The 63,200-nt window shown below is 34.4% G+C and overlaps 1 pseudogene; it reads left to right on the forward strand.

The window, feature by feature from the left end:
- Positions 1–28,062: 28,062 nt before the first annotated feature.
- On the forward strand, positions 28,063–60,202 carry LOC101716963 (sperm flagella and cilia-associated protein 1-like; annotated as a pseudogene).
- The last annotated feature ends 2,998 nt before the right edge of the window (positions 60,203–63,200 follow it).

Raw genomic sequence — 63,200 nt, forward strand, 5'->3', positions numbered from 1 at the left:
CACATAAAATATTTCTGTGGTGGCTGAATTTTAAAGTTACAATTCTTAACTATATGGATAGATGCTAACTCAGCAGACAACTAAACAAATCATAGTTCACAAATCTTCATTTGGAATTTTTTCCTGAATATCTGTTCTTTAAGTACTGTGACAAGGCCATTTAATTGACTTCTTATTAATAAATAGCATATAATACACAGACAATTCTTTTAATTAGAACATGTTTACAGTACATAATGCTTACAATCATTGTGAGCAGTTGGCACATGCATGTAACACATCTTAATTTTCTTTTATCCCCTTCTCCTTCCCTTTTCTACTTCCTTCCTCCCTCCACGTCTTGGTTCCCTTCCTTTCTGCAAAATTTCTATCTTCTTATTTCCCACTAACCATCTTCTGTTCCACTCTTTGTTTCTCAGAGTAACCACGCAATATTTACATTTGTGTCTCTGATTTATTTCTCCCAACAATATGGTCCCAAAGTTCATCCATTTTCTTACAAATTTCTCAAATTTACCCTTCCTCATAGCACAGTAGTACATAATTTTGTATAAACGCATTTTCTTTCTTCATTCATCATTGGTGTACATAAAGGCCACTTTCCAGGTTTAGCTATTGTGAGTCCTGCTGCTGTAAACATGGGTTTGCATGAATCACTGTGATCAGATGTCTTTAACACATACAGGGAAATATTTACAAGAGGAATAGCTGGGTTTAATGGGATATCTAGTTTTAGCTTTTCAGAGGAATCTCCATACCAATTTCCATAGTGGTTGTACTAGTTCACATCCCCACCAATACTGTAGAAAGGTGTCTTTTCCCCACAGTCTTGACAGAATTTGTTTTAATGCTTTTTTGATGGTGGCCATTCTTTCTGGAGTAAGTTAGAATCTCAGTGTTGGTTTAATTTGTATTTCTGTAATGGCCAGTGATGTTGAATATTTTTCATGTATTTATTGGCCATTTGTACTTCTTCTTCTAGGAATTTTCTATTCATGTCACTTGTCTGCTTTTTGATTCAATCTTTTATTTTAGAGTATCTAATTTTTGAGTTGTTTATATATTCTAGATATTCACCCTCTGTCTGATGATGAATCTAAGGTTTTTTCCCATTCTGTAGGATGTCTTTTTACTCTTTTGCTTGTTTCTTTTGCTGTTCAAAAGTGTTTTAATTGGATCTACTTCCATTTGATGACTCGAAATCATCTCTTTAACAATTAATTGGGGTTCTGTTCAGAAACTCCTTGCTCATGCTTATGTTTTCAGGAGTTTTACCTATTTTATCTTTTAGTAGAGTAAGGATTTCTGTTTTAATATTTAGATCTTTGTCCATTTTTATTTTAATTTTGTGCATAGTGAGGCACATGGGTCTACACAAAATCTTCTATATGTGAATAACAGTTTTCCCAACATTTGTTAAAGAGGCTATCTTTTCTCTAAATCATTTTTTGGGGCCCTTCATCAAAGACCATATGGTATAGATGAATATGTCTGGAGTTGTTTCTGCATCCTCTCTTCTGTTTCACTGATACACATCTGTCTTTGTGCAAGTATTATGCTTTTTAAAAACCAGTGTAGTTTTGTAATATACCTTGAAATTTGGGGTTGTGATACTACTTTGCTCTTATTGCCTAAGATTGCTTTTGATATTTTAGATCTCTTCTGGTTCCATATGAATTTTAGGATTGTTTTCTCTAGTTTTGTGAAGAATGCTACTGGAACTTTGATTGAGAATCCATTAAATATTATTTTATTGTCTACTAGTTAGCATCATTACATCCCTATGACAATAATTTCACATTGGCTTTCTCATGATAATAATGCAATCATGACATTATAGTGAATATAATTTTCCTATATTCTTATATTCTCTAGTACATAAAACACAATGCTTTGGATTCATATAAATTTTATACAGTCCATTTAATCAAAATAACCTAGAAATTCCCATGAAAAAGGGAGAAATACTTTAAATAATTACACAGATAAACACTATAAAATTTCAGACACGTCTTCATGAAAACAGATTAAGGAAATTTTCTCTCCTGTTTCTCACAAAGAAATAGAAAGGGAATGACTTGAACATTTGTTATTCCAACTTCCACAACAACCACAACAGTACACACATACATACCATTGTTTGGCTCATATTTGAATGCTCAGCAATCCCCAAAATTTGCATTCTACTTCTCTGGAGAAATCTATATCTTACTTTACATTTCAACGTTGGCTGTTTTTATTTTATAGGTTCTAGCTAGTGAAATTTGAGAGTTACACCCAAGAGAACAAATGAGTTTGTCTCAATTTTAAGAACAAAAGTTGGGGTCACTAATTCTACTGACTAATTTTAAATTCCAGATGTCCCACATCATTTTAGACAGCCTTCAGTGTGGTATTCAAGATGTCCTTCTGATACTAATAAACATTTTCCCTACAAAGACTCCAAATTATATAACTGTCTCTTGTAATTGGAGTTGTATATTATATAATATCATTGTATTAATATCATTAATTGCTGCTCCACATGGCCATAACGTGATCAGTAAAAATAAAGATTAATTGTTTAGAATTCAATACATCTTCTGTGTAACAGTCTATTTTCTCTTTGCACAGAATGATTAGCTATTTCTCTATAGTTTCCCTCCCTTTTCTTTTCTTGTTTCTTCATTTCATATAAACTTCCATGTTAGAATTCATTCAGTCATTACATTTGTTTTGAAGGAAAAAATGTAGCAATATTTTTGGAAGAAGAAAGAAAAATAAAAAAAAATCTTTTCTGTCTTCTGAAAAGAGTTCCTAATATTTTTACTCTAACAGCAAGTTTCATAATACTAAAATAAGATAATAGCCTAACATTATCAAATATCAAGGGAGACTTTGATAAGTAAGTAGTGCTTATCTAGAAAAATATTAAGATTAACTCTGATTCCTTTTTATCTTTATGTAACTAGCCATGTATTTTGAATATTTATGAAACATAAAATGTTATTTTTATAGCTTAACATGACTTTTATTCAATAGGTTGTAATACTTAAATTATCACATTTATAATTTCTAACATTATTTTAGCTCTTTGAGTTCTAAAGCCAAATAAATAATTTTTAAAGGAATTTTAAAGGGAATAATGACTCAGCAAAATTGACTCTCCATTAATAAAATAATAATATGTACTCTATTTACATATATACATACTGCATAATATAGTTCTAGCTCGCGTGTCTATGACAAAGAAAAATTCATTAACAAAATAGTTAAACAATATCACAAGAAAACTTAAAATATAAAACACATTAATGTTAAATTATGAACATACAGCAAATAAACTATGAGGAGAAAAATTTTAAAAATCAGCCATAAGGTAGCATTTCAACTACCGAATTGTCATACTTGAAGATAATGCCCAATGCTGTTTACTAAGTTTGGCGTTGTTCAAGATCCTTTCAGGATCCATCAGAGTTGTATAAGCCAATGAAACATTTATGAAAATATTTATGTAGTCTATTTATGTGTATTGCCCATTGTAATTAATTGCTATGAGTCAATTTTATATGAAAAAGATTTTAAAATATTAATTAAAATGACATATATATGTTAAAGCATCTACATATATACATACCAAACTTTTTATAGAACAATTTAAATTTCATATTAAGGTGAAATTATTAATATATCATACCACCAATGCCACCATCAAAGGCAGCCGTCCATCTTCCATGTGGTTGCCAGAATATGCCATCACAACCTGATGTTGCCTGCTTACGAACCTAAGCTTCATAGGTTTGCTTCAAACAGGCAGCATCTGGATAGCAGACATCCACAGCAGCCGCAGAAGAGTCTAGACATGTTCATCAACTGGTTTGTGCCTTAGGAAACCCTGGCTCATAATGTGGAACATTGCTGAATGGCAGAGAAAATGCCTTATGATTTGGGGTAAGAAGAGTATGTGTTCACTTGTCAATATCTCTTTTCAATGTTATTTAAATAGCATCCACATTTTTAAATGAAGTTGAAAAAGACCCTTTTTTCTACTGATGGTCGAAATTGTTCTCCCTTAACTTTCAGTAATTCATTCATTCAAATACATTTTATTGGTCTTTTATACAATTTAAATAGGTTGCAGAATATTTTCTATTTAATTTTATTCATTGTTTTAGCGAGGAAGCTTTCTCAAATGCATGTATTCTAGAAAAAGCAATAATACATATACACTATACAATACTTAGAATTATACAGTAATTATAATCAGTATATTCATTACTAGGTTTTAGTTGCTAACCCCCACTATTCATTATCCAAATCTTAGCAATAATATCGGTTACTAAGTATTTTTGTTTCACCTTTTGTAGTAATAATTGTACTAAAGTAATATTGTGAAAATTGATTTGCCGTATATCTATATCTGTCTATATCTATCTATGAATGGCAGGGAAATGTGATATAATTATTAATGATATGACTTTTCCAAATATGTGATCGTTTGCAATGTTTTTCCTTCAGTGTGGGATTTTCAGTCAAATTGCCATACAGAGAATCATCTTTTACTAGCTTTATAACCACTGTATTTTGCCCAGTTTTCTACTGATGTAAAAAAGAAATGCAGCAGTGTTATTTGCAAAAGCAGAAATTGCTTTTTTCCTCTATTTACCAGAATTTCTTTCTAGCTAACCCTCGCCCTTGCTCTTAAGAAATTCAATATGTGTTCCCATTGGAGAAAAGCCACAGTTTCTAACTTTTAGGGAGTTACCAAATAAATAGGCATGAAACCTTACTCCAAGCTATACAGTATACTTGAACAAGACTATAAATTGGTTTTCTTTAAAATGTACTAGTCAAGATCATAGCAGGAAGAAGTTACATCGATGACTGCACCTGTTGATGCTAGGGACATATTACTGAAAGGAAAAAAAATAAAGCAGTAAGCTTGTTGCAATTGCTGGGCCTGTGTACCTCCCTCCTCCCCTGACTGCAAATGGAACACAGTTAAAGACTCCTAAAGATAAAATTCAGGGAGTCATTTCTCCACAGTTTTTACCCAAATACTCCTTACCCTTCCACTTTTGATAGTCAGCTGTCCCTTTTGAGATATTAAAATCCTACCTGTATAAAGTGTCTTGAAATCATATAGACTGATATTATATGGTTCTTGGAAACGTCTTTTCTGTCTGTCTTTTCATTTTTACAGGTACCTGATCCCAGGAAATGAGGCTAAATCTTGCTCAGGGGAGTCTGAGGAAGAAAGCTCTTTATTACTATACATATTCTCTTTAATATTTTGACTGATAATTGTGCGCCCTCCTACAATTACAGACTCCACAATACTTTTTACTGATTTATTCACGTAAATTAAATTTCAAGGTCACTATTTAAATCTCATTTTAGCTATAATTTACTCAATATCTCAGTTATTAGATTCTCTATCATAATTATATTCACTCGTAATACTTCACATTGTCATAGTATTTTACTTTACCAAATGCTGTTAGTAATCTATGCATTAATTATTAATGTAATATTAACTTCATTTTGTCTACATACAAACAATATACACAATAATATGAATCAGAGTCTATTGAATATCATCAGTGGCCCGAGATTGAGGTCAACTGGTGGTTGTGCAGTTAAATAATTAGCATTTCCTTTAAGAAAACTGCTCTTTCTTCAATAACTTTTCGACTTTTACGTTGCTATTTTGTTGAAAAATCCTTTAAGTTTTTCTAACAATCAGACTTTTCTTACAGTTGTGTTTTAATATGTAAAATTCAGGTATATTTTTAAAGTAGATTAGCCAGGGTTACATGTGGAAAAGTTAAAATATTTTGACCAAATATTTTATTGATTTACAGCTGGAGTATTTGCATCTGTTGAGAGACTGGAACAGCAGTCAGAGATTTCTCAGAGAATGTTTATTATAAAATTAAACCACTCTTGACCTCAAAATACTTTATCAAAAATATATCACCATGTAACAGAGTACACTTTTACTTGATGGCTTGACACAATCATAATTTATTATTTCTCAGGATTCTCATAAGCTTGAGCTACCTGAAATTATCTGAGCAGTCCTTGTATTCCAAGTGGTCTACAGGTGAGTGGTACTATAGTTGGATTCAACTGAGGGCTCCACGGAGGCTAGAAAATCCAAAAGGTCACCTGGCATCTCAGGTAGGGCAGCCTAAATATCTGGATCTGGCTCAACTCCACTCAGAGTACTACTGTTGAATTTCTTACACAGTGGCATGCAACTCCCAGGGAGTAAGTAAAAGTTGCTATGCCTCACTTGTCTCCTATTGTATTGGTCAAAGCAAGTTCCATGGCCAATGCAGATGCAAGGGGAAAAATGTAAACCACACTTGATGAGGAGTTTCAAAAATGTAGAAGGATTGCACAACAGTTGGTAATTATTATTGAAAACACAACAGAAAAGGAATACGAAGGTATATAGATTTAGAAACTGAAGGATGCAGCTAACCACCTAGAGCTGGGGAGCAAAGAGAAGAGGTTGAGATAATTAAAATTTTAAAAAAATAGGAGGAGTCAGCACCCAACACTGGAAACCAGAACCTGCTAAGAAGGTATCACTCTTGGGTGCATTGTCTAGACCCTTAAGAGTGAGACCTCACGATACTGTAAGAATTAGCACATCTACTCTTTATTTAACTTTATTCAAGGTATCTTGAATGCTGTCCTCTCCAGAGAAGGTTGTGATGAGGCTGATTTTGGAAGTATTGTTGAAAAGTACAAAAATGGAATCATGCTGTTATGGAACAAATTTTCATTACTGTAGGGAATTGAACAGGGAACAATTGAACAATTGGGAGGGGAAAAAAAGAAAAAAACCCCACACAAATGTAAAAGAGAAAGAAGCAGATCTTTTCTCTCTCAATCTTCTCTCTCCTTAACCTCCATCACATTAGTGAGGCTGAGAGTGAACCACGGAGGGCAGAACAGAGACCTGGCCCACAGAATTTGTGCTCTGACCTTACAAAGCAGGGTTTCGGTGAGCCTTAATCAAGAACATTGTCCATTTGTGCTTGTGAAAAACAGAATTGTACATTCCATAAAGCATAATTAAAGGACAAATGTCATCAATTAATTTACATTATAAAATTATAAAATTTGCATTATAAAATTTTAAAGGTAATGTTATACTCCCCAATGTTGATTTATGTTTTTTAATGTTTAGTAACTGTTAGCTAACCATCATATTGATAAGAAAGTTACAATGCTTTCTCTGTATTAAAAATTCATTAAGTTCTATATAAAACTTGTGAATAATTTCTCAACATTTCATAATTAAATTCAATGATTACATTATTTTAATAAATGCATAGATTCAAAGGTTGGTAACTTATAAAGTTAACATGTATTTTGGTATTTAACATTTGTGTTCTTTTCAATTAGCACTATTCATTTATAGTCACATCACATATTATTCTGTGTATTAATGTAAAATTAATGTGTAAAGGGTTCACTTCTATTGTTGGATTATAAGATAATTTATTATCACATATTAAGAAGAATAATTAGATATACTTAACTCTTTAAAATATAAAAACACATTTATAGAGTTTTAGAAAATTTTATTACTGATTGTGGAAAGCAGAACAAATTATCTATTTGCTTTTTGAAACAAATGAATCTTTATTTTTGGAAACATGGCCAATCTCTATTCCATTTTTTACTCTTCAAACTTCCTCCTAATATTAACAAAAGAAGAGGTCCACAGACAGGTGGAAAGGCTTTAGAAAATGGCATTTATGTAACAATTCATAGGTGTTTGCAGGTGGGAAATTTGGAATTCAATGTTTTAAAGAAATTTAACTTTCATTTTCAGCTTGAAATTGGGGCAAGAAAGAGGTAGTGAAAATACAAGTTCAGACTGCAAGCCTATCCCTCCCATCATATGCTGTCATTCACACAGCAAATTACTTCTGGAGCAGGTATGGTGTTGTTAATGGCAATCCAACTACCTGGACTGTTGCCTAGCATGGCTGCAATTACAGGATGTCAGTATTCTATGTGCTAGGCAGAGATTTTCATTTCATACATCTTTCACAGAGGGCAGCAGGGATTCCACAAAATCATCAGTCCACATTTCAATTGTTTTAAAGTCCAGGACTTGTTTTGAAGTTTAAAAAGACACAGAGATCAGATAGCAGCCAATATGACCTGAATCTGTAAAGCAGATGTGGTATCCACTTGAGGCATATCGCAGTCACAGTCATGTTTTCTTAAAAAAAGAAAATGTATATATATATATATATATATATATAAAGAAACTCTAATCACCATGCCTCAGACTTTCCTATGGAGATATTTGTGTTATGTAGAGAGTACTTGCCATAAATGACACAAATGTTATCTCTGCCTTGCTAGATACTTAAAGGTGGAAGATGTAAAACCTATATTGCATAAAAATGCTTTTACATTTAAGCATTCATGTAGGTAAACACAGCCTAGACTCTGAAATAATTCTTATGATACCTGGTACTAAGCTTTAGGGATGGTGAAACTCATTTGGAAAATTCTCTTCTCAACTTCCTGTGACTTGGTATGTCCACGAGAAAACTGTGAAGTAGGCTAAGGTCAGTTATATTCAGACGCATTTGCTGTCCCTATGCCACCCCCAGCTCCCTGTGACATTGAATTATACCTTTATTTAGTTCTTTTTCTATGTTCTCACCGCCTAAGAAATCCTAAAAACTGAGCTATAGTAACATCCTATAGAAGTTCTTCTTTTCTTCCTCTCATAAAATTCATCATGCTTTTGTCCAAGATTAGTAATGAATTACCATCCATTTCAATCATCTAAAAGCAGCTTAGGGCCAGGGATTTAGCTCAGTGGTTCCACCGCCTGCCTCGCAAGCTAAGGACTCCAGTTCGATCCCCAGTACCAAAAAATAAAAAATAAAAAATAAATAAATAAATAAATAAATAAATAAATAAATAAAAGCAGCTTATCTTCAAGAGGCAGAGAAAGACTTTATTTTTTTGCTATTATAAACGAATTTGTGTTGTGTGCTCCAGATAGTTTAGGTATTTGTATGTAAGCATTTTCAGAGTTTTGAAAATATTCCCAGGGTTATACTCCTGCTTATCTCTAACTATGATAGGAGCAAAGAATAGAAAGAAGGCATAAGAAACAAAAGGAACAATAATATACGAACAACAAGAACATGCTTTGAGTAAGAATGCTTGGTTCAAATCTCAACTGTAGCAAAAGCAAGCATTGTTATCTAAGACATTTAAACTCTGTTTTTCATCTGAATGAAAGCAATAATACTAATCTATAGATGTTTTATGTGGTTGTATAGCTTGTTGTATTTAAAGTGTATTAGTAAATATATGGTAATTCTGAGTAACTGAAAAATATTGAATAGTACATATTGACTTCCCTGAGAACAAGGATTTGAGTCAATTTTGTTTATTGCCAATTCCTACCATCAAAACCAGTGCTTTGCACGAAGTTTACACTATTGCCACTCTACACAATGCGCATTCCAATTCTCCTCCTGCGGCTCTCCTGAAAACTGTATTTCCTAACTTGCTTTGCTCAGTAGCTGGCAGGGGAGCTCAAACTCAGGAAGAAACTTGGAAGACTGCAGTAAGGGAGAGGGAAGGAAGCCAGGATGTTCCTCAAGTCCAGTGCCCTCAGGTGGATTTTTCTGCATTGAGAACTTCTCCCCTGTGACTCCAGCTCCTGCTTGGACAGCTACACCTGTGGTTCCAACTCCTTCTTGCAAGCACCACGTAGGTACAGATGACATTGGCTTCTGAATTCTTATAACATTATCCCAATCCTTGAGTCTTTCCTGCCCTGGGCGACACATGCCCACCCATTTGCTGTACTTTCTATCATTTAATCATCTCTTGTCTTCTCACTTCCTGTGGCAATGATACAATTCACTGTTTACAATTATTTCAATATAAAATATCTAGAATGCTTCTTTTTTTCTCAAATGATGCCGATTGATGTGTCTCACAATACATAATTGCTGCCTGTGTAAATAAATTTAAAAACAAAACAGCAGTTCTATATTACTGCTGGTATATTACTGGTTGTCACCAGTGAGGAAGAAATTGTATTTCAGCCTTAAAGGAAATGTGTCTTAAGTATGAAGTTTCCTTTATTATTTTGAGAGAAATAAGGAAGAGTTATCACCTCTAATCTGAAGTCAGAAATAATAAGGCAAAAACGATTAGGGTACAGATTGTGTATATTTGTGTGATATTTTGAAACTCTTTCTGCTTGTGTTGTTTGTTGTGTTTTAGAAATCACTAATGTCCAAATGCATAAAACTATTTCTTACTATCACCATGGCATCTTGTTTCACGAAATGTTCTTTTGTCAACACACTTGCATTAGTCACAATCTTTCTTTAGGGAAGATAACACTATTTCTAGGTATATTGAAGCTAATATTTAGTTAAAGTCATCCCTAATTGACTTGGCCTACTGCTATTTTCTGAGCTGTATGACTTAGACATAACAAGTTCAATGTGCTTCTTATAATTGATGAGCACAACGGAGGTTGGAGTCAGCCTGGTTAATGCTTAGTACAGAAGAAAACTACTGACACAAAAGTCGGAAGAATAGAGTAGCATCTTATTGTCTCCATGTACTTCGCTAAGGGACTTAACGGGTTTGTCAACTCAGAGGACTGCACCGGCTGATGTTTGCAGTTTCCTTCAATCTCAGTGGTCAATTATAGATAAGCTTTCATATTATTTCAGAAGACTTAACATGCCATTCAGTTGTATATTTAAATTATACTATGATAACAGAATAACCTTTTACCAAGAGAAGGAAAATTGAATTCCACCGACTTGTAAAATTTTACAAATATCAATAGAAAACTCTTTAGGGTTTGAAAAATATATAAGTATTTTTGCCCAAATGCAGTTAACCTTTCACTATAAATTCTTATTCATTGTTTATATGTAAAAATAAAGATACTACCTTGAATTTGAATCAATATTTGCTTTGATATTCAAACATTGTTAAAGAAATAAATTATCTTATAATTTGTCTTAATACATTTTCTTTAAAATATAAACATATATTATATTTAGGAATTTATGCTTAAGCAGTATGAGGAACCTGAAGCTATGGTTTATTCTGAATTATTGTGTAACCATTTTGGAATAGATATTCTTCCTCTTTCTACTTAAATCTAAGCAATACATTTGATTGGCACTACTTTCCAGCCTCCTCCTTGTCATTCCACACTTCCTTATTCACTGAGATCATTTGTCCTTTTTTTTTTTTAAGAATCTGAAGAATAAAGTAGGCATCATATAGCTCAGTTATCTGTCTCCATTGGAAACTACTTTCCTCTAGAAGGGATGCTCTTCACTAGAACCTGAGAATATCTGCCACAGATTGCCTCTGTGTGTCCAGGTGGATGAAAACCATTCCCAATCTGGAGTCCATTAGCCAGCCTATTTTTGATCTTCAACAAAGCAACACAGCCATTTAAGACTATTATTAAAATCAGGGTGATATTGAGTCACCCTATGCCATTGCTTTAATGTCATAAAGCAATGTCACTGTTTTACTGTCTTCTCTGTTAGAGAAGAAAGAGGATTATTTGTGGTTACTACAAAGTCTTCTATGATTAGACATTGGTCAAAAATAGAGAAATAAGCAGGAGACATAATTTCAGACCACAAAATAACAGATAAAAAAGGTGATGATGAGACAGGATACAAAAATCTTGGATTTTCCTTTCTTCAGAGTATTTTGAGGTTGGCAATTTTAGAAGTTTATATTTGACTGGGAAAATTAGATGTTTCAGTAGTTAGATGACTTTAAACTGCTATGATCTAAAGAAGCCACACTCCATGTTCTAGTACAATTATCCATCTATGAGACAGCAAAAGACAGACAGTAAACTTGAGATCTCAAAAGAAATAAAGGACAGGGTGGACAGTCTTGTAACTTCAGTAGATATATGCTATTTCCAGGGAGCACATACTTTAGAAAAAAACCTGAAAAAATCTTTAACAGAGCAATGAAACTTCAGAATGCTACGTCATTCCACACAGACATATTTTTTTCTAAATAGGCACAGATGAAGCAAAGATTTTACTTTAGGATTAAAATAGTCTTTCTTGACCTTATAAACTGCTGAAGTGATGATTTTTACATGCATTACAGAGCACTATTAAGAAATTATTACAGTGAGGTTTAGGGAGAGAACTGTAAATCTACTTCACCAAATTCCCTTATCCACAAACAGATAAGGACATTTTCTGAAAGACTATCCTAAGTGCACAGAACATATCTATGGGATCATGTGTTATTGAAAGAATTTCAGTTAATTTAACCTCCAACTGTATAAGTAGACAGACATGCAAGCTTACCTATAAAAATAAAAGAGTCTAAAAAGAGAAAAGGAAGTATTTTAAGTACAATTTTAGAGTCTTGGTAGTGAATTTGTTCTGGTTAGGGCACCGGAACTAGACAGTGGTTCTCCGCAGGTCATTTGGACTTAAAATTCAGATTTAGTCGAAAACGTATTAGCTTCAGTTCACCATTCTAAATGCTGTTCATAAAATGAAGGTACTGCATATAAATAAAAAATAAAAGCTTTATCTAGCAGGTAGCTTTAGACCTACTTTATGTTCTTAAAACCTTAAGTTTTAAGTGTACTTTAAGCCTAGGTATAGAAAATAACATATTATAAAAACTTATCTATTATGCTATTGTTAGTTCAATTCGCATTCACACACTTTTGCTTTTGCACAGTAGTCATTAACTGATTTGCATTTGTGGTTGAAAACTAAAATCTTCACTGACATTTTTTTCTTCAAATATCACTGAACCTTTGCTATCATTTTGGGCATCATTAAGAAATTTATTATGGAAATATAGTTAATTTCTCAAGGGTGGGAACAAAGTAAGTTTTCAATTTGGTATTTGAGAGTTACATAATATTTTTGTTCTATTAAGTAAACATATTTGAACTTTTGAATCTCTAAAAGGAGTGCAATAATTCCAGTGGAAGAAAAATCATATTTGAGCTGCTGATAGAACCCCAACAAAATCTAAGCTTGGAGAGCCATACTGGCTAAGGCAGAGCAATACAATATATGACAGATTTTTTTAGCACACTAAGGCAGAATATTCTCATTTAAACCTTGAATTTTAACTAGCAGGAGGATTTAATCTTTGAACTTTAATATTTCCCTAGAAATTTCATATTTCTAAAGGGCTTATATGCAAATTTATGAAATGTATATGATATTGACATATTAGCATTGAATTCCTTTATCAAATTTATTGTTAAATTTACTAATTAAGTCATTTAAACCCACTGAATAACACCCAATAGGTCACAGTGTACAATATAACTTTACCTAATTTGGGACAAGAATGGGAACAGAAAGTATATTTGCAGCCTTGCCACAGATTAGATTTAGCATGCAATTTAATTAGTGGACTGTTGAGATCCATTTCTGAACCCCAGGCAAAAAAATATTGAAAATTATCCAGTTGTATGAAAGAACAAGCAGTTGTTTGGAAGGAGAAGTCTCAGAAAATCTTATACTGAGAAATGGCTAATCATTTGTAACAGGGGGCATGGCCCTATCTTTGGTGGACCATGGTCTTAGTAATTATGCCCCTTGAGTAAGGAAAACCCACTGAGAAATAGTCATAGGAATATGATGTGATAATTAATTACAATGGGCGTTTTATATATTCCTGTAGCTCTTTGTATTTCCTCCTTGGAGCAATATCTGTTCAAGTATTTCCCCATTTAAACATTTATTTAATTTTTAACTTTAAAAAACTGACAAAATTATATTTATCATATTGAATGTGAAATTTCAAGGTATAAATACATTAGAGAAAACATACATATACCTAGTTAATATATGCATTAGCTATTATAGCTGTCATTTTTGTAGTGAGATACTTATCCCCCTTTTAGCATTTTTTTTGAGAGTGCAGTATGTTGACATTAACTACAGTCTCCTTGTTGTACAATGCATAAATTTAATTCTTCTATCTTACTGAAGGATTTCTGCTTAATCTTTCTAATCTTTTCCCCCAAACATTCTAGCCCCTCAACCAGCAGTCTACTCCCATGAGATCAACTATTTCATATATGAATGAGATGATGTGGTTTGTCTCTTTCTGTGCTTGGGTTATTTCCCTTAAGATAACGCCCTCTACCTGCATCTGTGCTGACACAAATGATAAATTTCATTTGTATAACTCAATACTATTCTGTTGTTTATATTTACTACATTTTCTTCATCCATTTGTGCATTAATAAACATTTTAATTCCATATCTTGACCATTGTGAGTAATGCAAGCAAAGCAGGATGGCAGGTAGTCTTTTCCAACATGGATTTCATATCCTTTGGTCATATACCCAGTACTAGGTTTGCTGGGTCATACTTTAGTTTTATTTATACTTTTTGAAGAGCTGCCATGATAGTTTACATATGTGCTAATCTATCTGCTTACCAATAGTGTGCAAGGATTTCCCTTTCTCCACTTCCTCAGTGTTTGCTAGCTTTCTGATAATCACCATTCTAAGAGGTGTAGTGCGTTATCTGACAGTGTTTTTAATTTGGTTTTCCTTGATAATTTAAGCAGTATTGAACACTTTAAATACATCCACTAATCAAAGGAAATTAAGAAATGATTAAAAAGCAATGTTTAACAATGCCATGCTCTTCTTTCTCCTGGACATGTGCTGTCTGAAGGACAGTCTCTGATGTCGAGGGGTGAGGCATGCCCTCATGCAATGGTACTGTGACTGAAATATGTTTGGCTACTTGGTCACATGGGTTAACAGGCATACTTAGACTTAATATAAATAAACTTTATATCAATATTTTTATTTGCTTTCTTCTATTCTGATTAAAAGGTGGTGATATTTACTGAATGTCACTTTGAGATATGCAACTCATGTTTTGATATAAGTACTTTGTGAAATGTACTAAGCATGGCTGTGATAAAAACATTATATTATTATTTCAGTTTTTAACTAGTATACATTTAATTTGTTAGGTTTTGTTATTTTCTGAAATATACATAAAATATAAAAACTGGTATCTTAATACTTCCTCAAAATGATTAAAATATATACTTCTGTTCAACTGCCACTCATTTAATTTTGGGATTGTCCTATGTAATATGAGGCACTTAACTCTGTGTTCAGGTGTTTGGGTGAGTAGTTTCTTTCTAGAGCCTGTGACACTGGTATTCCCCAAATATGTGGCAGCATCTTGAGTCACAAATTGGGCCTGTTTTGTTTTCATACCCACTTTTTGCTGTGTAAATTCTGAGTCCTTTCCCACTTTCACCCTGGACAGTGTCAGTCAATGGTGTGTTTTCTGCCTCAGGTCTGAATTCATTTCAGCAGCTTTTAGTATTCCTGCCCTTCAGTGTGTAGCAAGCCACTGCTATGCCAGACTAGCTTTGTGGATTGTGGGCTTCTGAGGTGCTTCACTTGCCTCAGGAAGCCCTCCCCTCCACACAACTCAGGATGTGACTGACATCCAAAGTGTATTTGTGATCAGATTGGGAAAGGCAAAATCGAACAAGCCACTAAGTTCTATCTTCAGTGCAGGTGGCTAAGGTGCCAAGCAGTATTTTGGACTTAATTCCAATACTTTTAGCTCAGTCTTCTCGGAAAACCACAGGAACCTGGACTGGCTTCTCACCACAGAGAGTGGACACCATGTCCTGCTCAGCCTGAACTCATCACTGCTTCAACTTCTCCAGGAGTCATGACTAACCATCCCCCTCTCCAAGACTGTGCCTTGTGTTGATCTCTCACCCAGTCAGTGTGGTAGGCTGAACACAGAAACCCTGAAGTGTAGTTGTTCTTTGACTTCTTCTTCTCAGAGTAACACAGTCTTAAACAACAGAACCCTTTTCAAAATGGCTCCAGATTTTATTAATCTTAAATATGGTGGGCACTGCAGAGAATTTCTTCTCCTACCACGTGGAAGGAGTTACTGTCAGAGTAAACCCCATGCTATATTTGTAGCTTACAATAGCTATGGGGTTTTCTTGAGCCAGGTACTGTCCATCCACTGTTTATCACTGATGATACCTACCCTCTCAAGGCATAATTTGTATTTGTGGAAACAGAATCTTTCCCCAGGGAGGTTGAGGTAGAAGCATTTTAAGTTCAAATCTAGTAGGACCAAATTAACATCTTAACAAAACTCTGCCTGATATGAAAAGAGTTGGAGATGTAGTTCCATATGAAAGCCCTGGAAGAGAGTGAGAGAGGGAGGAAGGAAGAAAAGAAATAAGAAAGGAAAGAACAAAGGAAGGAAAAAAGGAATAAAAGAAGGGAGTGAAAGAGGAAGAGAGGGAGGGAAGAGAAAAAGAAAACAAGTCTCAAATGTAGCACAACTACTTTGTAGTAACTTTGATGCCTTTAAACCCCATGTCCAGCCATACCTATATTAATTAAAGGGAAACAGTATCCTGCCATCAATATTTTTAATAACCTCACAGGTTATTCTAATGTACCTAAGTGTAGCAGACACCTCTGCCCAGTATTAGCAAGCTATAGTGGCAGAAGCTTCTTGCCCCCTCCTCCCCATAAACCATCTGTGTTACACTGGAAATATCAGCAATTGGCTAAGTTCACTTCCAGCCAAGGTCAACTGACTCCCAACGAAATTCTTCCCCTCTGAATTAACTGTTTCTTCTGTTCAGCAAAGATATGTTTGTGCCCTCATTCCACAGTCCTGCTTATATACTTGTCATCAGCAGGTGTCCCAAGGCCTGCCCAGCTTCCCTCCTTCCCATGCTTGTGATGAATAAAACACTGGATGTCTTTGAAGTCTTGGTTTTTGCTGCCCAGAGCAACTAAGATCAGCCCAATACTCAGTTTCTCTCCAGTCTCTGTCCTTACGTTATTATTTCCTGCTTTCCTATCTCACAGATGTCATACTGGCTCATAGGAAACCTAGCCCCACAGCCATGGTTTTCAGTGACATTTCTTATAGCTAAGTTCAATAATTACACACTTGCAAAACTGAAAATCTATTAGCTGGGATTCTTGTTAAGATCCAGTTACTTGAATACTTCTAGGGAGGCTGCTGAGAATCTGCACTTGTAAATGTGGCTGCTGATGCTGGTAGAGCTGGTGCGCAGGCTTCCCAGGTGTAACACAGACTGCAGTTACATTTTTTGCTCACTGTGCAGATAATGTCTAAGAAGTATGCAGAAACTTGAAAATGAGTTTGTTTATTTTTGTAATTACTAAAATGATGAAATTCCTATAGTCTGAAAAGTAGTTTGCAGTTTAAGGGACAACCTTTATTAATAATACACATCAAATAATTTGAATATTTTATTTCTAAAAGTTAATCAGTGGTTTTCTATTCTCTGTGAAGTAAAAGTAAATTATATATACATATATATAGCTAATTCAAAAGCAAGATATGTAGAAAAATCATTAGCATCCCAAGCATAAATAAAAATGCAATTTTACTTATAAATGGAAAACAATTATATCTAGCATAAATTATGACACAAATTTGCACTTTTTAAATAAAAAACTTACGTTCTATGCTGCAATATAAAAACAATATTCCAAGATACACACACACACACACACACACACATACACACCCACACACACTTTTGTTTTTAAAAACAGTATTAGCATGAATATTAGAGCTTTTCCAGATGAGTGCTTCTGAAGAATTATAGCCACTACTTTTTCAAGCCCTTTTGTCTTCTTTCCAAATAAGCTTGTGATGTTAATGAGATTTTCTGCTTTTGCCTGAAGAATTTTTTAAAACTTACTGAGCTTCAGAGAGATTACTTCAAGATGTACCAAAATTTTATTTCACATACATTCTTGTGTCAAAAGAGCATGTGTTTTGGTCTTCCAAAATTATTTATTGGAGAGAATGAGAAAAATGTAAAAGATTTCTAAAAGAAATAGATTTTTCTAATTTTCTCTTTTGCAATATATTTTAAAAGTAGTCAATAAAAGTTATATCTGTTCACTACTCATTTTCTTTACCTTAAATTACTGCAAATAGGCAGGAGCACAGAGACTTCAGTATACCGTCTAGCTGTCAGATAGGGTTGTCTTCTTTGGGGAGTGATGGAGGAGGGCTTCCAAATGGGGGTTAGAGCTCACAAGGTCCTCAAGCTTCCAGGGCCCACAGATTGCTCTGCCTGGTGGGCAGTGCTGGACCTTACAGAACTGGGTGGCTTTTCCTGTGAAGGCTGCCCAGCCTCCTGAATATTTTATGCATGGCCTAGTCAGTAAGTGAAGGCATCTGTAGGTGAAGCTATAGGAAATCAATTTGCTTCTGCTCCAGGAAAAGGCTATGCAAATTGGGAGCTGCACAAGCTCCACCGCCCCTAGGAGCCTGTTTTCCTGTAGGGTATCACCGCCCCCGTAAAGGTGAGGGACATGAATGGAAAGCCTCAGTCCAACCTTCTCTCAGCCCAACATACAGTTTTCTTTTGTTTCTAATCCACTAGTGCCTGATTAGCATGTATATGCACATTCCATGAGTAATCATTATGTGATCCTGTTAAAGGGCAGTCACAGAAAAGTTTTACACGTAATGAAGCTCCAAAGTGTATAAAAGTATAAATTTCAATTAATGAAAGACTTCAAGGAACTACTCTAGTTTACCTCAAAATTTTTATATAAAATGTACAAGGCACACATTCACATATACTCTTTTAAATATTTCTCAGTTTAAAAAACAATTTGTCTTGACTTGCGCAAAGGTCTTATAACCATTTGCCAAGTACTCATGGTTACTAGAATGTCTTTGTGATAATTATGAAATAAATAACTTTGACCCAGTTCTATGCTAGACAAGCTCTGAAATATGTTATAAATATGCACTTAATAAGTTTTTTTACAGTATTATCAATACATTTAAATGTATATTGTCATTTAATGAACAAGATAGCTTTTAGCAATTTAACATTACATAAGGTTACAAACATAGAAAAATAAATAATCTGAATATCATAATAAGTAAAAACAATATAGGTTCCTTAGGGATTATGGAAAGGAATAATGAAAACATCAATAAATAGGATACCAAATAATTTCTGTGGTGGGAGAAACTGAAAGTGTAAATTAGGATCAAAATATTTAATAGATAATGTGATATTAGAAGAAAAAGTCCAAAGGGGAAGAGGAAAGTGGAGAAGGGAAAGAAAAGAAAAAATATGAGAAAAGGAAGAAAAAATGAAACAGGTGTTTTTTTGGCAAATAGAAAAGGGTGGAGGAGTGGAAGGGAGGGAAGGGGAAAAAACAAAAACCAAGATATATCCTGTAAAGGTACAAATTTCCAATGATGAATGTGATCATAATGTAGACCTACAATGTACTAATAAACTTAATGGAAAAAAAGCAGTAATGATTATAAAGAAGATACAAAGAATATGGGAGTGCCAACACTTCATCATTTTCTAATTCTATAAATTTGGACAAATTATGTACAGTTCTCTGTACTTCTTTCTTCATTTTAAAAGGAGAATGAAACTTTAAATAAACAAATGTACATAGGCATACATGAAATAAGTGCAAATATATGCATTTGAAAACAATGTAGAAGGATAGATAGTTGACTACCTAAATTACTGTTTTGTGGTTATGCTTTAATTCACATATTGGGGAAATTTTATTTCAACAAGAAACTTGAGCAGAATGTTTCAAACACCCACTTATATCTAGAAAACTACAAAAGTGTATAATGTGTTTACGTTATAAATAAAATAGTTTGTATAAATTCAATTATATACATATGAATGCATGTATATCCAAAACAAAGATATCAATCAGAAAACTTATCAATACCTTGTCATAGATTATTTATATAAATATTGAAAATGCCTATTTTTATCCTTTTGTATATTGTTCATGTATAGAATATGAGAAAAATAACTGAGGCACAGCTATAATCGTTTTAACTCCCAATTTTGTGTTAGGTTACTAATTTTAAATAACTAAAATTATATTAAAATGGCTCACAGTTAAATCATATAAATCATGATTCATTTAAATGAGTGTTATACACCAAATAGATGAAAGGTAACATTCACGAATCCCTGAGTAAACCATAGTGCATAGTTCTAAAAACAAATATTTCTGTCTATAGTAAGAAATTCCCCCAAACGATCATGAAATCATATAACGTGAAAAGCAGCCAAAGAGACATATACAGGAAGCAGCGAACACTGTTCAGGTGATTTCTCTAAAGTAAATATTTAGCATTATCCTTGAAATATGGAGAGCTTATAATAATAGGCAGAGATTGTAAGGAAAGGATTCTCTTTATAAGATTTTGCTGTGCATATTCTGCATATGCTCTATAGGATTCCACTCCTGTAAGGCAACTCATAGCTTGGACCTAAAATGTTCTCCCAAGGCCCCCGTGTTAAAGGCTCGGTTGCCAGGCTTCCTGGCTACAGGGAAGTGGAGAACTTTCTAGAGATGGATGCTGTCTGGAGGAGATCAGATCATTGAGGACGCACTTTAAAGAGGATATGGGAACCCCCTCTGTCCTGCCTCCTGCTTCCTGGCCTACAGAAGGCGAGCAGCTTCTCTCACGTGTGCTCCAAATAAAGATTTCCTCTGCTTTCAGTGGTTTATCTCAGGTACTTTGTCATAGTGAGTGTTGATAAATAAAATGTTTTTTCATTACAAGTTAGTAAAGGTTAATGCCTTACCTGTTTTCTTAATCTGTTTATTTTCTATAAAAATTTAAGAAATCATCCTTTTAATGTTTTGGGCATTTTTAGGTTAAAATTCTTTTTTTTTTATTGAGGTACTAGAGATTAAAACTACACTCAGCACATTGAGCTACATTCCCAATCTTTATTTATTTTTATATATGTATTTATTTGTTTATTTTCTGGGACCAGGGATTGAACTCTGGACCTTGCGCTTGCAAGGCAGGCACAGCACCACTGAACTAAATCCCTGGCCCTGTTTTATTTATTTATTTTTATTTTAAGATAGAGTCTTGCTAAGTTGTCCAGATGGGAGTTGAACCTGTGATCCTCCTGCCTCAAGGGCTAGCATTATATGTGTGTAACACCTTACTAGAAAGGCCTAGAAAACAAAATAAATTACCTACAAGGGTATATTCAATTTGGTTGTTCAAGATACAAAGCCAGGGGCAATAAGGAAGATCTATAATCCTACAAATCTGGAAGGCTGACACAGGAGGATTGTAAGATTGGGCTCAGCTTGGCCTACTTAACAACTTAGAAAGACACTACCTTAACATGAAAATAATAAAAATGAAAGTATATGCATGCACACATACACACATACATGGACGTAAGTGTAGCTCAATGCAAAGGCCCTGCATGCATTCTCCAGTAATGCAAAGATAGATGTAGATATTTATGTGGATATAGATGTAGATATAAATATAGATATTGATATAGATTAAAAAGATGTATTAAGAACTGCAATAGTCAAACAAAATATGCTGTGATAAATGATACCTTTTCTACCATTACATAGCTTTTCCTTAAAGGAATTGAATTGTATTCTGTGTGTAACCATTGAAAAACAATTCTTAATCAAATAGAATCACATAAAAAGCTTGTTTCTAATGCTTTCTAGTGCTCTGGGCACTAAGAGTTTTAACTAGCTCCTTTTCCAGTATTTAAGGAGTGTTATGCCTAATTGGTTTTACATTAGCAATGACCTGAATCACTTTTTAACATAAAGCTTTCCTAATTATTGAAATGGTCACTTTATTTTGAATTAAAATTTAAAAGACCAATTCAAGATACATTAAAAGTAACATACATTTTTCCAACAATCTGAAGGAACTACAGTGAAAATGTTCATAATCCTTTTGATTAAAATATTATATGCTTTATGAAGTCAATATTGTTGGAAGGGAAGGAAGGAAGGAAGGAAGGAAGGAAGGAAGGAAGGAAGGAAGGAAGGAAGGCAGGCAGGCTGGCAGGCATTGACTTCTCAACAGCTCACAGTATTTTAAACAGTTAGTTATTGTAGTCTTAAAACATACACTGTGAGGGGCTGCAGATTTAGCTCAGTGGTTCTGCCACTTGCCTCACAAGTGGAAGGTCCCAAGTTTGATCCCTGGTACCAAAAAACAAACAAACAAACAAAAAACATACATTGAGCTGGACCAGTGCGATGATGGCATATACAAGCCATAAGCTCTTTCATTACTAAGTGACATATTCCCCCAGGTGCTTGGGGCTGTGTGGATATTCTGGTCCCAAACTTTTTCAGAAATTGTCCTCAAATAGAAAGAATGGCATCAACCAAGGAGTGGTCACTGTAAGAATATGAAGATCTGGTCACTTCTCTGAAACGCAGCATGTCTATGAAGAGTAAGTCAGTCTCTCTCTCTTTCTCTCTTTCTCTCTCTCTCTCTCTCTCTTTCTCTGTCTTTGTCTCTCCCTCTTAAAAAAATACCATGTCTTCATAAAAAAATGCTTGACAAGTAGGACTCTGTTTAGCTAGTATTAGAAATGAAATTGGCACACTGTGGATAATTTAATAAAAATAGACACACATACAATATAATCCAGCAATTCTTCCCTTAGACTATATAGCAAACAAAAAAGCATGTGGACACACTCTCAAGCCCATGAATAAAAGTATTCATAGAAGCAGTATTCAGAATACTTAAATCACTCAAATGACTATCATCAATAGAATATTAAATAATCTCTACAAAACAGTACAATATAAAAATAAACATGACAAGTTACTTCAGTTAGTTTGCACAAGAATAAACTTCACAAACACAGTACATATAAATGTATGGTTCCATAAATATAAAATATAAAGCCAGAAAATTAATGTATGGTTTTAAAATCAGCTTGATTCTTCAAGCAGAAGGAAGATCTATTTATTTGTAAATTGTGGTACAAGGGCATCTAAGTTATCAGCATTTTCTAAAACTAGTTGGTGGATATGATTGAGGCACTTATATGTATATGCGGCTCTGCAGTAGAGAACTGACTAAACAGTAAATACCAGTATGACTTTAAAAAGGCAATTTAACCTTTTTGGGCTTTAGTCCTTTAGTCATGCTGTGTAAAGAATAAAAATCTGAAGAATAGAATTTAATACCTCTGAAATCATTTGGCTTACAAGTGGGCTATTTCATATTGGGGCCCTGTAATATAGACCAGAACACCCATGCTACTGTTAATCCTTAAATACACAAACCACTTTTATTATCTGTGTATGGTATTCCCTATTAGATGCTTGGGAGATGGGATGTGTTTGCAAAATTTAATTGTAACCCACTGTTTACACATCATTGCATTTTCTGACTAATAAATTATAAATGCAAATGCTGGATAAGATTGCCAGGGCTACTTTAGCATTCATGATTCATAAGAGAAGGCCTTTCACTTCCATTTTATATTGGCCTACATTTTCACGATTGGCATTCCAAAAATCAAAGTGAAACAGTTGGCTTAAAGATAGAAACCGCATACAAGGATAGGGCAGTATTGTAAAGAGAACTCCACACACCTTTCTCTGGAATGCTTACCTTTGGATTTCTTTTATAAGAAAAACAAAAATAATATTTTGATTAATTGAATGTTTTTAAGCATTTTCCCTAATATACAAAGGAGCTTACTCTGCTACAATGTGCACTGACATATAATTACAATAAGCTATTCTTTGGCAAACTAATCTTAATTTTCCACATTAATTATTATGAATAAAATAATGGTTAGTGATAAATATTGCATGTAAACCTGCATTATCACTGTATTTTAATTTGTTACCTTAACAACTAATTTCTATATATCTACTTTTGCTTATGGATTCAGATGCTGTCTGAATTCTTGCTGAAATATCCTTTTTCATTCCCCATTTCTAATCCATGGATATTTTTCTCTGAAAATATCTGAAAAAATGTTCACATTTTTGGTATTTTACAAGATGGAAAATCGTTAAATTATTACTTGTACTCTGTTTTCCACACTTCAGATATTTTTCTGGTGCATGATAGTATGTTTTCAGCTTTTGCATGTGGCCATCAAATTAATATTTAGATAATTTTTACTTTATGGCTAGACATAAGGGAAGCAAAACTTTACCCCACTAGAGTCTCAGCTAGATTTGAAAATTAAATTGATAAAAAATTACAAAGAGAAAAATGTAGAAGTTTTACCTAGCATAGAAGTTCATGTAAGGAAACTGACCCAAAGAAATAGTAAAACTTAAATGCTTTTACATTAGATTGAAAAAAGAGACAATTATAAACCAAATGTACCAAATTATGTAGGGAGGTAAAAGGGAGACAAACATTATTTTGACAATGTCTATTTGGACAAAATTCTTTAGCTATGACTTTTCTATCAAAGATATAGGGAGGACAATTTTCACAAGCTAGATTATGTTATGGTATCCTTAAATAGGATTTGGATATCTGGCAAAATTCATGTGAAGGTTACTTAATCTCTTCAAACCAATGACAGTGAGAAATGAGACCTTTAAGTTGAGATTAAACAGGCTACAAAATTGACATTAAAATCAATAGTTAGTCTATATAATAATAGTAAACTATCTGAGAAAGAAATCACAAAACAATTCTACACACAACCGTTTAAAAAATATTGTGCAATCAATCTAACCAAGAAGAACCTCTACAATAAAGTTACAACACACCAAAGACACTACAAGACGAAAAGACCTCCAATCAAGAAAGACTTCCTTTCAGTGTAAATTATGTCCTTATCAAGAATAACAAAGAGAATACTATGTGAAGGCCAAAGGAGTAATTGGATAAGGTATCTTGTAAGGCAAGAAATACCAAAGATTTTCAGCTGTCACCAAAGCCTTGAGGTCAGATTTCCATCCTCCATAACTGCAAGAGAATAAATTTATACTTTTAAGCCCACCAATCCATTCTCATAGTGGCCCTAGGAAAATAATATATGGAATGCTGGCTTTAACTCTTGCATACATTGAGCTGATGTATTTTCTGTAGTTGTTTCTAAAACAATAATAAATACAGAGGATTAATCATATGGGATTTATAAATAAGCTGGGTTCATTCCATTACTTAGTATATGTGTGGCCAAGAAAAACCATTCAATATTTAAAATCTGAAAGTAATAATTCTTCTTAAGTATGCTTGTTCTTGATATTTTATTTTACCTGTTATGGTTTTAGTTTTTTCTTGTAATTTTAGTTTATAGAGGTTATCAACACCACTTTAGTTTGCACACACACACACATGCACACACACACACACACAACTTGTGCCTACATTTCAAGTGTAGTATGTAATATTACACAATAAAGCTGTGTATAAATTATTCTGCCTAAGCTGGTTAATTCAGGATTGACACACAGAAATGGCAGAAAATTCTTTTGCTGCCAATTATAACACTCAGAGTCACATTTTCTGCAGCTGATTGTGACCCTCTTTTGAATTATCATTGTTACAAATGCGCAGTCACTTGGGTATTGTCAAGATAGCACATGTGTATTTTCTAAATAAGTAACCATGAGCTTGTTATTCATTTCCTTCAGTGGATCTTTCTGGAAGCATATATTAAGCCATATTAGCATACGAACTGATTGGTTCCTTCATGTTGAATTTTACGGAAAACTTTCCAGTGAACTGCCAATGAATTGATGTAATCAGAGTAGCTACGATATGTTGATCTCCCACTCAACACTGAGTTCAAAGTTGAATTATCTGAGATGTTCTTGTAGCTGTTTCCTAGGCTTAAAAATAGGATAGTTGTGTCAGGACAAGCAGATGTGGCGCTATATTTGGAAACGTGTATAATGTAAGGACTTCCGACAGAATGCTCCAGTGAGAAACTGTGATTGTGCTGCATAAAAGTAGGATAATGTCTATAAATATAACAAGATGTATTCAATGATGCAATTTTTGGATTGCAAAGAGAAGTATATGGTACCTTGGTTTAGTTTATGAGCTCTTGGATCTGATTGCTTGAGGAAAATTCTTTTTCTACCACTCAGTCTCTGAGTGACCTTAACAAGTGTCTTTTTACTTTGAATAATGAAAATAAGAATATTTAATTATATGGCTGTCATGAAACTTAGCAAGTATTTAATCAACTCTTTCATTTCATTCTTTCATTTCATTTCTTTCATTTCAATTGGAAGTAAATTCAAGTCAAAGTAACTTTGTGGCAAGCATAAACATTAACTAATTGATTTCTAGAATTTTTTTTTGGCTTATGATTCTCTAATCTCTTCTTGTCATGATGATCAACAGTGAACCAGGAAAAAGGAGAGAAAGCAACTCCATACACTCTGGGCTTCCACCTTTTGTCCCCAAGTAGCCCTATCTTTGTGGCTGGGTGTTGACCTTCCTGAAGACGTTGTTGCTCAGTGATTGTCATGGGTCATGGCTCAGATGTTCTCCATGTTTCTCACAACCGCTTCCTCATTTGTAAAATGCTGATACATTCATTCCATTAAAAATATAATTTAAAGTTAAAGATTTAATATTCCAATATTTTCCTCCTCTGATCAAGCCTTCATTTGTAAGTGCATTGTGCTCCTTTCTGTCATCTGTCTTTTGAGGCAGAAGCAGCCAATTCTTCACATTAGTATTTGTCTCTAAAGAATATTTAGTAAAAGTGAAAGGCAATATTTTATTAAGCTGTTTGCTGCATTTTTGAAGGAAGAGTTATGAGCTCTCCAAATCCAAATATTTGCAGGCAGCAGTGGTTGAAATACAAAGTCATGCTTTGTTTCCTTTAAAAGTTCAATTATGTTATTCTTGATATATTATTCTGGCAGAAATCGGTGCTATCAAAAATATATTACACTTTTTCCTTAAGATTTTTTGTTCCTTTTATCTAGGTACCCAAAAGATATTACTTTGTATTGTCTGGTAGTTTTATTGGAATATTTATTGATCATACTTGGAAATTATGTAATTTTCATTTTAATTGAATAATTTTTTTCTGAATAATAAATTTTAGTATGTATTCTGGTCCCTTGCTTGATTTATTTTTGTATGAATGTATACTAACCTAGAGAATGTCATTGACTTACTTGCTCTTCAAAAATTTATATCATACTTTCATGTTTGACTTTAACATTTTATTCCTTTTAACTTGTATTTCTTAAAAGATTATAATTGTCTTAACTCCCTTTTGCATTATTATTTATTTAATTTTAAATTCTAAATTTTGTGTTAATTAATGTATTTGGCTCTGTACACTTTTCCAGTCATTTCTTTTTTTACACCCAAGTTGGGGATCTTTAATCTGAAAATTTGAAATCCAAAATACAAATATTTTGAGCAATGATGTAATACCATAAGGTCAAAATTCCATACCTGATATCATGACTTGCAGTTAAAACACGGATGGAATAAAAATATTGTACAAAATTTCCTTCAGGTTGTGAGTTTGAGTCTGAGGTGTATATAACACCAAGATTCTGTGATTAGACTTGGATGCAATCTTCAATGTATCATATACTGTATATGCAAATATTCCAAAATGTGAAAGTCAAAACATTCCTAGTCAAAGATTTTCAGATAAAAGAAACTTGTTCAGTATAATATTTTCTTATTTTTTATGAATATCTTAATTTCATGGTCATTTAAAAATAGTACATTTAAGCTTTGGTTTTTCTAGGATATTTTGATAGTAAATCATACTGTTTTAGTAGTGTTTCTAGCTCTCATATTTCTTAAGATACTTTTAAGTAGGATTAGAATTACACTCTGTGTGTGTATTAGTTTCTGTAATTTTTAGACAATGACCTATTTCAATTCCTTTTCTGGATTAAATATCTTTTTCTATTGTATTCCTGTAACGTTAGTAATACTGCTATTCTACTTCTGTCTAAGGTGAAAGAACTGAGGTTGGCTTTAAACTGTCACCATAAACAACTGCAACAGTGGACACACAGATAAAGGAATTCTTTCCTCATACTGGACAATAAGTAGCAGAATAAGAGAGTCTGGATCTGTGATGTGAGCTCTAAATTCATCCTTGAGCATATTCCTAACCAAGAAATCAAGCCTGAAGCTGCCCTAACATGCGGAAATGGAAACTGAGTGTTTCTTAGGTGAATGGAATTTGTGCACCAGGTGATTGGAAAAGATCGTGTAACAAAGAGGAGAGTCCTGTCAGAGAAATCTGAGAAAAGGTAAGTCCAGGGCCAAGGACGGGCACATTCATGGATGCCTCTGTGATATGTAGCAGTAAGTGGTTGCTGATGCATAGTTTGAGAATTTCTGGAAGATGTTGACGCTAAACCTCAGCTAGTGTAGAGTTTTCATTCAGCCCTTGGATGATTCAGTTCAGCTGTGCACAGGTCACATTTGGGAATAAAGACAATTCTCTATTAAATTGTGTGAACTAGAATTACAGAAAAGATTACTAGTTAAGAAACCTTAGTAGTTTCCTCCTAGATTCATGTGTACACACTAGTAATTTAATTGCCTTCTGGTGATGGATACTTTTGAATCAGTCATGAAGTTATAAAAATCTAGAGAAAAAATGTAATAAGTATTATCTTAAACTTCTGCTCATTATTACACTATGTAATAAATAAAATAATCTAAGAAAATGAAATAAAATGCAAAACAATGAAGAAATAAAATTTGTCTCTAGGAGGATAATATTCATATGTTTAAAATATCATAAGCAACCTGATTAGTATCACTAAACTCTAAGAGTAAAAATAATTTTCTTTTATAACTTGGTCACAAAACCTAGAAAAGTAGGAACACACCAAAATGTTGGAACTAGTTTACACAAACAGACTTTGGTCCTATTACTACAAACATGAAAAACAACATAAAGAACAATAACTTTGTGATAGTTTAGATCTAAAACATCTCCTCAAATTTGCATGTGTTTACTGGTGGGGCCTTGTTGAAAGGCATTTAGGATGTCTTGTCCCTGGCTCCTCCCTTCTCTAACTAATTCTTGGTTGGCATAAATTGAACAGCTTTCCTCTTTCATGGCCTTTTTCCAGGCCATTTCTGCCTTGGTGTCAGGTCACCATGCATGGACTAAACCCTTGGAAAACGTAAGCCAAACTGAAGCTCTTCTCCTTGAAGTTATAGGTATTAGTTATTTTGTTCCAATAATGGAAAAGTGACAATTCAATAATCTTATTGGCTATATAACAAAACTCTGTTGAAATAGATATTTAAAATGAAAATACAATAACTAAAAATTATAATACATAAGCTAACAGTTATATTTTAGTTATGTTATAAACCATTTAAAACACTAGAAATTTACCAAAAATTGTATACAAATAGAAAGTAGAAGGATGTACACACCAAAATTAAGAGTATACATCAACTGAAAAAATGCAATAATCCTAGAAATAGAAAATTAGTTACACTGATAAACTCCTAACAAGATTGATTAAGATAACAAATAAAAAAGATAAAAAATTAACAATATAAGTGAAGGAGATACCTTACACATCATACACACTTAAATGCATAATAATTAAATATGAAGAAATATCTTTATGTTAGAAATTTTAATAAACTGAATAATATTAACCAAGTCCTTGAAAACAGAATTTAGTAAATATGATTAAAAAGAAGAGTGAGAAATTATGAAGAATTAGAAACTCTGAAAGGCCCAAAACAAATTGTAATTTAAAATTTTTCGGAAAAAAAATATTAAGGCCCAGTTGGTTATTTTGGAAAATTTTATCAAATATTTAATTATTAGATCATGGAAATCTTATGCGAAACTGTCAGAAAATAGTAATTGAATTCTTGACAAAACATTTTATTTTTCGGTTTAAATAACTTATGAACATAAAAATACATTTTCTTAAGAAAATATTAACAAATCAAATTGTGAAACATAAAAATATCAATACACTTAGATATAGTTTTATCCCAATTATGAAAGGTTATTTCAATATACCAAATAAGTAAAGCAATATTTCACATTATAAACACAAAATATTTTAATCATTTCAAAATATGCAGGAAAAAATACTGACAAAATCCAAAACAACTTTATAATATACATTCTTTTTCTCATTGGACAGAAATAGCATTTAACTTTATCAGGTTAGCAGACACTACACATAATCTGCAACTCATATCATTCTTGTTGAAATATAAAATGGTTTATTTTAATTTATGTACTAAAACAAGAGTGTATTATCTTAAATTTTTATTCACCATTGCATTAGGTAATAGTAAGAAAATGAAATAAATAAAGATGAGCAAGAAGAAAAACCTGTCTACTTAAGGATAATATTCATATGTTTGGAAAATCATAAACTATTTGATAAGTAAATTTACTAAACTAAGAATAAAAACAATTTCCTTTCTGTAACTGTCACAAAACTTAAACATATTTTAGAAAAAAAATTTACTTACAATTGGATAAAGAAAACATATGTTTCATAATAACTTATACCACTTGTAGTCAGGGTTTACAAGGGAATAGAATGAATACAGGATACATAATTTATAGTATTATTTTATAATATTCACCCCAAAAGTCAAATGCAGAAGAGTACAAGAGATCTCTCTGCATGCTAGAGACCTGAAGAATCCAGTGAAGGGCTTGGATCTCATAGCAGTGTCCCACATGAGTCCAGCCGAATGCCTAGAGCCCGTGGCAATGTCCTCCATGAGTAAGAATCAAGGATCTGCACCGGGAAGGCCCTAAGGCTAGTGGTAGAAGATAGAAAGTCTTCCTCAGCAGGGTGAAGATCTGTGCCACCGGGCTGAGGAATCTGCACTGGAGTCAGGATGCAACGCTCAAGGTGAAGACCAGAGCTTCCCCAAAGAGAACAGTAGCCATCCTTGGGATAAAGAAGACCTGAGATCCTCTGAAGAGAAAGGCAGAGTTCATAGCAGGGGAAACAGCTGCAACAAAGCTTTTTCAGGAAAATCAGCAGTACACAATTTTCCCCTCCTATTCTCATTTTATGCCATTCTGGCAACAATACTCAGGTGGGTCTTCCATGCCCAGAACTGTGCTAACTCAGTTCAGCTGGGCATTTTAAATTGATCATTAGTTAATCCACCTCACCATTACACTGAAAACCATGGAGTCTTGGTGGGGAGGGGTGCTTAAAAATGTTGATACCTGTCACAGCCATGGATTACTCATATCTGTTAAATTCTGCATGTAATGATTTGTTGGAACTTTATCCTGGTCAAAATCCTAGCTGGCTTGTAGAAATTAACAAAGTTATTATAACTGTCATGCACAAGTACAAGGACACAAAATAGTCAAATCAGGTTGAAAAGAATAATTTGGAGTATATTTAAACATTAAAACTAAAGAGTCTTAAAATATTTAGAGAATGATCTTTTCATATTTTGATAGAAAGTATTTTTAGTTAGTTCCTAAGAGAAACCATAAAGAAAGAGAAAAAGTTTTCAGTTTCTCAAAATGTGAAACTTCTAGCCAATAAAAATGCTATTAAAAATTAAGAAGCAAGTACAAATAGAAGTAGACATGATATTTGAAGATTTAAAGAAAGAGGACAAGTAGTAGATTTTAATTTATATATTTAGCTATAAAAATAAAATCAGCCTCAAGTTTAAGAAAATTTGTAATACTTAATACTTACTGGGGACCCCTGAAACATTACCACAGACCTCTGCTGTAGGGTTCAGTCTCCTGCCCAGTGTAAAATGCAGGCCTGAGGGGTAAAAAAATAAAAAGACAGAATGAAGAGAAATAGAAAGCTGGGTGCCAGTATGACCAATGCCAGTACGACTGACAAAGGCACTGGCCAGTCCAAGTCACTGATTTTTATTGGTGATCAATTGGGGTAAAGGCGAGCTACATGCAAGGGTAGAACTACATGCAAGGATGCACAGTCATATGGTTTCTATGGAAATTAAGCAAGCATTGTAAGGACAAGGCAAAGCATTCTCAACTTAGGAACAGAATAGACAAAATATACTTTTGTAATTAAAGCATTGTCCTTGTAGTTAAGAAGGTTTTAGTTGTGGGAATGGAATTTGAGTGTGAGTTGCTCTGACCTCAGCATGTAGGGCTTGGCCAGACTCACTTCTATAAACAAGCCAACTGAGGGGTTACTCTTCACAACCTGCACTGCCTACAGCCTGCTTTGGACATAATCAATATTGCGGTCTCCACAAATACTAAAAGTACAACTTTAAGATTATTGTATATTTAGTTCCTTTTGAGTAAATTTGAGAATTCAGAATTTTGGGGAATGATATATATATATATATTTTTTTTTTACAATAAACCATGAGGAATAAATAGAATACAATTTCTTATACTAATAGTATTCAAATCTTTTCAGGTTAGCCAGATCCTTTTTCTTTTTTCAATATATGACATTGGTAACAATATATTATTAAGCAATATGCAACCTTAATTTTATAATTGATTTTATTCTTTATTCACCAGACACTGAATATAGCAATTTATATATTTAGTGAATAGCTTGAGGTTACATTAAAACTATTACATGTATTTCCACTAGCTTCACATTATTTTAAAAAATATTTTAGTACCATTGCCTTAATCAATTGCCTTAATCTCTAAAATAAAAAAAAGGCAGACTATCTCAAAAGTTATTTATTAGTTAAGGATTTCTAATAAAATTTGATGAAATCTTGTTTCCAGGGGCAATTTTTGCTCTTATGACAATTTTCAACTCATACCACAAAATGGAACAAAAATAAATGAGATGTTGAAGATCATTATGTTAAGCATCACTACTATTATCATTTGTAAATTGATATCTATATTAATCAACATAAAATGATTTAATGATTATATTCATCTAATATTCAATTGTTATTAAAAAGTACATTATTCTATAAATTTATTCTAGAACAAAGTGTATATTTAACAAAATCAGAGGTTTATCTTTTAGAATACTGGTGCAACTCACATTTATATAGGTAGTACTTAATAGGAGTGACAATAAAATAATCTCCACTGTTAAAGTTTAAATAGTCCATTATTTAATGACAAGGTGTTTTTACCTATACATCAGTATTGAGAAAATATTTTTCTGATCTATGAATAATTATAAAATAAGGCCTTAAATAGGAATCATATCTAAGTTTTTAGAAATACAGAACTTCAAATTTCACCCTAGAGACATTTATTCAGAATCTTTATTTACCAAGGACTCCTTCTGAATTATGCATACACCAAATTTAAGAAGCTCTGCTGTCTGAGATATTAGGAGTCATTCTAAAGCCAGTTTGATGGTTAATATTGATTGGCAACTTGTTTAACATAAGAAATAGGTAGAGATTGGGCCGGGGATTTAGCTCAGTGTTTCCAGTGCCTGCCTAGCAAGTGCAAGGTCCCGAGTTCAATCCCCAGTAGCAAAAAAACCAAAAAAACCCCAAAAAACCCCCAAGAAATAGATAGAGATAGATGATTAGTAAAATACATTTCTGAGTGTATCTGGGTGGGTCATTGGGGCATTACCTTGGGAACCTAGTTCCTGACCCTTTCTCTTTAACTAGATACTATGAGGTGAGAGGATTTCATCTACTATGACCTATTACCATGTTTCTGCCTTGGAGCCAGGTGAGTATGGATTGAAACCCTAAGTGAAAATTAACTTTTTCGTCCAAGTTGTCTTTCAGAGGGAAGGGGATACTTGGTCACAGTGGTGAAAATCTATATAAACAGAAAATTGGTACCAGAGAAATGGAGTCTTCATTGTAACAATTTAATTGTAAGTATACATTACTGTATGGTCTAAATGTATTTGCAGATATTTTCTTGAGGAATTTGAATGCTGTTAGAAGAGATTGGGTGCTGATTCTGATGGGAACTTAAAGAGCAGAATGCACACAGTAAGGACTGCGGTCATGAGGTTTTGGATGGGAATGAGTCCTGTAGGAATTGGACTAGAAGCCCTGTGTCCTACGTTCCGGCAAAACAAGCAAACAAACAAACAAACCTTCTCTACATTTTGTCTGTGCCCTAAAACCTTGAGTTTAAAAGTGATAGATTCATTGACTTTGTATAGGAAATTTCAAGATAAGCAAGGCTGTGGCATTGGTACTACAGGCTGCTTTAAGCCATATGTATAGTGAGAATCATAAACAGAAAACAGAGCAGAAAGGTTTGCAAAACTTTCACCAGGAAAAAAGCTCATGTAAAGTTGAGGGCAAAAGAAATGTGGTTGCTGAAGAGGCTAACACTTTTAAAAAGAAACCAAGTACTGTGCACTGGGACAAAAAGAGGGCATGTCAGGAATCAGCAAGCCTCTACCCATCCTTGGCTCAAGGTTATGAAAGTGTAAATTTCTTGGAAAGACTTTTCTTACAGCAGAGAGTCCCAGAGAGCCCTGCTCACTCTGGTCCACCTAGGGAAGTACTTCCACATGTTCAGCCATGCAGGTACTCCAGGGTATTATTTATTTTATTTGGACATTATGTATGACTGAGGAAGATGTGTTTGAGCATCAAGTTGACAAGGATTGCACATGTCATCGTTACTATTGTCACCTTGACTGGCTTGAGAGATACTTAGGAGAACAGTAAAGTACAATTCTGATTGTGTCTAGGTAGATCATTGGGAAATGACCCTGGGTAATATATTTGGTCCTAGGTCCATTTCTCTCTGCATCATCCAGTGTTTTCTACCTTACAGTTGTCATGAGTTGAATGGGTTTCCTTCATCATGTCCTTCTACCATAATATTTCTGCCCCAACACAGCCAACCATAGACTTAAACTGACACGAGGAGCCAAAATAAGTCCTTTCTTCCTTTAAGTTGTTTTTGTTAGATTCTTGGTCACAGTGGAAAAATCTGACTAATAGAGCTAGTATGATTTAGACAGAAAATGTGTACAAGGATAGATAAATATAAATAGATTATTGGAGAAGACACAAGTGGACAACTTCATATATGGGCACATGATTTATGATAAAAGTGCCAATTCAGGGAAATAGGGGTAGTGTCATTTTTTAATACATGCAATATTTTTATTCTATAAATATGATGAATATGAAGAAATGTGATGCCTAACACCACACTATGAACTAGTTCTAATTCAATTTATACATCTAAGTGTGAAAGTTGCAGCAATGTTGAGGGAGAAATTTTCATCATCATGATATTTAGGAATCACTAAAAGAGTGAAAATACAATTCATAATGTTGTAAATGTTTGCAATTTGAACAACAAATAAGCTCATTTTAGAGTAATTAAGGCACTCATTGAATTTAGAGAAAATAGAGAAAAAAGAATAAAATTGTGCAGGTTTTGTTAACATTGTTTGGTTGTCTTCTAAGAAATAAAGCAATGGATCCCCTTCTCCCCTGATGGAAGAAACTTTAAGATTTAAAAATAAAATCCCTCTAGTACTTTCTAATAAATGTGATATGATAGTTAACTGCTTTAAAAATCTCAGGAAAAATGTTCATTTATGTATCTACATAATAAATAATTTGCTTTTTAGCACTAACTCAAACTAGGACATAACACAAATGCCTATTTATATTATTCAGATAAATAAGTTTTGCAAAGCCCTGAATATCACTAACCTCCCTCTTAATTTCAGCTGAAAAGCAAGGCTCCTGGGAGCATAGAAGAGGGAGTGGCTTTCCGTATGCATGTGTATATGTTAAAGCAGCTTACAGCACATGGAGCTATGACTTTGCAGGAGGGATAATTCTGTGCTTCTGAATAAACGCAGCAATGCTTCTTACCCAGAATGCCTTGTTCCTGGCTCACTCATAGACACGTTGTCTTTTCCACCACACAGGAACATGTTTGCCATGCTAGCCCAGTGTAATACTCTGCTAACAGAGCATCTCTCCTTTGGGGGTTCCCAAATTGTGTCAGACATTCATTTCTCAGTGTGTTGCTACATCAAGACTCTCCTAACTCAATCCTGTATTTTTTCCTCTCTTTTTATTTCATGGTTATAAAATCATGGTCACAAGATTGTCAGAAAGCTATTTTCTCCTTTCCATTAAATACTCTTATTGCCTAATTTACTCCTCATGTTTGCTTCTCACCAGAAGTGAATCAGCACAGCAACCTTCTTCATATGAGGAGGAATATATATACCATAACATGCCGTGATATTTTTAAGAGTTACACGGACAGGGACACTGAGCCACTATATTAACAACATTGCATTAATGCTCCCATTGTGTAAGAAGTGCCAGGTTGGTTGAAAGTGTTTGTAAGACACATGCACTTCAGAGGGTGCAGAGTAAAGATTACAAAAATGCAGAAGCATTCCATATTAGTAAAAATGTTAGACTTCCAATGGCCTAGGATATGGATATACTGGATGACATCTCCAATGTAATAAACAAATTATTGCATTTATAACTTCCACCACATCAAAAATAAGTAAAAAGTGTAATAGGCCTTTTTGGGTTCTGGAATTACTATATTCTACAACTGGTTATACTGTTTAAATCCATATACTGTGTAGCCAAAAAGGCTGGCAGCTCTGATGAGAGAAGAGAGCAGTAAAGAATGCTATAGAAGCTCCAGGCTGTGAAGTGCATTCATCCTATATTTTCATATGTGCAAAATTCCTTTGGAGCAGAGGTGTTAGTATGACAGAGAGAATGTGGAGAGCTTATAGTAATTTCTGGTGGAAGAATTGTAATCCAGTCTCTTCCACATTATTTATTGAAGACATGCCATCTTCAGAGGAAACGCATACACCTATTATAGAGCAGCTCTTGCTGCAATAATAAGCTCTGGTAGAGAAGAAGTACTTGACCTAGGAAAAAATAAGTGGTCATAGAACTAGGAATGCTAATGATACACCAAGTTCTATTATGTCTCTAACTCACAAGACTCAATTAGCCAGGAAGCATTCTAGGGTGAAGCAAAAGTGGTAAATCCCTTTCACAAGCAACAGTGGAAAATGAAAGTCAACTGAGTAAACAGGTATTCAGCCCTATGTCTTCTGTATCAGAATCTCTTCATCAGCTCCTACCTGTGTCTTTTTGGTGACTCCAGGATAAATATTAGTTGGAGGAGTAAAATGATTATGCATGTTTTAATAAGAGCTGTCTTAATATGGTATGTGGACTGACTTGAATTAAGGCACACATTTTATATCAAAAATTTTGCAACGTTTAAACTAAGATCCGATTTCTTGTCACATACCATGCTACTTGGCACTCAGAAATTACTGGCTTAATAAAGTAAAAGAATGACCTATAGAAGGTGCAGCTGGAAGTGCAATTTTGATAGGATGCTCCTCTGAGGATAGATACCACATGCCATGACAAAATATATATTATAAATCAGTGGCAATTACCAATTTCTGTGCCTTTAATAAGAAGAGTATGTGGATCTGAAATTCAGGACTCATAAGTAGGAGAGCCCTTACTTACAGCATCCCTCAAGAATGCACTTGAGAATTTTGGTATTCCCACTCACACACTGTGGGCTCATTTTAGAGGCTTAGTTCCTAGGAGGAAAATGCTCCTATTAGAGAACATAACAAGAGTCTCATTAAACTTTAAACTATGCAGCCATTCAGTCACTTCAGTCTTCTCATTCTCAGAGAACAGCAGGCAAGGAAAAAGTCACATCCTTTTTAGGAATAATTGATCTTTCTCACTGAAAAATAGTAGGACTGCTATTACACACACAGGCACTCAAATGAACCGCTTGTGTGTCTGGCATTTGCCCAACTGTTATGGGAAGTATGGAAGCTCAGTAAGTAGGAGTCTGAGACATACCCATTGATCAGGAGCTAAGAACACACTAGAATAGCATTCTTGGTCAACCCATCAGGTAAATCTCTACAACCAGCAGAATTACAAGCCAAATGTGAATAGAATCTAGATTTAGTAGTGGAATAGGAGCAACATGAATGGACAGAAATGTATAACTGCAGGAATATATTAGACAGATACAGCGTGGGAGCCTGCAGTCATCCCTGGAAATATCAGCATGTAATTGCTGTAGGAAAATCCACTTGCCAGTATTGTGGAAAATATATTTCCTTAGCATAGTTATACAAGTAGGTAGTTTGAAGACACACATGGAGTTGTCCATAACGATGCACTTGGAACTTCCTAGAGGTGCCCTGCTGCTAGAATCAACCATGCATTCTCCTTGGTTCTCAAGATGTTGCTTGCTGACATCTATCAGTTGATTCTCTTTATAGGAATTACCTTTACGTAAAGAATTTTTTTCCTAAAGTTGTATCTCTTCCTCAAGAATCTAGCATTCAGTGGCTAGTCAAGAAAGGAGATAGAAGGGAGAGTTGCTTTGCTTCAATGCAGAATTAGTCCGAGCGATCATCCCAGAGAGAGTTCTGCATTTGATTAGCTGAGATCTTATAATTGATCTAATTTCAAATTCTTTTTTCTGCCAATTCTAATTACTTCACTACTCTAAAATGCTCATTAATCTATTAATTCCTAATGAATCTCACATGTGTAAACCTGTGTCTGTGATTCTATTTTTCCAAATAATTCAATTAAAAAATGTACCTGTTTATAGTGTGATTTATTTTACTTTTTGAAGCTATTGATATATTTAAGTATTCAAGTAATCAAGAAAAAAATATGTTTTTATTTGCTTTGCCATATTGTTGGCAACTAAAATGAACTTGTTTTGAAGTTAATACGTCTCTGACCTCATTGACTTCAAAGTAGAGAAACTGGAATACACAGACATATTTCAAAATAAATATTTTATTAGGTTCCCTTGTATCTATTGATTATACAACTTCATTTAGTTCCTGATTCCTAGACATATTGTCCAGGTGTCATCTAGACAGTTAAATCCTAAAAAGAGCATTAGATCAATCCTACTTCCTTCAAAATCTGTACCATCATTCTATTTTACTTACCAGCCCTGGTACTCAATATTGTTTCTTGAAGGTTAGAGTTTTGCTGAAGGTTAGAATCTCTGACACATCCCATTTAGAATATCCAATTATCTATCAGTGGCCTATACTAGGTGTTCTAATTAGTCACGTGGTCTTTTTGCAACATCTGCATAAATTAATTCCTAAAAACACACTCAGAGAAACATAAAAAACATCTCTAGTTCTTTCAACCTATCAAACTCGATTTATGACTCTTTTATTCCTCTAAAAATTATAATTTCTCTTTTACTATAATCTATTTTTAAAAAAGGACTGAAAACCCTCATACAAAATACTTGAATTCTGATGTATGCCCTTAGGTTCCCTCAAAACATTTCTAGTATTTTAATGAATTCAGAGGTAGAGATAAAGGGTTGTTGCCCCAACCCTTGATATCTTCCCAGTGTCTGCTTTTGGGTTTATAAAGCAAATATCTTTAAATTTTAAAAAAGCAGGATAAGTAAGGTGGTCCTGTAGAAGCAGAGAGAACATCGTTCTTGAGATTTACAGCTCTTTGTCTTGGTGTGATCTTTCTTGGCTCTTTTCCCAGAACTTTTTACTGTTCAAATTGATAGTCTGTCAGGGCTTTTGACCAGGATATAGTGGATTCTTAGACTTTAACTCTTTCAACTATTGAATCAATCTTTTTACATTTTATTAATCTATACTAGGGTCTTTATGGATTTGAGGAATGTTTTCCAGAAGAAAAATACTATGAGCAGGCAATTTGTCTCTGTCCAGACACTGTGATGCATCATAAGCGGAGCAAGAAATTGCCTACTCAAAATCTTTCTCATTAGTCATTTCTCCAGAAACTTCTCCCATATTAACTCTGTCTGTGTTAAAGGCAGTTTTAATAGAGAATAAGGATTTCATGAAGCACATTTAAGATAGCAATTTTTCACAAATCTCAGAAGAGAATTATTCAAACATTTCAGAATACCTGCCTCTTCATGATCTAGGTATGGATTAAGGTACTTGATCCTCCTTTTTATGCATTTGTTTCCATATTTTTTGATTTGCCATGGACAAGCCTAGTATTCTACATTTCCAAACTCAAACCTCTATTATCTTTTTTCTTATCCAAAAAGAAAAAGAGAAAGGAAAGGAAAGAAGAAAGAATGAAGAAAGAAAGAAAGGAAGGAAGGAAAGAAAGAAAGAAAGAAAGAAAGAGGAAGAAAGAAGTTATTTCAGGCACACTTGAGTATGTTTTAAACTATTATTAGGAAAATGGAAAATGTCACAGACCAAGCTCTCAGTGAAGGGGAATAAGATACCAAAATGACTCTTAGTCATTAGTAATGGGGGTACAAAATTAGATGCCAGCACTTGGCAATACAATTTGACTATTTCTAACAGAACTAAGTGTACTCATTAAAAAAAAAAATTCAGGAGTCACTCATTGAAATTTACCTAGATGAGTTGAAAATGTGTCCATACAAGACTCTGCACATGGGACTCACAGTAGCCTCATTCATGGCAAGTTGGAAGCAACCAAGATGACATTCAGTAGATGAATCAATAAAATAAATGTAATACAGACAATTGGATATCATTCAGTGCTAAACAGATTTGAGCTATCAAGCCTTGAAAAGACTTGGAGAAACTTTAAGTTCAAGGAAGTCAAACTAAAAAAGATACATTGGGAATTCACTATAGTCTTTATAATTTTGCTGTAACTTGAAACTTGCTCTAAAAAAATCTATTTTAAAAGGAACTAAAAATAGAAAATTAATTCCTGGTACACAAACACATTTCTGGAAGATATTTCTCAAATTTTACAAAAACAAAAAACAAAAAAAAAATAAATATTGTATTTTAGAGTTCTTTATTTCATCTCTAAATATGAAACTATTAACTAACATTTAATACAAAAGACAACTTGTGAAATTATTTTTGAAAATCTAGAATTCCTGTATGTTATTGTAAATCCAATTAATTGAAGTTTTAACACATATATGTTTACTAGACAAGTTTCCATAATGATAAGAAACAAAACATTCCATTATATAATCACATGTTCAAAGGAATCATTTGTTTCATATGAATATTCAGTCACTTAATATGTACAGTATATGGATTCAGCCAATAGATATTTAAAAAAAATATTTACTAAGCTATTAAGGGAGATAGAGTTGATTTATAGCTGGACAGAAAATGCCATGTCTTTAAAACTGTGCTAGAATATGGACAGTAGATTTATGATACAATTTAAAAGTCTAAACCTCTATGAAGAACTTCAGGATGAGTGTATCTAACAATGGTTTACAACTGACTTAACCAGTTTAACAAGTCTAACATGTTTACATGAATTTTTGCTTCTGTTTTTGTTTTTGTTTGGTACCAGGGATCAAACTTGGGTCCTTGCGCTTACAAGGAAGGCGGCGGAACCACTGAGCTAAATCCCTGGCTCAATGTGAATTTTTTATCCAGATTGTGATGCTCAAAATTGGCCCATGCTGCAGGCTGTCTGTGATTGCCCATGTTATTTGAATTAAATAATATCCATACATGAGTGTATGTGTAAATTCTAGTGAGTTCTTTCAAATATGCAACTTGGAGAACTCATTATACTTTTAATTTCTTGCTCATCTGAACAAGTTCTGAACCATATCTATCAATCTATTCTATCATCTATCTGTCTGTCTATCATTTATTTTTTCTGATAGAAATATCCTTTCTTTCATCTGTAACACCCATATAATCTTTACCTTCCTCTTTCTCCCCTCCCTCTATTCCTCCCTTGTTTCCTCCTTTCCTTCCTTCCTTCCTTCCTTTCTTCCTTCCTTCCTCACTTTTCTCTTTATTTCCCTCTGTTTTTCCTCTTCCCCCTTCTCTTTCTTCTCCACGTCTGCAGCTTTGTGTATCTCAACCTCCTGGAGACAGACATGGACTCAGCACACCATTTTCTCTGAATAGACAGATGTTTTTTTCTAGAGACCACTTCGAGTTTTTCTTCTGGTTTCCAGGCAGTTTGTCTTCACAATCTGGTCTTGGAATCCTACCCTAATTATATAAACTAAATCATCATTGAGACCCACGGGCTGCACTCCACTGGGATGTTGAATTCTCTAAATTTTCTAAGACTCTTCACACATTTTCAAAAGTGAGGCATGTTGAAAAGCATCTAGCTTTCTATTCACACTATACTTGCTCGCCTTTGTTAAAATTTCAAAAGAGTGAGATCAATTTTGAATTTTTACTCCTAGATTTAGCCTTCAGTAATTGGATGAACATTGGTGACATTTACAGATATGCAAAATATTGGTTATATATTTGACTAAGAACAGGTAATTGAGGGTAGTAAAACCGAAGCTTAATTGGGACACTGTGTTTCATTTTACTATAAGGCAGTCAAGTAAAATAGATAAGTAAGCAGGTGAACACTTGACTATTCCCAAAGCCATTAGTATGGAAGAACTTATAGTTTTGTCTTAATTTTAATTATAATTAGATGTAAAATATATTTTTCACAAAAACAATTTTGATGTAACCTGAAATTGAGCAAAACTTTTACTTTTCTTCTCTATGATTCTTATGATTGTTATTAATTTGGTTTTGACTCAGTCATTCCAAAGGTGAGTAAAAGCTAAGTAAAGCACTATCGATCTAGGTAAAATAAATTGATTTTCCTACCATTTCCCCCTATCATTCATGAGCACTAGAAATTGCAGTGATTTATACACAATTTGACTTTCGGAGAGAACAAATAAAAGCACTTCAACGTCGAGTAGTCTCTTTAAATTGCTATTCTTTGTCGCTTATTCTTTTCTATTGAAGTAATTTACATTGTCTTTCCCATGCAGTTGCTATTGAAAGTAGACTTTGCTAGCCTTCAAAAGGGGTGTTTGATTTAGGCAGTGAATATGAGCTCAACCTGAAAAGAAAGAAGCAACTGAATGGGCCAAATAAATTGGCCCATTTTATTTCCCTCATATTTATGATAGAATAGAAGTTTGGTATTATGATATGAATGGAAACGTAACTGTTTAAGAAACAGGTGGAGACATATGCTCATATATGTTCATGTCGTATTTATAGTACTTGCCTTCCTTCAGGACACTGTGTCAATTTGTTGCAGCTGCTGTTGAAAAAATTCTGTAGACTGAGTTGCTTATAGAAACGTAAGTTTATATCTTACATATCTAGATGCTAGATAGCCCAAAATAAAGGTGTCAACAGTTCTGTCATCTGGTGAGGTTCCACTTCTGAGTCAATGGTCTTCTTGCTGTAAACTTGCATGGCCTATGGGAGAATTACTATGGGGCTTCTTATAAGGACACTAATCCCATTCATGAGGATTTTACCTTCTTGATTTACTTAGCTCCCAAGGGCCCAACCTCTTTCTCCCTACACCTTTGGGGTAAGGATTCCAACAAATGTATTTCAGAGGACATAATCATTAAATCAATTGTAAGGTACAGTAATGGTGAACCTAGGTTAAATTTAAGTACCTATAACATTTAACTAAATTAAAATTTAATAATATTTTTGTTTGCTTGTTGAGGGTAGAATACTCAGTCTCTCACATAACTTATCTCTCTCAGGCACAGATAAACACAAGACACCTTTCCCTGAAGACAAAACTGCATTAAAGCTTAAAATCTATGTCAATATAAATAGAAAATCATGAGTCATATATAAAAATTCCAAGTTAATATAATCATTTTATACTTAAAATTGTATATTTAATTAACTTATACTCAGGTATGAGTCATTAGTAATCGAAAAAGAAGACATAAATATTTTGTCAGAAAATATCCCAAAATTTCCTGTCACTTTGGATTACATTGATAAAGGATTTTATGTCACAGACCTGATCTATTATTATGGGAAGGTCTTATAAAATCTTCAGAAAGATGTCAGAAATTATATGGTACTTAAAACATTGTACATATTCACAAAGTATTTCACATTGTATAAATTTGAACAAGTTCTTCCCATTTTACTTTATTTACTATTCTTTTTGGTCTTTATTTTCAGTTTTAGTTTCTCACACCATAAAGACAATGTGATATTTGTACATGTCCAATTTATTTCACTTAAGAGTACATTTTCAAGATGCATCCATTTACTTATAAATGTCTCAAGTTTATCCTTCTTTATGGCTGAATACTACTCCATTGTATAAAAGAACCACTTATTTTTTATCCACTCACTATTGTTATTCACTAATAATTTTATTATAAAAATTATTCTTTCATAGAAAGACATATTTTCTCTAGTAATATCTGCTTGTGTTATATTAAAATAAAAAATAATTATATTCTAAGTAAATATTAATAATTAGAATAAAGTGTTGAGAAGAACATAAAACATCTTGTGGTCAAATTGCCCACAATGTTTTCTCAAATTTTTAATAAACTTTTGGTAAAATGCCCAAATAATTAAGAACATAATTTATTCTCCTTGAAGAAATTTCTTAGAACTTACCACATTATGTATCTATGGATACAACTTATATATCTAAAGCTTGTAGTGTTTACTATACATTTCTAATTGGATAAACTGGTTCTGAGAAAAGATACTATCTGTGTGTTTTCCCATCATTGATTGACATGCTCACATTATCATCAATTAATTAAAACGAGACCATCATGATATCAAAATCCGTGAGAAATATAGGAAATCTAAAAGAAGTGTTCTCAAAAAGAACTCTGAGTGTAACCCTTGCCAAAAGGATGTAAGAACACTGCTATCTTCCCTAAAGTGAGCATATTGCATCCATAATGCTCACTAGAAATTTAGCCAAGCACAAATGGGGAAAGAAAAGAAAAATCTCTGAGATAGGAAAACGTAGCCTAATTGAGGAACGTTTCCCACCCGCTAACCATGAGGTGTCTTTACAACAGCTACCCAGGGGAATTTCATTCTTCTAGGAATTTCTGTGTCTTCCACTCTTCTACTGTTTTTCTTTTTCGAATTGGAGTGCTGTATAGTGTGTTGGGTGTTGAGCAGATTGCCAACTCATGCTATGGATGTCAGGATCAGCTCTACCTGATGCAGACACTGCACGCACTGAGCAAGCTCTGGACCTCACGTGCCTCCTGGTGAAAAGGTGCATTTACTTAGAGTACAAAGCAGCTAAACATTTTGTCACCAGAAAACAGATTCTAATTTTATAAATAGGCTCATTAGTGAAAGGGACATATAACTAGTTGTGCCCAGTGAGTTGATAGTGAAAGTAAGAAGTGCCACTTTGGGGTCTGAGCAAACAATTGTGGTATCACTTTCACAAAAGAAGTAGTTAGATTACTCGTCATTTTGGGTCCAATAATGGGGGGAAAACAATTGTTTGCAAAAGGTATGTTTAATATTCAGAAGCATTCACTAGGACACGATTAAACTATTGAGGACTTGACAATAAAAAATAAAGATAAATGAAGATATTGAAATAACAAGAGGAAATGCTAACTCTAGGGCTAAGATACACTACACAAGGAAGAACCTACATTTATTCCACCAGAGTTCAGACCCCAACTTTACTGGAGAGAGCAGTGGACAAGTTCTGTGATGCCATTCCATCAAAGACTGCTTGTCATAGTCTTCTAGAACTTTCCAGAAATCCACACCTGAGGTACGAAGAGAGCTGTTAATGTTGTGCTTCTCCCAGCCTCTGCACTGTAATAACTGCTGCCTCTGTCTGCCATGCAGTGAAGGGGCTGCAGGCCAGGGAAAGGGTCACTCTCTGGAGTTGAGAGGGGTCAAGGAAGCTTCTGGCTACAAGATATTGCTGCCTGCCTTGTGCCCAGAAATTTAAGCCCTGTGGACAATGTGAACACTACTAGAGCCTGAAAAGCCAACATATAAGAAATGAGAAATAAATCCCTTTTATCCTGCAGACTCTACTGACATACTTTCTACCACACGGCACAGGAAAAAAAATGTTTAAAAGGGCTTAGATCCATTTGTAAAGAGAAGTCTAAAAAGATGAATTTATAGCTCAGAGACAATATATTCATAGCCAGCACAATTGTGAGATACCAGCATTTATTACTGTGATAATTGTGTATATAGTGCTAACATTTTCTAGAGAATTATACACCACACAAGCATAAATTCCAGGTTTTTACCATAAGTATCCTAGACAGATCAGGTATATTTAAAACGTTCCATAGAAGAAAACATTCCGCTAATAAATGCTACCAAGAGAGTTAATGTATGAAATGAGATCTGAGTGTATTATTGCTCCCCAATTGTCTTCAGGGAAAGAATTCTAGATTACAGACTCACTGCTGTTTTTAATTTCTAATTGATCTCTGAGTAGCAGTGCTGTTGGTCATAGCATTTGAGTAATGTGGAGAGAGGGCTTTGATTTTGGATATAATCAAGGATGATATCATATTTTCAAAATTTAGAAGAAAGAACCGAATAAAACATAGGAGGGGAGGCAAAATAAGTAATAATTTAGAGAATGAGGAAATCCTGACAGTAAGAGATTTCAAAAAAATCTTTAAATGCATTTCAGATTTTTTAAGCTCAATAGTTAACATTTATTTTTATTATTTCCAAATATTGTTCTGTAGTCATTTTCCAAGCTAGAACCATAGTCTCTCTCATCTTAACTGAATTTTTTAAGTTGACCAAAATATATCTTAAAATTTAAATAATGTTCATCTTACAAAGTGGCATGTAATATTGTGAACATGATACTTTAAACTGTCACCACTCACTACACGTTTTCATAACAAAAAATTACAGGCAGTCAATCAAAATATCCATTATTTGTATTGTGATATTTAAGAACCTATAATTATTTATTTCAACACTGAAAAACATTGAAAGATAAGTCTTGATGTCATAAAAACACGATATCAAATAAAATTAACTTGACAGATTTTACCAATTGCTAAAATGCATTTCCATAGAAAAATAAAATCTATATTGTAATAAAAAGCAGTGCTTATGTAATTCACTTTTCTTTGCTTTTATTTACTCAAAACAGCAGCATTCTCACAGGAAACATAAGTGCACTATAGATTTCTCTGAATAAATACAAGCTGGAAAATATCTTTTGATTTTTCTCTTTGTCTTCTTAAAATTTTTCTTCATTTTATAATACAAAAAAATTAAAAGTGATTATTTTGCTATAGTAATGAATAAGAAAAAAGAACAAGCTGGCTTCTGATTTCAGATGTTATAGACCATCACACGAAATTTTAAATTTGACTTTAAAAAGACCAATTTAATGAAAGTCCTCTAGGAGAAACATGTGCCAGCACTCAGAATTCTCTGGTCCATTACTTTTGTGATGTACGTGGTTTTAATTTCTTCTCTGAGTGTGTTATCATTATGAGCCATGAAGGGAGGTTCCCACACCTAGAAGTCAACTGTCTGTGGTCCTCATCACCATTGCTATAAGGCATAAATTTTTAAAGGACGGTTGTAGGTAAAACAGTCTGAACAAGTATAGAAAAACCACTCAGGAAAGGCCTTCAATGGAACTGAAGTTACAGGGACAAGAAAACCATAATGATATTGAATTCCAGAGCTGCATTTGCCTCACTTGGGTCAACTTCTGCAATCTAATGAATCACAATGTTAGTATGTTAAATAACACTTAATAGTCTGACAAAGTTAATTACCTTACAAAGTATTTAACTTATTCTTACTGAGTAACTTACTGGAAGAATCTTGCTGATTATAAAGTACAGCATAAATATATTACTATTATTAATAAAACTAATTATGTGATAATTATTTCATGATCTGACATTAGCTTGTATGTTCTGAAAATATAACCCAATAAATTAATTCTTCCTGAGCAGCAGGCTGACATTTAGTGCCAGGAAAGAAATAATTTACTAATACCTGATGCCTCAAGACTTCAGTATCTCATGGAGATAAACACTATTGATAGAATGTTTTTTCTCATCATGACTTATCATGCGATTATGGCTTGTATTATAAAAATGAAACATATAATCACTGCTCTGCAGTTGAGTCACTCCTGTTAATTTGGTTTTAGATTTTGTTTTTATATTTCATGCAATAATTTTTTCTCTCTCTTACTTTCATTGTTCTGTTTATTTTTGTTATAGTTAGGTTTTAATTTTATCATCAAGAAATCTTTCTGCCTCTAGTTATTTTTATTCATACCAAGTGTAAAAAAAAGAAAATCTTCTGAAGATTCCGGTTGTTGTGGTCTTAGCTGTTATTTGATTTTATTTGTATTTTTAAAAATCAGTGATCTAAAATAACTGAACTACACTATATATGTCTTTTTCCTCTTATTATTCTATGTATTCCTTGTCTGTATTAAGACACATTTACAATGGAAATACTACATCATAAAAATTTAGAAAGTACAATTTTGTTATTTTATTATCACAATGTATAATTAAGTTTCATTATAGAGCAGGGGTTCATATTGACTATATGCAAAGAAGAAATAGTGTCCGATCTTGCCTCTGTGTCAGCACTGATGCTGCATCCTGTTCACTGTCACCGAAATGCATGGCGATGTCTTAACCAGAATCCCGCTTAACCTTGGTTTTGTTGGATAGTTCAATGGTCCAATGCGGAGTAGCTCTACAACTGTTCTTTATACAAATGTTTTATTCATATATTCTCCAGATTTGCATCTAAAACTCTGGAATGACTATTTTTTCCTCTTTGCAAATTTCAGTTATTTCATAATAATAAATGCTGAATGATAACAAATCAGTTTTACATGATTTTTTAAATTTAAAACTATTTTACAGAGTGCACAATATCTTCCTCCATACATGTATGTATGGAAGCAGCTTCTCCATCATCCTGTGGGCCTCTACCCCTGACAGAAAACTCAGGAGAAAGAAGTGAGAAGAATGACAGAGATGGTGATTACTGTACTAATTTCAGCACTGCAAGAAGTATCCATTCTCTCTCTCCCTCCATTTTAAGTTCTCTTTAATTATCAATCATTACAATTTCTGGCGACTTCTCTAATGGTGTGATACATAGTGTTTGTCCTCTGCCATCAAGTCTTCATTATTCTTCCCTTCTTAATGGGGAATAGACTTATGTTTTTTTCCATTTGGATAAAACAAATGAGTACCAGAAGATGCCAATACAGTTCACACAACTCTCGTATGGATTTCTTATACCAGTATTTAAAAGAGAGTCTCCCTTCTGGGTCATTGACATCTGTCAGTACGGAAACTCCTCATGTGGCCAGTCTATATAAGGATCCCTAAGTGCTCCAACAGTAGTTGCAATTGGAAGTTCGAAGAGGGCCTTACTGGCCCCTTGGCCAAGTGTGGATCCTCTTTGGGAACTAAGAATTCCAAATCCACAGAGCCCTGAGTTCCAGGGGTACAAACCTATAAAACCACAATGGATTATTTGGATTACTGATTCCCAGACTCACATACAGAGTCTATGATTTAATGTATGTACACTACCTGGACAGATAGTACTGTATTTCCAGAGTATACATCTGAGATAAAACTTCAGCTAAGCCTTTAGAAAGTCACTCCAGCATAGTGCGAAACTATGGGTTTCGTTTCTGGATGATGAGGTAAACAATGCAATGAGCAGTTCCTAGCCCATAAAGTCATTTTCAATGGCTTGCTGTGAAGTGGTCAGTCATAGGCAGTGTAGCGTGCTAGCTTTCCATCAGTAAAACAAATATACCTGAGACAACCAACTTACAAGAGAAAGGCTTCTTGTGACTTAGCATTTTTAAGATTCCAGACCATGATTAGTGCTTGTGATTCAGGAAGGCAACACATCATGGTGAGATTACGTATGTAGAGGAAAACTACTCACTTTGTGACCAGCAAGCAAAGAGAGAGCACAGAAGGAACCATGGTATCACAATCCCATTCAAGGGGACAGTCCCAGTGACCCAAGGACCTTGCACTAGGCCCAGGCTCTTAGAGGTCCACCACATTCCAGTAAGGGCACCCCAAGGACAGAGCCTTTCACACAGGGGCCTTTACAGAGCATTTAAGATTGAAACTATAGCAAGTTCTGAAACTAGCCCTGGAAGGAGTGAATCCAGACTACTGGACCTGCACATGTCTGCTGCCACTACCAGTGTCACCACTCAACTCATTTATATACTTGGCTATGCGGGGCTTCCTTGTTCTCAAATGTTTCCTAGCAGGTGTTAATGTGTGATGCAATACATTTAAAATTTTGTGCTCCCTCTGCTGTCCATCCTGTTCCTGTTTCTTCCAAAATATTCTTACCTTTGATCTTTAAGACTTTTTCCTTAAAAGCTACTGATCAAAGGGTTAGGCACATTAATGAGCACCTAGAAATCTGTATATTCTCCCTTGCTTTCCCTCCTCTTTTCTTTCCTTGCTTCTTGTTTATTTCTTCCTTCATTCTTTCCCTCTCTCCCTGCCTTCTCTCCTCTTCCTCCTCCTCATTCTTCTTCATCTCTCTCTCCCTCCCTTTCTCCCTCCTTACCCTTTCTCCATCTCTCCTGCCCTCCTTCCCCTCCCTTCCTCTCTCTTACTAAGGATCAAACCTAGAGCCTTATGAATACCAAGCAAGCACTTTACTGGCAAACCACTGAGTTTTACTCACAGTGTGACTATTCTGTTTTTCAAAACTATGAATTAATATCCAGGTGTGATGGTGTCTGCCTACAGTCCCAGCTTGCAGGAAGCTGAGGGAGAAGGACTGCCACAAGATCCAGGCCAGCCTGAGCTTCAGAGTGAAGACCAGGCCAGTCTGCACTACCAGACTATCTCAAAAAATAAAGTAAAGAGTGAATTATTTAATTGAACTACTCACAATTCCATTTGTTCAGAAGACATACGCACCCTCTCCACTCTTATTCAAGAAAAGGACTGACAGAAGACATAACACTTATGCTTTTTTGCTACCAAATAGTGAGGTATGCACAGCAAATACTGAGCAATTGCCTCAAGCAGTTTCTTCCCTTTTCCGCTGGTCATATGGTTTGCTGCATCTTCACCGCAGTAACTATAGATGGGGTCTGGGGGAGCAGCCCACCTGCAACTGGGATGAAAGAGAGGTTTGTTTCACACTCATACACGTGACTATGCTCAAACCTTGAAAATACTATTTTCATTTTAGGATGTCATGTCACTGGGATTATCCCAGTTTATGACTTCAGAGGAAGCAGGCGCCAACTCAAAATAGCCTCAGAAATAAGGACGTTTGACAGGACCTACCTGGTCAAAAATTTCAACTCTACAATAAGAGCTCAGCAAATGCTAAGAACTGTTTTTCAAAGAGAGCAACACTGCTGTGGATGGCACAGCTTTGCTTTAGAATGCAGAAGGTCAGTGTTTGAACCTTATCCCTAAGACATGGAACTAGCTCCATAGTGTGTCTTTTCTTACTACAGAAACCCTCAAAACCATAACATTTGCCAGAAAATATGGCCTAGGTGCCAGGGTTGATTGAATCACTGAGTTTATTCCTAATTGAGGTTTGCCTATATGGTCTGGTATGTGGGCCAGATGTTCTATCCCAAAGTATGAGATGTGCTGCTTCTAAAGCCTAGAGATTCTTATGAGGGGCTGGGGATCCTTCTTCATGGTAGATATTTAAGATGCATCTTTTAAAAAAATTGTTACCCATCTAGCACATAGATCCCTAAAATCTTCACTGAAAGATTTGTACACTATACATCTCACATCTGGAGACCATCAGTAGTATTTTGGATATTAGTTATGATTTGCTTAGATTTTTCTAACAACATAGTGTCACTGATATGCTGGATCAAAGTGATAGCCCTGTAAGACACAAGAGAATGGGAATACTTATATGTCTCCAAGCCAAAACTGTAAATAAATATCATCAACTGTCTCAAGTAACTGCAAACGTTTTCTGATACACTGTTCCCATTAAAGTGGAGAATAAAGTATTCACAAAACAATGATCACAAATTATCATATACGAGGAGCCTTATTAATCTGCTGTGAAATAGATAACATATTCAGCCTTATGATTATGATCAGGATAGCACTCAGTCAAATGGTGGCAGTCTAGCTTCATTTTCTAGGTTCCACTTAGTTTCCGGAAAGATTGGGTGAGTTAAATAAACAGATATAAGAAAGATCATCGACTTTAAATCCTTCTGATGTTTGTCTCCAGTGGTGATCTGTCATCCATCCTGGTTTCCAATACTATTTTTCTTTTTTTTGGTACCGGGGATCAAACTCGAGTCCTTGCACTTGCACAGCAGGGGGGGTCCAATACAATTTTTTATGTATTATTTTGGCATGGGTGGGGAAAATATTCCCTTGGTGTATATTAAGCAGTTCCCATGTTGTTCTGTGTCATTTTTATCTCTGCTGGCCCATGTACATCATGGGAAAACCACTAGTTTTGTTATGGTATGCCATCTCCTGGTTTCTACCAGGTAAGTGTTGTCCTTTGGCATTGTTTGTTGGGCACAAGACATTCCCTGGAGTGATAATTAAGTCCTCTCTGGGGCAGCTTATTCTGCTGTCAGTGACACTGGTTTTGTTTTCCCCACACTTTCCACATGGCCTTGGTGACCAGGAGGCTGTCCCTCAGATCTTCTGTGGAAGGCATCTTCTGGTGAATCTTCCGGTCTCTCCCATAGTATGTATTGTTGTAGGCTCACCTCCCTTGAGCTCTTTATTTGGCCTTAAATGCTACAGTAATTCATTTATTTTCATTTCTCTAGGCAGGAGTCTATTTTTTTAGGCTTCAATAAGCCTTGTGGGTAGTGAGTTTTTCTACTGCCTGAAGTCCTTTGAAAGGGCATTAAATCTAACACCAAGAAAAATGCTGAATCCGTGCATTTTTCTGATCCCGTCTTATATGTGGGCACCCTTGAACAAGTAACTTCAGAATTAAATTTCAGAGTCTTTTGTCTGCTTTTTCAGGTATTTGCCATCATATTCTTATTACACTTCAGCATTTAGACTTTTTCCTCCTTTGCTGTGTCTTATACATGTTTCAGTTGAACTCTACTTATTTTTCTGGAAGGTGAGAGAAGAAAGGATAGCAATTCCTTTATGTGACTGTCTTTATCTTTCAGTAGATAAAGTACTGTGTCATAGTAGAGAAAGGAGGGTCACCTCTATATTCTTTAAACTATCATACTCAGATCATCCTTCTAAATGTTCACTATCTCAAGCTCCTAACATCTAGGTTGTCCAGTCTGTCATTATTTTACCAAAACAGACTTGCCTTTGCTAAGCATTTAAATATCACTGATGTGCTGCAAACCTATTTCATCATATCTTCAGTATGCAGCTTACTTGCATCTCCTTTTGGACTACAGTAGAAATATGTCCTCTTTGATAATCCTGATAAGAGTTTCTCAGGGGCTCTTACTGAGTTGTCACCTGAGTGCTTTTGTGAGTTCTCATTGTGCCTTAGCAGGAGGATGGAATAACTTGGCAGTGAGAGATAATTCTACTGTGTGTTTATATAATTCCCCATGTTATCATTTTATGCCTAATTCTTTGCACTTTAGTGGCCCTCCCATTCATCAGGACAATTACTTTCTGAGAAGCAGTCTCCCAAGCTGGATATATTTGGCAAAACATTTTATTGAGAAAAAATTTCTGACTGTGAAAAGGGGTAACATCAGTAGAAATTCAAAGAGCTGTCAGACCATTGTGCCTGTTTTACTTTATGCAGAAGAAGAAACAATGATTTCAGTAGGAAGGCTCTCAGTCTGGACCACAGCTCAAGATAAACATACCCAAGGCTTCCCATCCAAGGTGCTTTGCATTTTGTGTATGACTTTCTGTATCCTGCTCCCCTCGGTTCCTAGCTGGAGCAGCCCACCGTGAGTGTGGCTGCAGTGCTGAAACAAGGATAAACCGGGGTTCAGTAAGTGGGATATTTTGCTAGTTATTTCCAAAAGCAAGACGTCCAAATTGGACATTTCAATTTCTGTCCTATCATTTCATTGTCACCTTGGAGTACAGGCTTCCCAAATATGTGCATAAATAAGTAGATAGCTGATGAGTTTGGAAATATTAGAAGTTCTTGTTTGGACATTTCATTTTCTCTTTGCTGTCTTTTCCTTGTTTTGAAATGATACATAAGATCAGGCTAAGGAACAACATGATTTCCATAGAGAGGATTTCTCCCAACTCCCTACATGAATATAAACTTGATCCATGATGAATCCATCCAGGAAGTTCTGCACCAAAACACACTCAACACAATAGAACTCTACTTGCTTCTTCCTATGATACCATTCCAGTGATACCATGTGCTTACCTAGTACCTCTGAACACAGAATTCTACAGTTCACGAATTTAGTACATGTGGGGTTAAATGTGCTTAGAGGCAATCATACTACTACTGTTTTCTGTCTATAGAACCTGAGGTAAAACATATTTCTCCAAATCCCAATTTAATAAAAAATATCTAACTTGAGATTTTTTAGGGGAAGAAAAGGCTTAATGGGATCAAATGTAGACCCTAACAGGTGCACAGTTTATATTACTTCTTTGATTGGTGGACAAGCAATATTTACTACAAAAACAGGCATTACATTGAAGCTAACTGAAGATACTTTTTATGACCTTTGTTTCTATGGAATGATTTAAGACACTATTGAATATTATATTTGACTTTATAATAGTTACATTCTAGAAAAAGTGTACTGTAATTTTTTCATGCATTAAATTAATAATAAAAACATTCATTTAACATTGTATTTCAAATCTTCTTGTATACTGGAAATACTGTGGAAATATATTCAAAATACTGTTGAAATATATTCAAAAATATCCAGATTTTTGTATTTACTTCACATGTACTAAAAAATAGCCTTTTAGGATTGGAAGAGAATCCATTACGGATGACTAGAAGGTGAAGTGTGTGAGGGAAACTCAGAAAAGAAAAATCAGAATATGTATGTATTTCCCCCTGGCCTGTCACTCCAGGTATAAAACTAATATAAACAAAGATTCATCGCTCTTCTTTATTGCATTTTGTGTTATCTCTTCTTCCTTCTCTTCTTCCTTCCTATTATTTTCCCTTTTCCATCCCTCATCCTCTACAACCCATCCCACCTGTCAGTAGTAATACATCACAGTCTTTATGAGACATTGAACAAAGGATGAAGTTGTTAAAAAAATTTAGTACACATGATTGAGAGATGGCTGGCTCTGAGCAGTTAATATAACTGGTAGGGGTTCTCTCCTTGAAATAAAGTTACTTGGTCTGCTTCAATTATACTAAGTAGGTTCAAGAGTTATATAAATATGAAAAACAACCAGGCCCCAGATCACATCACTGGGAACCATACACTAACCAAAGACATCTTGATATTAGAGAGAACTTTTTAAAAAAACAACAAGTGACCCTCAACCCTTAAAACACACCCCCCCCACACACACACATACACACGCTACAGAAACATGAGAAAACAAGTCAACTAGATGCCTCAAAAATTCTTAACTCCTCAAAAGTAGACTGCAAGGGCAGAAAAGCATCACGTTTTGGTTAGAAAACAGAGCAGGAGGAAAAGTCAAGCTCAATTTAGAGCCTTTATTAGCATTTATGAAGGAAAGTTAAAGAGTTTAGGACTGCCTGGTTTCAGAGATTCTGATGGGATTTGAGGGGTGTAGTTCCCTAGCATCTATCTGGCTCTGGAACGATTCAGGGTGAAAAGGAAAGTGCGAAGTTTGGTAAGAACTTTTTGGTAAGAACTTGATGGACAAGGACATGGCTAGTGGCAGGCTGCAGATCTGTCACTTGCATATGAAGGCATTGCTACCTTGTGAGCCTTTCAATATCAAGAAGAATTGAGTAGCCTTGGGAGGGTTAGCTTCAAATCAGTGAGTGCACAAATGTCAGAGAATCAATAACATAGAAAATAAGAAGCTATAGTTAATGTAATGATTATTATGATGAGTTGCCAAATACACAAATACAGAATCTAACAAATTGTAGTTGGAAAAAAGGCATCAGACAAACCCAAATATGGATGTTTCTATGAAATACATAGTGTTCTAAAAAATAATAGAATCTAATCATTAAAGACAAATACTAAGGGGAAATTATTATAATTTGAAAGATAGCAGTAGTTTTGTCTGAAACACATTAAGGAATTGCCTCTATGTTAACTCAGGCCAGAGTAGTAGAACTTCATCTCTTTCATTCTGTTACTCCTCAGTTTAGACATGGTGCAAGTCTGTATAAGAGGCATAGTAAGTAGGGAATAGGAAAAAGGAGAAATCTAGGAAAGCAAAAAGGTAAATTCATTTATGAGGACACTAAGCAAAATATTCGCTCATGAAGACTAAAATGAAGAAGCACGCTTGGTTTTATTTCTGAAATGCGTTTCAGAGCAGATGCTTGCCAACTTACCCAAGGCAAATGGATTGGGGAGCATGGACGGGCAGTAACTTTATGTCTACTTGTTTAAATCAGTTGTATGAAAGAGAAGGAAGGCCCTTTGTGGTAGACAGTCTACTGAAGATTACTTGGTCTGTCAATTCCCTCTTTAGGAGGGATTGTTTGTAAAGCTCAAAGCTCCTAAAAGCAGCTAGAATTGATTACTCTGGTGAGAAAGTTTGATATATCTTAACTCCTGAGGAATGAGGAATGTAGTAGCAGTCATATTTTTTTTACTGTAATTCAAGGTATGACAGCAGAATATGTGACAAGAGTTGGAATTTAGAAGAGAAAGTCTGGCATTTATTTGTCTGTATGAATCATATTTTATCTGTATGAATAAACATATCTATTAATGATAGACCCATTCTGATTATCGGGTTCTATTTTAATTCCTTTGGATAGCTTATTTGCAGTTATCTAGAAAGGGTCTCCTGTTTATACTTGCAAATGAATTAAATGCTTCATGAAGAGACTGTTTGTATTTTCTTTCCTCAGGTGATTTAAAAATAAGAAAATAATGGACTAACTTTAGACAAATTGGAATTATGTTAGAGTATATAATATGTTAGACTTCATGCTACTAAATATTAGAACTGATTCCAGCCATTAGGGGAGACTGTAGGAATGCCATTTTCTTCACCTAGGTCTGCAGGAAGAGACAATTCCATTTTGGTAACAAATTTGCTAGTGAAATCTATTGTAATAAGATTCAGAACAAGTCTTAAAAATTGTACTTCAAAATTCTAAATCTTTAAGAAGACAATGAGGAAATACATATGCTATATCCATGAGTATTAGACTGACAAAAGAGATATTTCTCAACAGCCCATGTCCAAAATTAACAACTTGTTTGCAAAAATAATTGAAAATAGGTAACCCTTAAAATTATTTAGTTGAAATTAAAATACTTTCTAGTTCTCAAGAATAATAAAGCAAACATATATTAATTTGTTTAAAATGATTTTAACAATGTAAAAGCACTGTAGTGTAACAATGTAAAAGCACTATAGTGCCTTATAAGGCACTATGCAAATGTAAAAACTACAAATTTTTAGTGTAAATATAAGTATCAAAAGCAAGTAATTAATTTAAAACTATTTTTTCTTGAAATTTTAACCAGAAGTATTGCATTTCATAAGCACATAGATGTTAAGTGACTACCTGAAGTAATCAGAGAGAGGAGAGTGATAGAAATAGTAAGCATGACCTCAGTCACCACAGATTAAAGAAAGAAAAATTACATTACAACCCTAAAACTTTGTGAAACCCTGAAAATTACATTACAACTCTGAAAATATGCGCCTCATCTGAGGCACATTTCATCACTAAGTGTTACGTTACCAGTAATTGTTTTAGTAGTCGCTGTGGTGGTGATGGTGGTGTCAGTAATAGCAAAACCAGAATAAAACAAAAGTTTTTATGATATCTGTGCAACTGCTGAAATTGTCTTGTTATTCAGAATTGGTAATGGTGGATTCTTACCGTACAAAAACTGAAAAGAGAGATACTTAAACTTTCAAAGAATCTTCGATGTTGTGTATGGAAAAACACAGCATGTGAATTAACAAATATCACCAGTACCAATATTTCAGATATGTAAGTCAACAGTGAACCAATATTTTCAAAGTAAGGAATCATAAATTTGTTATGAAATTGTAGCATGACCTTGGAAGCCTCTTGATTAAAATATACTAGAAGTGATCAGTATTATATTTGCTAGGGTTTTTTTATTTGTATAATATTAAATAAATTCAAATGTTCAGGATTTTCCACTTTGCATAAAATTGATGTCTATATTTCTAGTAGTATTTTATGGCTCTTTGACATTATTGTCAATAATATCATTTTTGAATGACTTTTATAATTAAATTCATTGCATAAAATAAAAATGACATTGACTTCTATGTGAAATTTAATGAGTCTATTTTAAAACTGTAAATACTATAGAGTGAATCCCCAACTATTTAAAACTTAACTAAATGTTCCCCCTTTGTCAATTACCTTGTACAAGACAAATATGTTTTACACTGCTTTCATTGTCATTTGTGAGCTGTGCACCTTCCTTGAATTTCCTGCAGACTCAGTATTGTCAAGGATTGATAAATCGGTGCCTTCACGTGGAGTGTCTGCTTTGGCCTCTAAATCCCCAATCTATCTGCTACTGTCTGTGATTCTGCACTGCAAGGCATCCTGGGATATTCTGTCAGAACCAAGCAGGGTGAATGAGACAGGTTTGCTACTTCAAAATTGGTGAGCATGTTAAAGACCCACAGTTTTGAAGCACTTTCTTTTTCATTTTTATTTTAGCCAACTCTCTTCTATTCATCTAAATATATTTGGTTTATATGGCTTTTTAATTTTAGCTAATTTTTAAAGTACATAGTTTAATTACAATAGTACTCTTTTTCCTCCTCAGTAATGCAGCTTAGTAGTAGATCTTAATGATGTCATTTGAGTAATGTCTTTTTGGTTTAGATAAAAGTACGAAAACATTTTAATTAGCAGATTTGTTTATTTAATTTAAGAACACATGTAGTGACTATTGTGATGTTTAAAAAAGAAAAAAACACAAATACAACTGTTTAGAAAATTAAACGAATATTCTAGAATATAAATATTACTACTCCCCTATTTTTGGTAGTAATTTGATAAAATCTTTATGATTGACATTAATAAATAATCAATTTTGCCTTAGTTAAACAAAAGAAGCTCAATAAGAAAATTTTCTAAAATGTTGCCTAAAATGTTTTATTTTGTTTTTATATATAATGCTGACTTATATGGCAATTTACAACACTATACATGAAAACATTAGGATGGGAACTGAGAAAAGTTTGCACAATGAATTCAAAATGCCCCTACTGATTCTTAGAGTCTACTCTCAAATTCCCTCTATCTGTAGAAAATAAATTCCTGAATATTGCCTTGGGAAGAAGAAAAAAGTACCTATTTCATAAATAAATTTTCTTTATGCACATGAATGGTTTAATTAAATTTTTACACCCTGCCACTGTTGAATTCCCTGCCTGTATATCCTATTGTAGAAATAATTCTGGATATTTATGATAACATTTCATAATTAATATATATATGTGTGTGTTCATCATGCATTTACTACTGTCTTTTGTATTAGTACACATTAAGCTATATTGCAGTCAACTTCCAAAGAAATTTTTTAAATTGTCAGTTTATAGCAATTAACTATTCAGAAATAAATACTATTTAGACCAGGGAGGAAATATGCCCCCAAAATACTTACTAAAATTGTTGCTGCATCTTCTATTTTCTCCAAAAGTTTTTGGTATTTTTACACACAATTATCTCTATTATCTTTTAATCAGAAGGGACTTCTATGAATTTTTCATATGTTTGAATTTTCCAGGCTGTTTAACAAATGGTCGTTCAAAGGCATGAACTTTTTTAAAGCTACATGAAAGGATTTCGGCCCCGCCCCTTCCGGCCAGTCTCTTCACAATGGCCGCAAGCCTTTTGCCACGTCTGGTGCCTCAAGGCTCAGCCCCACTACTCCCTCCCAGCCACTGTTGCTCCCCCTCTGTGCTTGGGTGGACAGCCTCCCGCTCAGCCGCCCCTAGCAGCACCTGACTCGGTACTTCAGCGATGGCGTGCTGGTTGCAGAGATTGTGGAGCACTTCCATCCACGCCTTGTGGACCTGCACGACTACATCCCTGCCTGCAACTCAGACAAGAAGCTCACCAACTAGAGCCTTCTCAGCAGGGAAGGATCCTGGAAACTCCAGAGTGAATGCTGACCAACCTTTGGTGGAGGTGCCCACCAGCACATATACCGGCCTGCCAGATTCCCCAGATCCTTCCAGTGTGAGACTCTTCACAACCAGGGAGCTTTGAAGAAGATGGACAGCTATGCTTATGGATGTGGAGACCCAGCCCAAGGGGCCTGGGACCTCCTAGCCAGGGACCCGCAGCTGCTGGAGGACAAGGAGCAGGCGCTAGTGGTTCTATAATAGATAGTCCAGATTTTGCAGATGAAGGTGGTGAGGCTGGAACACCTGGTACAGCTGAAGGACCAGTGGATTGAGGAGCTGATGAGACCTGGGCCAGGGGAGTGACCCTGCCCTTGAATCCACCTGGAGCCTCTGCCAGCCAGGGCTTCCTCCACACGGTCCTGCAGTACCCTGTCCAGAGGTTCAGAGGGGCACAGATGTGGGCTCTGGGGCTACTGGGGCTACTGGGGCTACTTGTCCCAGGGGTTTTTGCTGAGTGTCACTGGTATGGACAGAGATTGAATGTTCCCTGCAACCCTGTGATGGCTCCTCATTGCTACATTTGTGAGCGCATGAGGCCTCACTGTATGCAGTATCTGGGGCTTGGGGTCACACTACCCAGAGAGGGTGGGGACCACTGTGTTCAGCCATGTGGTTCTGGAATAACAACCACCTGGAGTTTGAAGAAAATACCCCTGACAGGGGTCCAGGAAAAAAAAAAAAAAAAAAAAAAATATATATATATATATATATATATATATATTCAGTGGATTTACCATCTGTCTCAGTCAATATTAGTCCAGGCCTAGCTTAAATTAAATTCAAGAATTATTTTATATGAAACAATTTGTCATTGTAGATTTAAATATATTCTATTTAGCTATCAATATCAAGTACCTATATTTTTAACAGAGAGGAAAAATTGCAAGGGAAAATAATTAACATGAGCTGAAAAACTGAGGACAATTTTGATTTAATTTAACATTTCTGACACACCATTATATATACCTAAGACATTTATTACATTCACATTATATGTATCTATTAGATATTAAGCTTTATGTGGAGTTATGTAAGGATGGATTATTTATTGGAAATTAAATATTTTTCAAAATTACTGTTTTTTTGAGAAGAGTCAAAGTAATATTGAACTCTATATCTCTAATTATATTCAAATTAGACTTTATGCTGCAAGAAATCTTGAACAGAATATTTCCTTTAAAATTAAATTATAGGTATATATTTTAAAACACAGCAGTTCTGAAGATTGGTTATTAGTAATATCTTTTGCTCAAAAATATTCTAACAAACATGCTTGTGAATAGCTTTACAAAAAACTTATTTTTTTCACTAGTGTGAGAAACACAATTCAAAACAAATTACTACCCTAGTCTAACACCTCGAGTATTTTGGGAATCACTGTCTCTCCTTAGAGTATCGCTTTTACTTTTTCATGTCTCCATTGAGCATTTCACCATTATCAATTACAGCTTCCACCCTGCATCTCCTCTACAACTTCAGACCTCTGAAGCAACACAGTGAGATCACTGCCATTTCTTGCCCCTCAAACACTCAGTAATTTGTTATTTTTATTATGCTCTAAACTTTCACTGGTTTAGTGGCCCATGAGACAATGTATCTTGTTATTGCTTTATGCAGGGTTTAAAGAACCAATAAATTTCTAATCTGCTTTCTATGTATAAATGAGCTTTGGTGGTACAAATGGGATCGGAATGTGTCTCTTTACTTCAAGCAACTAATATTTGTGCTTTAAAGGAGCTTTATCAACCTGGTCATGTCACATTACATCTCGCTATTGGTAAATAAGGTCAGAAATATCCATCTAAACCCACCTAGTTCTGGAAGCACCAAAATTTTATGTGTACACATGCATGCAAAGTCACGCGCTTCATCAAAAATTGTTAATTGAATTCTTTTCTGGGCTGGGGATGTAACTTAGAGACAGAGCACTTATTTATTGTGCATCAGACTTTGGGTTTGGCCCACAGCATCAAGAAAACAAAACACATTTTCTTTTTCCTAAGTTGCTGTTTTGAGTGTAAGAATTCTTAGATTGGAAAAAGAGGACCTGTACGTTAGTTAGGGGAAGCAGCATCTAGTTACAGAAGTTTAAGTCACTTTTGAAATCTCTGTAATGTAAGATATTCCAAAGGTAATCACCCATGAATCATGTGATATTTATTATTAACAAATACATATTTTAGATTTTCAATTCACAGGTTTTCTTTGACTATGTTTGTGTACAAATCATATAACATACATAAGTACATATACATATACATATAATTGAGTGTGTTTATGAGAGCTTTTAGACTCAATTCTAGGCCAAGAGCATTCAACTTTGCTGATGCATCAATTTAAATAGCACAGTTTAGGTATCATCTAGACATCATTTTCCCAAACCGATACCTACAGGAGCAACCTCGGAGATAGGAAGTGAACATCTTACTCTCACACAAAGAGTACAGAGAAGAACCAAGTGGATTTTACAATGTCTTTTGCCAAATTCTTGCTGGAATTACTCGACTCTTTAGGCTCAGGGGAAGTTGGAGCAGAATGGGAGGTTGTTATAGCTTCCACTCAGTTTAAAACCTTGGCTATCAACCCTTGGGATTAAATCTACTTGAGCAAGGAAATGTGTGCCTGGGAACTTGCTGAAACAATCTTGAAAAGGTTGAAGCCATGAAAGGAAAATCCAAAGGGTCACTCCATCAAGCTTGCTTGTCCCCATGCTGTTGATTAAGCTGACTCTTCCTGCAGAATGCCCAGCATCATGACAGGGGCAAAAGATGAAAGGACAGTAGTGCTCCCTGGCTCCAGGGCCTCTTATTCACCACTAAAGCTTTTCTTCTGTTATTCCACTGGCCTAAGCAAGACACATAGCCAAACTTGGAACAGTAATAACCCTAGAGATGGAACAGGGATATCAGGGTGCATTTATGAAATTGAACCCTGACTCTTCCTTTCTCCTATCCTTCTTTAACCTGTTACTCTTGTTGGTGTTGTTTTGGGTCTAGGTGATATTTTTCACAGGGACAAAGTAGAGCTCTTTAGAATCTTCTTTCCTTTACACCCTCGAGAATCCAAATACGATGGTAAGAGCAGCCAAATAAGGGTAGAACGTAGCCAACCAAAGAACTATAGGCAAGATCATGTCCTCGAATAAAAGTAGATTTGCTGTAAATTAGAAATTAAACTTTCCTATTCTACAACACTATGATTTTGGTGTTTATTGGTTACTAACACAGAGCTTGGCTTAAATTCAACACTGTCCCTTATAAATTTTTATTACTTATGTTTTATTTCAAAAACCAGCAATGAC

This window comes from Heterocephalus glaber, unplaced genomic scaffold (assembly GCF_053883595.1).
Source record: "Heterocephalus glaber isolate CG9 unplaced genomic scaffold, H.glaber_assembly_v1.0 deba00001555, whole genome shotgun sequence".
In the NCBI taxonomy this organism is placed as follows: domain Eukaryota; kingdom Metazoa; phylum Chordata; class Mammalia; order Rodentia; family Bathyergidae; genus Heterocephalus; species Heterocephalus glaber.